This window comes from Marmota flaviventris, chromosome 15, assembly GCF_047511675.1.
Source record: "Marmota flaviventris isolate mMarFla1 chromosome 15, mMarFla1.hap1, whole genome shotgun sequence".
Lineage (NCBI taxonomy): Eukaryota > Metazoa > Chordata > Mammalia > Rodentia > Sciuridae > Marmota > Marmota flaviventris.
Window position 1 is genome coordinate 68,761,188 of NC_092512.1, and position 72,089 is coordinate 68,833,276.

The window sequence follows — 72,089 nt, forward strand, 5'->3', positions numbered from 1 at the left end:
TATGCCTACTAACTACTGCAAAAGTAAAGTCACCCAACTTAGGCTATGTGCCCAATTTTGTAGAGGGTAGCCAAGAAAAGGGTGAAGGAAGCATAGAAGAAAAAGAAATTCCTTTCTAAGGCATGATCCACCGGCCTACTTCCTCCAGCTAAGTATCCCCCACTATAATTTCTACCACTTCCTATTAGTGCCACTGAATAATTTATCCATCAATGGATTAGCCCACTGATGAAGCCAGTGCTCTCAGGACCAAATCACTTCCCAAAAGCCCCTCTCTGAACACTGTTGCAATGGGGATTAGGCCTTCCACACATGAGCCTTTGGAGGCCATTCCAGATCCAAACTGCAACAGCCAGTAATGCCAGTGTGAATTTGAAAATAGCAGTTGTCACTGGACATGGATGACACCATGTCAGAGTTTGGTTGGAAAAGCAATGATTTTGTTTTATTAACTTAAAGCTTGAAGGTTATTGCTTTGAAGCTGGTGCTCAGAGTACTTGGTAGAATATTCAATGACTAGCCTTTGGTGCTAGACTGAAAGCAGCAATAAATATATGTGTATATAGGTTATGGTATGGTATGTCTATTTTCAAAAATTTATTATCTGTTTATTAAACTAATTATTGCCCTTTAAAGTATATTTATTGTAAAACATACAACTTTTGTATCTTAGCCATCACTATCTTAAGGCTGAATTAAGTTACAAGAAAATTGGCATCTTAAAAAAAAATCATAACTCAGCAAACAGACATATTTTGGAAAAGAATTAATAGAAATCCTGGGAATAAAAAGCTCAGTAATGGCCATACTACAAAAAAAGTACTATATAGATTCAATAAAAGTCCCATCAAAATTCTAATTATTCCTAGAAATAGAAAAAGCAGTAATTAAATTCATTTGGAAAAATATGAGTCCCAGAAGAGCCAAAGTAATCCTTAGCAAGAAAAGCAAAGCAGGAGGCATCACAACACCAGACCTTAAATTATACTATAGAGCCATTGTAACAAAAACAGCATGGTATTGGCACCAAAATAGGCATGAAAACCAATGGAAGACACAAGACAAACCCACATAAATACAGTGATCTCATTTGACAAGGATGCCAAAAACATTAATGGTGTTAGGAAAACTTTAAAATCCATATGTAATAGAATGCAACTTAACCCCTATGTCTAACCCTGCATAAAACAACTCAAAGTGGATCAAAGACCTCAGATTTAGACCAGAAACCCTGCCCTTCCTAAAAGAAAAGGTAAACACAACACACCAACATATAGGCTCAGGAACTGAGTTCCTTAACAAGATGCCTAAAGAGTAAGTAGTAAAATAAAAATTCAATAAGTGGGGAAAAAAATCTTCACAGCAAAGGAAACAAAAACATGCAAAGGAAACAAGAACATACAAAAGAAGCCTACAGAAAATCTTTGCCATCTGCACCTTGGATAGGGCATTAATATCCAGGGCATTAATATCCAGGATATACAAAGAATTCAAACTTGACACCAAAAAACCCCCCAAACCAAAACAATACACCAAACCAAAAAAATAAATCAATAAATGGGTAAAGGAACTGAAACATTTCTTACACAAACCTAAGTGGTATAAACTTAATGCACACTTAGCCAATAAGGCCAGTCACACACATATAAGCATATAAGCAGAATACCTTGCTCCTAGAGCCATGATGTACACTGCTTTACAGTAATTTTTTTAAAAAATATGTAAGTAGAAGGACAATACTACACCAAAATGAGAGGACTATAAATACATAATCCAGTAATAGTCATTTGTTATTATCAAGTATTATTTGCTATACATATTTGTGTATGCTATACTTTTTCATTTTACTGATATTTAGCTCCATTTTGTCAATCTGAGAAAAGGCAGACACTTAAAAATTATGTTAGATCTATAAATTAACTTATAAAGTATTTAAGTCTTTCTAGTAACATCTTTTCATTGACTCAATATTTTTCTTGATGGTATGTCTCAATTTATGTCAAATGGCTCTATCAGTGTTTTACTAGTATTAGGCTGGTTTACACCAGAATCACCACAAACTTATGAAGAACATGTTATACTTTGTCACCTCTAGGCCATGGATATTTTTCAGTCCCATTACAATAAATCTTATGGTACCACCATCATATTTAAAGTTCATTATTGACCTAAATATTTTTTACATGGTACACAACTGTATATACATGCTTACCTTAATAGAAACAAGGTGCTTTCCATGATTAAGTAAAATTGATGTTCCAAGGACTATTTATTCCATGGCTTCATGTAGCTCAAGAAATTTGCCTCATATTCCTAAGAATAAATGAAATTGAGAATTATAAATGTAGTAAACTCAAGACAGTGTCAGAAAAAAAAAAGTAGAACATTAGATGGGTTATATAATTTTAATTTGTATTGGAATACCCCAATTGCTTACTTAGATATCATTAGTAATCAAAATAAAACAATTGAGTCCCTCACAATAGCATTAAAACATTAAACAAAGCAATTTAACATAAATTAAGAGGCCTACCATTGAGAAAAGTCAAAGTTTTGAGTCAATGAAATGATTTTAATACTTAATACAATACTATATTATAAAGACTTCAATATGTTTCAGTAAATTTATAGGTTTAATTTTGAAGTATCTTATTCTTGTTTATGTAAGTATGAAAATATACTATCATGTATAACTAAAAAGAAGAAAATTTTTTTTAATATCTTTTTTTTATATGGGGCCAAGGATCGAACCTAGTGTGTCATGCATACTAGGTGAGCAGGCTCTGCCTCTGGGCCACAACCCCAGCCCAGAAAAAAATTTTAAAAACACAAAAAGGGTAAATAAATTTTGTAATTCTGGGAAAATGAGAGCTATGAATGACAATGCTATTAAAAAATTTTTGAGGCATCTCCCATTTCAGAATTTGGCCAAATAGAATTTGGTCAAACAAAGTAGGAAGGTTATTTATAATAAATTTTCCTTACTCAAAAATCTGTTACATACACACACACACAGTACTTATGAAAGAATTGACAGTGAGGTGAGAGTACTAAACATTGTCATATACCTAAGAAGTAGACAAGCTTTTGTCATAATGGAACCACCAATACTAGAAATACAGAAGGTAAAGCTGAACTTATTGCTTCAAGGAAACTTTACAGACCAGATGTAGATTCTAAGCAGAATGATGGTCTTAGAGTTTTGGGAAACAATAAGTCCAGAGGTTGGTGTACCTCCAGAAGCATCCTCCATAGAAGCTAAGGTCATACCATGTTGATTGTAAAAAAATATATATACATTTATATGCCAACCAAATATAAGAGCCTGTCCCTGGAAACCTTCAAAATTAAGTCAACTGGTCAACTGATTTACAAAAGCCTGTTCACCAAAACTGGTGTTGATTGATAGAACAGCTTTACAACTTTTCAGTGACTTGTTGCAAAGGTTACAGAAAAAAAGTTCCTAATTTTGCAGTAACTACAAAATTTTGTTGAGCCAAAACTGAAGGAGACATCAGATGTTCATAAGTGTTTATTTACAGACATCTGATTTTGTCGAGTTTTTTTGTTTTTTGTTTTTTTTTTTTTTTAAAAAGCAGCACCTTCCTTTCCTTCTCTTATTTGTAGAGTCAGTCAGGGTACTGACTACCAAGAAGCATTAAGACCCTGGATACTTTGAACAATTATTAAGCAAATAAGTGGATTTATATTTTTAAAAGAGGGAGGAAAATTTTGCTTTGTTTTTTGTAAAATGGTAACATTGTTTTTCTCACATAGTGAAAATCTAGTAGCAATGATGTGGACATCCTACCTAGTTGGCCAAGAGAAAAATATGAAGATGTTATGGTGAAAAGGAAAATCTACAAAGATTTTATCTATGACTACTTTAAATAATTTGAACTAGTCTGTTATATTTACAAAAGTGTAGTAACTTTAAACCAGTAAAGGCTATGACCAAAACAATAAACAAGTATATAAAGGTAAGTGTAACATTGAGAAATTTTTCCATGGTCTTAGGCAGAAGCTTTCTATGATCATTAACTTGTTCCAGGTTCTTGTGTCTGTCAACCTCAGTTGTTCTCCTTTGAGAACTTTTGCTTAGAATCTTTAATGGCTATAACTTGGCAGATCTATTAAATTTTTCCAGAGGATTGAAAGTCAAGGGCTGGGGATGTGGCTCAAGCGGTAGCGCGCTCGCCTGGCATGCGTGCAGCCGGAGTTCGATCCTCAGCACCACATACAAACAAAGATGTTGTGTCCGCCAAAAACTGAAAAAAAAAAAAAATTTTATATATATATATATATATATATATATATATATATATATATATATATAAATTCTCTCTCCCTCTCTCTTTAAAAAAAAAAAAGTCAAGACAGATAACAATCAGGGGTAAAGCCTTGCATAATGTAAATATAGGGATAAATGCTTTAGTTAAATGTGACCCATCTAACTGGAGCAGTTATTTGGAGAGTCTTCAGTAGAAAACACAATAGCAGTTTAGCCACTGTATTATGGTGTTCAAGAAAATGCTTGAGTGTAACTATAAGAACTAATTTACTGCTTATACTTATAACCCATAAAGGAAGGGAACTGTATATAATCTGGAGGCCTTTGAAGGGTTCTACAGAGACACAAACACACAAAATAAGCGCTCACCCGCTAGAGCCTTTTCAGATTAAATTAGTTACAGATGTAGCACGAACTGGCTATGTCCCATTCTATGTGACAAAAGATGGGGTTTAACATTTTTGGCAAATTTGCCCCTGTGTGATGTTTTGATTCATGGAAGATTTTTTTTCCAAGTGAACACTTGAGATTTTATTTGGTGCCAGTAGGTAGCTATTGAGATTTTGCCAGATTTTACTTTTAAAGTCATACAACCTTATCATTCCTGGAGTTTTTTCAGAATTTGGCAGACTATATTCTGTGTACTTATGATGAATTCTTGAATTTCAGTAATTTATTTTTGTTGATTCATATGAAGCCTTTTCAAATATGTCAATTTACTTAGCATGATGGTTGTTGAAGGATTTCTATAGTAGTTTTAAAGAATTGCTATATTTATATTTCAAATATTTTATAAGTTCTAGAGTATTGAACACTATTTGCAGTTTTTGACTCAGATTTATATAAAATATACTCACTTAAAACTATTCAATGAATACATTTGCTGGGTTGTGTAACTAGCATTATTTAGTTTTAGAACATTTCTGATGTCCTATGATCAATTTTTGATAGCAATTCTTCAGGATAACATCACAGCATTCATTAATACATTCAATGCTAATTAAAAGGTACTAAAATTTTTTTCTTAAGTATTTTTCTTCAGCATTTTTATTATTTTAAAATATACTACCAGTTTTACATTTATTCTTTAATTTTAGTAATTTTGTATGCTATAGAGAGGGTCACACAGATCAACCATTTGAACAATATGGCTTCTGGTAAGAAATTAAGTTTTATTAAGGGAAAAAAAAAAGCCTAATATTGCCTCTGTTTTATGAGATCTATCCAACAAACTATTAAATCAGCATTTGATATTGGAGTATCCAAGAATTCTGATCCAGCCATGGATATTTTTTGAATTAAAGAAACAATGATAGAGTTATGGGATTAACTGCTGTACTAGTAGATGCACAGGAGAGGATAACAGTCATTCATAATTAGTTACTCAACTGGTCTACAATTATTGGATGGTTTCCAATGGCAACAAGGATCCCTAAATGTAGTTAGATTTACAGGCCTAGTGTAAGTTCTAAAGATAATTTCACTAATCTAGGTGATGCCTGTAATTGCTGAGGCAAGGAAGCCGACACTGTCTACTGAACTCGGGGGTTTTCATAGGTGAGGATTTTTCGCTATACACCATGGTACTGAGTTCACTACCTTATAGCATGGCTTACACTTTTCATGTTTGTACAATAAGATAGGTTTATACAACCAGGAAGAATCAATTTGGGTTCTCACACCTAATCCAATTAGTTTGCCTTTTTCTGTGGTATATTTCACTCACAGGAATCCTTACTTTGTCTTTGATAACTTCTTAAAAATCATGAAAATGTATTAATGTTCATATTGTATAAGAATATTGCATGCAGAAGCCTTAGAAACATTCTATTTTTAAATAGATTCTATTTGTAAGTTTTAATCAAAGATTATGTATTCCTTCAATAATGATTTCACATTTCAGATGAAATCAGACAATTTTTATATTTCCACTATTTGAAATTCTAATAGATCGATCTATATTAAAGTTTATCATAAACCTTCTGCAATTTACTCCAGAATTTTTCCTTTTATATTTTGTTTTCAACATCTGTCTCAACTTCCGTGTCAGACCATGAGAAAAGCTGGTAAAAAAGTATTGAGAGCATGTAAAAAACCTTTGAAGTGCTAAAGAACCCCTGGTATAATTCCCAGGATAAGACTGAAATGTAGGGAGGTGATCTTAGCACTAGGGCCATTTTTCCAAAGGGTCATTGGCTGACAAGATGAGAGTACTGAAACACTGTGGAGATGGAAGAATAAAACTGGAATGCTGGCTCAACTGAAGATGGGGCTCTGGAATTCACTGTGCACCAAGTTGGGAACCCACAAGGTCTCACAGACCTTGTCTGAGCTGTCATCTGAGATCCTTACAATTGGATTGATATGATCTAGGATCCCTACTGTCCCCTGCGCCTGGAATCAACAAAACTTCTCTCTGAGGAAAGGTAGCATCACTTAGTTATTACATTTTCAAGTATGCTTGAATGTAAAAATAACCAAGTTCATGAGAAAAAAATAAACCTGAAATTCTTTACCATCCATTAGGGTCTCTGTAATATTCAATAATAAAAGCTTTAAACAATAATAAAGCTGTAAATTATGAAAAAGACTTTGCACATAGGAAAGTGAAAAAATAAAAATTCTGAAAGGAAAAGTCTGAAAGTAAGAAATCAATGAATGATAGTATAGTTTAAGAAATAAATGCAAGAAATTATTGAGGACAAAAGGATGAAAATATAAAATAAAGAGACATCAAGTATACATTGAGGAGGTATAACACCCATGTGATTGGAATTCAAGAGGAAAGCAATTGTCCCAGAAATAATGTTTGAAGAGATCCAGGCTAAGAATTTTCTGAAATTAAGAAAGGTCCCAACCCACAAATTCAAGGATCCAATCAAATATGAAACTGGATAAATTAAAAAAGAAAAACCAGTATACTTGGATATATAATAGATCCAAAAGTACCTTGGAAGTGTACCAAGAGAATAAAACAGACATTACTTTCAAAACACCAATGGAAGTCAGTAGACTATTGGCTTCTGAAACAATGAGGCCATGAAGATAGCTTGAAGGGATGAAATAACACCTCAAATTAGACATCAACTAAAACATCCTCCATCGTTGAAGGCTTGCAATGTGTGTAACTGACAAAGGGCTTGTATCCAGAAAATAAAGAGAACTCTTCAAGTTCAGCAAAAGTAGATTTTAAAATGTGAAAGCCAGACGTAGTGGTGCACGCCTATAAGCCCAGCAACTTGGGAGGCTGAGGCAGAATTCCAAATGCAAGCCCAACCTTGGCAAGGTAGCAAGACTCCATCTCAATCTGAAAAATAAAAAGGACTAGGGATGTACCTCAGTGGTAGCGCACCCATGGATTCAATCCCCAGTACCTCAAATGATGATCAGCAGCCTCATCATAAACGGAGAAAGATTTAAGTGGTACTTAACCAAAACAAAAATCCCTAGAGAGCCATAAAATTTTATTACCAATAACTATATTCAAGTTAAAGTCGTGATATATACATGTGACAGATTGTGCTTCACTAAAAAGAGAAAAAATTCTCCAAAATCTGAAACTTCAAGAACAAGCATGATGCTACCAGTGAATTTTTTTTTTAACACTCCTGTTGTTGTCAAGGACAAGGCACACCAAAAATATTAACTAAAAAGTCACCTTAAGCCCATGTATATAAAGTGTATATCAGACAAACAAGTATTTTGTTTAGTCTTAGGTCCTATCCCTGGGATATCTCATTATGTATGTGCAAATAGGCCCAACTAAAAAAATACAAAACCAAAACCAAAACAAGCCTGGCACAGTGACATACACCTATAATCCCAGTGACTCAGAAGGCTGAGGCAGGAGGATAACAAGTTCAAAGCCAGCCTCAGCAACTTAGCAAGGCCCTAAGCAACTTGGTAGACCCCGTCTGTAAATAAAATATTTTTAAAAAGGGATGAGGATGTGTCTCGGTAGTTAAGCATCCTTGGGTTCAATACTATATATATTTATTATATATTATAGATCTGAAACACTCCTACTCCCTAGCATTTTGAATGCTAGTCTTACACAGATATCACATACATATTGGCTACGAAGCCACAGACTAAATTGAGAATTGCTAACAGTACCAAATATTAGGTAGGGTATAGAACAACTTGAACATCTACTGAGGGAGAGCAATATGATATCACCACACATGATGAAGGATTTGAAATTCAGCAAATTTGAAGATACACCTACCCAATGATTTGGTTCTTTCCACTCTTCAAAGAAAAAATTTCTTGGGCCAATCGTGTCCAAGACAGTGGACTTGAGCAAAGAAAAATAAAACAAAACAAATCAAACGGGACTGCTCTACCAACCAGAGCAAGTACTGAAAACTCCCACTAACAACCAACTCTGATAGTATTTATAGAAAAACAGACTCAAGGAATCGAAAATAACTTAATTGGCTACAGCTTAGTCAATTGATGACCCTTTAACTAGTTAATTGGCTAAAGGGCCTCCTGCAACCAATCAAGGCTCAGTTAAACTCAAAGCTGCAATTTAACTCAAGATTGGCTTGGTCTGTTGGGCCTCGTGCAGGTGACTAGTCCAAACACATGTCCCACCCCAACAAATTTTATTACACTCCAGTTTTGTAACCAAGAGAAATGTTTGCAGTGTGTACAGAGACACAGACAAGGACACACACAGCTGAACTATTTGTAATTGCCGCAAACTGGAATCAACTTTTTAAAAAAACCCAAAGCACATAAATACAATGTGGCATATTCATTCAGTGTAACAGTATATCAAAGAGAAAGAACATACAATAATTACATATAACAAAACAGATGATTGGGAAATCTAACTGGAAGAAGCCAAGCACAATGTAATATAAAAAGTATAATTCTATTTATGTTAAGTTCAAAATCAGGCAAAAATAAAAACATAATATTTGGAATGCACACAGAAGTGTTAAAGGTATCTTGAAAAGCAAATACGTGATTATGGTAAAATTTGGAACAGTGCATTATTTTAGGGTAAAAATAGAAATAGATATAAAGGCTAATAATAGAGAAATGTTCTAAGAAATTAAGAAGCATCCATAAAAAGGAATATGTTGTATTAAATTTTCAGAATGTTCAATGGCATGAGAAAATACTCATAACATGGTAAATAAATGCAGGAATAAGGTTATATAGAACATGATTTAGGTTATGCAAAATATACATTAAATGAATGCATGAGTATAAAATACACGTAACACATATTTGTGATTTAAAGAAAAGATTGGAGTATAATATGTCATGTTTATTTCTGGATATTGGGGTTACCAGAGATCTGATTTCTTTCATGAATATCCCATTTTCCCACTATTTGTCAATTTTTAACTTCTGAAATATGTTATTGATTTAAGAGAAAAGTTATATACCTAATTTCACCATCTATATTTCCCTTGAGTAGAACAAAACAATTCATGGTTATTCAATTCCATATAAGAATCTGTAACTTAGTAATTCATCACAAAGGTTAATACTTTGAATTTTATATAAAATTTTAAGTTCTTGAAACTTTTCTTGGACTTCACATGCTTCATATAAGCCCTACATAGAATATATATATGCTCAAGCTATCTAATTCTATAGGCATTTAAATTTTTTTCCTCCCATTAATATTGATACACTTCAATAATATAAGTGATGAAATTCCACATGTTGTAAATGACATTTTGTTATTTAAGCAGAAAAATATTGTAATTTGTTTCAGGTGTATTGTTCGTGCAGTCTCAGATTGGAAGCAGGGGGTCCTTACTTAGCCCGTGGGAAGATAAAGCATTTTATTAAGTTCAGTATTCACTCCGATCTCATGAGCAGAGTCTAAAAATGCTTGCAACTTTAGAGCTTAGGATGCAATTTTATAATTTCTTATTTTAAAACAAATTTATTTTAAAAAGTTGAAAGAAATTCTTTAGAATTAACTTGCAACTTTCTCGTCTATCTGAGTGAATGTCATTATAAATCTAAATAAATGAAATAGACCCAATTTTACAGCTTTTTATAGCTTTTTATTTGTACCGTTTAACCCTTTTCCTGTGTAAAATAAACTCAGTTTAATATGAGAAATAATTTTATATATACTTAGAGGCACACCAAAACAACATAATGTGCTCCCACCTCAGAAGTACAAACCAACCCCAGTTATCTTTAAAAGAGATCATATCAGCTAAGATCAGTGACAAGCATGTACCTAATCATGAGTGTTAGATGGGTTATTCTGCTGTCCAGAAAATTACTCCTATGGACAAAAATGTAAATATCAAAAATAAAAGTATGTGATTAATGAAAGAGAAAACTAGGTATATCTTTCCTAATTGTTTTCAATTTCTTTTGTTTCTTAAAGTAGAATAGGATTCAGCTGTGTCATTTCAGGGTTTTTTGTTTTTGTTTTTGTTTTTGTAACCAATTTGGGATAAATACTTATTTAACAATTGCTAAAATTATTGGTGGTTTACAGCATGCTTTATCCATTGTCATGGGACTCCATACAGTATTGCTCATGACCAAGGAACTCACTTCACAGCAAAAAAAGTGGAGCACAGGGCACATGCTCATCGAATTCTTTCCACATTCCCCACCATTCTTAAGCAACTAGTTTAACAGAATGGTGAGATGGCTTTTAAAGACTCAATTACATTGCTGTCTAGGATTGAAATATCTTGCAGGGCTGGGAGCTGAATACCTTGAAGTCAATATTCACTGTATGATGTGCTGTTATTCACATAGCTAAGATTCCTAGATCCAAGAATCGAAGGAAGGAAAAGGGAGTCTCTCTAGTCACTATAACCCATAGCCATCCACCAGCAGAATGTTTGCCTGCTGTCAGCACAATTTTAGATTCTGGTGGTCTAGAGGTTTTGAAGGTTTTTGAAGGGAAGAACGCTTCCACCAGGAGATATAGCAATGAGTCTGTTAATCTGGAAATTGAGACTTCTATGTAGCTACTTTGGTTCCTCACGATTTTCAAAGAGGCATTTTTTAAAAAGGTCTGTGTGTTGTTATTATATCCTCTGTACCACACTAATCCTGATTACAAAGGAGTAGTTAGATTGCTACTGTGTGTTGGAGGTAAGAAAGAGCATGTTTGGAACATAGGTATACCCTAGTGTTGCTGTACGGCTATGTCCTGTCACTGAAGCCTATGGAAATGCAGCCAATAAGGGCCCATAGGCTTCAGGAGTGAAGGTAAAGATCCACAAGCATCCAAGGTGCTTACCGAGGACAAAAGGAACATGAACATGAAGCTGAATTAGATATAAGTTCCAGTATGACATCTAATTGGTTGCAGAAACAAGAACTGTAGTAGTAGTATTTCTTCCTTGTTTTGTTATAAACACATTTGGAAATATGCTAGCCACATATTTTTATTTTTTTCTCTTTTTCACCCCCTTTCCATCTAACAAAAGGTATGTTAATGAAGTTAAATTTCTATTACAAAGCTTATATTATACAATATGAAAGAAGAGGGAACTCCAGCCAGGATTTCACAACTTCCAGTAAGAAGTTAGTGCAACTTCCGTTGTACACAGACTAGTTGTATCATGTTAGGCAAATGTATGACTTTTATTCTCTTTACTTGGAGATTAATTACAGTGTAAAGAGATGTACCTGGTTTCCAAGTTGACAAGTGGGAAATGATTTAAATGTCAACTTGGTGAGGCTACAATCCCCAGATATTCAATCAAGCACTAATGGTGGTGTTGCTGTGAAGGTGTTTTGCAGATGTGATTCAAGTCAGGATCAGTTGACTTTAATCAGAGGATAGTCTAGATAATCTGGGAGGGCCTGGTTCAATTAGTCAAGGGCCTGAGGAGTTCTAGCTTGCCTGATAATGTCATGCCCCACAGATTTTTTTGGACTTGCCCCATCAGAGCCCACAATTATGTAAGCCAGTACCTCATGATAAATCTCTTACTATGTATCACCTGCTGAGATGTTTCTTTTGTTTAAACTACATATGCCTATCTTACTCTTGGTATCAAAGCACTAAGTATGGAGTTCAATACATGTCAGGGGCACATAAAAAACTACATAAACAGTTTTATTTTATATTTAAATATAAAATAGCTCAAAAAAATACGTTAATTATTTTGTCTTGGTAACCCACTAAGTTTAATGTTTGTAGAATTAAAAAGTATTTAATAAATGCTTACTGGAAAAAAACACGTGAGTGAATGAATTATTAAATGATGATTACAGCTACAGAGATTTATAAATGGTATAACATGGCTGAGAATTTTTACAAATTGCCACGTATTATAAATTCGAAACCATTAAACAGATGCCAGCATTTAGTTAACTGCAATATCACTTTGTTTCTCCCAGAATGATACTTTTCAGAACTATAAGAAGTGACTTGGGGATGAGGATGATTTGCTCCTTAATAAACATCTGTGTGAAAAGGAAATCTCCCCCTTTTTGAGTGCTACAGAACTTCCTGGGTCACAGGGCCAGGAAGTCCTGAGAGGACCCCAATACCTCCATTTGTTTCCCAAGTCCTTCCCTGATTTCACCCTAACAAATGAGAGTAATTGTGACAAGAAACCACTGCTCAAAATCATCCCCGGCATCAAGTTGCACATCTTTTAAGGGTGGTGGAAGATATATGAGGTGAAATGATGTTTTGGTTTGTTTGCATTAAGGGAAGCAAGAGAAAAATAAAATGTGAAGAGAAAATAATGAAGCAAACCAAATCTTTGGACTTTTAAAACTAGGTTGAGAGAGATTGATGATGTCAGTGAACTGGTATCTAAGATAATAACAAAACAAAACAAAAAAAAAAGGAAAAGAAAAAAAAATTAAGATCCTAGAACTACTTTCTTAATAAAAAAATACTGTCGTTAAAATAGTCCTAATACCTTTACTAATGGCGAGAGGGAAAATAGATTGGTATACATCAGGAAGGGAAGTACTCGGTGTAGAAGCCACAGAATTTCATCGGCTCAAATCAGGCAAAATTTGAAAGCAGATGGAAAAAGGTTAAGAAATTACCACAAATTTAAAGGTTAGTGAAATCGCTAACAGTTATAGATTTTGAAGCTTCCATTTTGGAGGAAAAAAAATATTTCTATTTGGATGGAAGAAGAATGATCCTGCATAGCTATAGTACAGGATCTCGTGTTTTCATCCTAGGGGTCTGGTGTATTGTGTAGGTTAAATTAAAAAAAAAAAAAAGGCTGCAATTTGTTTGGCATGCTTCCCATTAAGAGGTCGGATCTACATTCTCCTCCCTTGAATCTGAGCAGAATTGTGACTACTTTGACTAATAAGAGTATCAGGAAGAGATGTTATATGATGTTTGAGGCTCAGTTATTAAAAAAAAAAAAAAAAAAGACCTTGCAGTTCCCACCTGGTTTCTTTGGAATGCTTGCTCCCCCTCAGGATACTCCCTCTCAGAGCCCAGCTGCCATTCTGAGAGACACCCAAGCCACAGGATGGGCCATATGTAACTCTCTGATCAATCCTCCCAGCTAAACCCAGCCTGGAAGTCATTCACCAGAGACCAGACACAGACATGAGAATAAACAAGCCCCCAGGTGATTTCTGCCTAAAATCATTTTTCAACTTATTTATACAAATCTTTTGCATATTGAGAATGGGAATATTTACCTGTCAAATTTTATGCAGATGATTTCTTCAGTTTGTTGTTTGTTGTTCAATCTTATTCGTGTTACAATATTCCAGTCAGAACTCAGTTTTTAAAAACTAGTTTAATCAAATCCCCCAATATATATCCTTTTATGATTTGTTGATATAAATACTTTTTAAAATAAAGAAATATAGAAGCATAGAAATATACAACATATAGAAATATACAACAACCCTCTAAGATATTTATTGCTTGAAAGTGTTCCTTCCACAACTGTTTATAATATGAAAAAAAAAATGGAAGCACTCTTAAGAACCATCAATAAAAAATGGTTAGGTCATGATTTGTTTTTTGGGGGAGCCAAGTACCAGGGATTGAACTCAGGGGCACTCGACCACTGAGCCACATCCCCAGTTCTATTTTGAATTTTACTTAGAGACAGGGTCTCACTGAGTTGCTTAGTGTCTCACTTTTGCTGAGGCTGGCTTTGAACTTGTGATCCTTCTGCCTCTGCCTTCTGAGCTGCTAGGATTACAGGTGTCTGCCACTGTGCCCAGCTGTAGTTTATTATTTTATCCAATATACTACAACTAAAATATGACTATCACACTACCTGACAAATATAGCATGTGTGGGAAAGTATAATGATTCAGAGTGATTCCTGAGCCAGATGTAAGGCAACTGGCTTAATTTCTCAGACCCTCAGTTTGCTCATCTGTGAAATGGGGGGGATATAAAGCTAGTTGATGGGACTGCTGTGGTGAATATTGGGATAATGCACAGGAAAGATGTCTAGTACAATCCTGGTGCAAATATTCACTAATAGCATAAAGTATTTATACTTAAAATACTTCAAAATATAAAAATAGAAAAGACAAAAAGTAACAATGGTCATTGTGTTAAAACAGGTTAATTTGGTTTTGTTTCACAAATTGTAATGTATTATTTTAGTGAAAATGTAAAATAAGTCAATAGGTTATGTGTTTTACTTCCAAAGGAACATGCATCTAAGACACTGAAGTTACCTTCAAAAGAGCAGATGGATTAATTCAGGGAGGAGAGAATAATGATTGTGGTGATAGAGGAGTGAGTTATGAGAAATGATTAAAGATAAAGATTATGTCTGGGGTTGCTAAGTAATGGCTGAGGGGGGACTAATAATTGACCGCAAAAATCTGACAGGAGAAATACTGAACAGGCAGGAAGAATTATTTAATCAGGTTCAGGACAAGATAACTAGAAGAGTATAGAGAAGGAAAGAAAAATTTACCCTGAATGGGAGAGAAAACTTTCTGACAGTAAAAATTATTATACAAGAAAAATCTTCCAAGAAAAGTGATGAAAGCCCATCCCTAGGGATATTTAAAATAAGGTTGGATAGAAACCAAGAAAATATATATGACAGAGAACCACAGTGCTTTGATTCAGTGCTAGCTTCCATCTCTGATTTTATAGCAGCCTTGGGAAAAAAAAAATAGGTCACTCAGTCATGGTGAATGATTAAAATCTGGCTCCAAGTGTTTGAGCACTTTTGAGGTGTCCTGCTTCCACACTAGGCACAAAACTAAACCAAGACAATGTCTGTGTCTGTAACATGACCTGTTCTGTGTTTCTAGGAGCACTGCTATTCCACAGCTGCCACATGCCTGAGGGTGGCAGGGTAGCACAGGGCCATCAGCAAACTATCCACTGGAAACCAAAATTCAGATGCCAACCAGTTCCTGAATCAGAAATTACAATAGTTCAAAGGGACCTTGGAGATAATAATTAGCCCTACTTACTGCATATGTGCCACGTACCAAACACTGTTAGGATTTGCCAATGTCATCTCCTGGGGTTCTCACACCTGTGGATGGCAACTATTTTTATCCACATTTTTAAAATGAGAGAACTGAGGCCAAAGAAATTAAAGCTGGTCCCAAGGTCACATGGCAAGAGCTGAAATGAGGATCCCAACCCAGTTGCATGTATTTCTCAAGCCTGATCTTCCTCCATCCACACTACTGTGTCAATAGACAAGACGGGGAGCAAGTCACTAAACACCAGACAGTCTGATTTTAGATTCAGGACTACAACTTGGAATACTTGTTCTTGGTCTCTGCCCCATTGTCCTGGTTTCCTTTGCTTTTCTGTTTCCTTTCCTACTCTCTCTTCCAGCAAAAGGAAGAAAACTATCTTTTTGATGTTATCAACTGGGGATAGAAGGAAAGACAATATATATATTTTTTTTTCAGACTATTAATTCTTTAGGTTGCTTTATTCAATGATAAAATGTATTATTCAACATTGATATTCTGCCTTTTAAAAATTATCTGAATCCACAATCCTTTCAAAATAAAGCCAGACTCAATGTACATATAGTTCAGATGGGTATTTTGCAGTCTGATAATCTAAAATAAAGTTGGACAATTAAAATAGGAATAATAATGCTGCATGTGCAAGATGCTTCCCTTTTGCATTTCCTTACTTATGCTTACTCCATTATTGTTTTCAAGACAAAGAGAATCTGCAAAAACATAACATTTGTGGCATATATTATAAGGTATATATTTACTAATGACATGATCTACTTTTAATTTTTCTCTTAATAAGCACATTTTTGCAGATGCATATTCCTTAACCTAATAAAGTTAATAGAGAAAGATTTGATATGAATGCATTAAATAACTTGGAGCAATCAAGAGCTCACCAAAACAGAAAGAAGAATCTGAAGATTTCTATCACCTCACTAGAAATGTCTCAACACATACTCACACCTCTGTGTGCATGGGTGTGGGTGTTTACATTTCTGTGTAGCCTTTTCTTCAGTGTTGTACTTATTTTTTAAAAAAATCTCCATGATTAAAAATTACTTAGTTCATTTGGAGTTACTCCCCTTATTGTGACTGTGGGCCATTCTCCTGTGGCTGCTCCTTTATGAATTCCAGGGGCAGGTGGAACCCAAAGATCTATAGATCCTACCCCTGCCCCCTGTGTCTAGATAGACAATAGATGGATGGATAAATTGAGATAGCAAATGCACATGCAGCATTTTTTTTTTAAGTTCTGCTGACTGAAGTTTTTAACATTATCTCAAGAAGCTTTCTCTAAAGTAATGTGTTATTCGGGAACAACAGGACAAATACAAAGAAGAGGAATAATATATGGTTATATAACTTGCATAGATCAGATGATGGTCCATGCCACAAAGAGACAGAACATAATTATCTGAATTTAGGCCAAGCTCTGATTACTAAATATCATGCTGGAGGTATGTTTCAGAATATTCATGTTGCAATGTAGGCTACCTTAACCATCTGGACCCTGCTGAATCTCCCCATGCAATCTTTCCCTTAAGGAAGGGTTGGGCCTATTGCCTTTTGGAAGCATTACTCCTTGCAGCAAGAGTCTGAGGAAAGGAACTGCTACCAAAACAGAAATGACCCATCCTGCCACCCCGCCTGGTGGCAGCATTGATGAACATGTCCATTACAGAACCTGTCATTACAGAAAGCCACAGGCCAAGATGACATCTCACACAGCTTCTCCTGTGTAACAATAGCATGCTCCCAGCAGCCCACACGGGGCCCTGCTATTGCACAAGAGCTGAACATTGACAGGGGTGCAATGCCTTTTCCCAAGAGCTAGATCCAGGCAAGAAAGGGCAGGCAGAGAACCATGCCCATGAAAATGGCTGTTTTCCTTTACAGAGACTTATTTCTTAATTCTGCAAAGCCAGCCCCTAGTAGGTATTCAGCATTCAGTGAGTATTTCCCCCTGAATAAATTTAGTCTTCCATTCCGAGGAAGCCACGCCTCACGGTGATAAGGAATAAGTGTGCTCCACCTGTATGCCCTGTAAAAAGACAGTTCTGTCTCAAGAGCTAGCCATTCCTGTCACTCAAAATGTGAGCCTTTTGTCATGGTTTCTCTTATTTTGTGTACACAGATTAGGAATGAGGCCCCTTGAGTTACAGTTACAAATGTCTGCACCAGAACATTAGCATTCAGATTGCACCTATAAGAGGAATCATGACTTTAAGAGAATCCAGGACCCAACAATAAAATATTTCTCAATCATCAAAACAAATAATTTACAACATGGAGGATGAAGAACAGGCAGGAGCAGGATTTGGATTTTAAATGAAGCAAGAACACAAAGCCAGAAGGTTACAGTTTCCAACAGGAAAACCAATGGGAAGTTGAAATATTATAAGTTCCCTCGCAGACATATAAAACACTAGTACCAGACAGCAGATATTAGGTACTTGGGGAAAACACCAGGTTGGGAAAGTCGACTTTTGCTTTCAATCCACAGTTCCTGGAGCTCCAGAGAAAGAACAACAGTGGAACTCTGCCAAACGAGGAGGAGGGAGATGGAGGGGGAGAGGTTTCTTTCATTAAGATCCATCATCTTTGACCCCCAAATCAGCATCCTTACCTAGCAAAGCAGAGTAGTATATTTTTCTTCTCCTGCAGGTAGCTTATACTCATTTCCTTCTAGATATAGAAACAGTTGGAGCATTTGGAAATTTTTCAGTTGGGGGGAACAGAATGGAAATTTGTCTGAACTTGCTGCCCCTGAAACTCCATATGAACTGCTTAGGACAAAATAATGTATCTATATTTCATCGACCTTATGCCCAGGGCTTCAAGTCCATGGAAAACCATGGGCAATAAACATGCATAGAAATGGAACCAGATATCAGTTCCATCAAGTCGGTGATCTGCTGTGAAAATGCCTAATCCTAACAACACAAAAGTTTATTTACTTCTCTCCTTCTTTCCTCTTTCTCTTTTCAATCATTTATTTATTCTACAACATTTTATTGGATACCTAACACACCTTACATAACTACTGCCAGGCACACATTTGCATTTTATTTTCATGTCCAAAAATCTGCCTCAAGTTGGGCAAACTTGAGCTGAAGAAGTGGGGTCCACTGTCTGCGCTTGGGTGTCCCAGCACTGGCCAGCTGTGCGTCCCCGGAATTGAGGACATCGTGTTTTCAATTTTCTTCAATAAAGCAATGAATCTGGCAATTTGCTGGCCTGCTTCAGCTAAACAGAAAGGACAATTTGAGAAAGATCATAGTTCAGGCCCAGTCAGACGGAAACGATTGAAAACAGAGAGCTGGCCGCTGCGTTTCCCCAGTGCAGCTCGCTGTGGCAGTTTGACTGACAAACTGACTTTTTTGAGGTGCTCATGCCCATTTCAGTCAGAGTTTATTGAAGGTGATTTTGATCTTCTCCATGAGGCCACAGCAGTGGCCATGCCATCTGTCACCTTGATTGCATCGTGGATTCTCTGGAGAGAGCGCCATGGCTCCTGATCACTTACAGATTGCGCTGCTCTCTCCTCCATAAGGACCACATGCGCAGAGCCAGATGGTGAACATACACGCTTATTATAAGTCTTTATCTCCGTGCAGGAAGGAGAGGAACCATTAGGTCTCCCTCAGGAGTTCTGCTCCTCTCTACCCTCATGCTGCTCCTCAGCAAATACAGTCTTCTTCAGCTGTCATCAGCCTACCTTCGAAAATTAAAAAAATAAACAATAATTCCATCAGCCGAGGCTGGGAAACCAAGACAGTGCAGCAAAGCAATCCCCTGGCCTTGCCTCTCTTTCTCTTCTCTAGCCCCTGCCCCCACCCCGCCTGCCTGTCAGCATTAGGTAAAAACAAGTTTGTTTGCAAATGCATCATTAATGTGTTGATTTTTTTTTTTTTTTTTTTTTTTGAGAGATCAGGAGGGAGCCCTGCTTGAAAAATAAAGCAATGTGATCCCAGTTTTTGTTATTGGGAATATGGTTTCCGTGGTATTGGCCTCGTTCTTTTCCATTTAAGGGTTTTTAGTTTGCTTTACATATTTTAAAATTCTTTGTTTAAAATTCTTTCTGAAATAGTCCCAGGAGAAGGACCACCTGTGTGTCAAAGCATAAGGGTCCAGGGAGGGATTTAGATGCTGGTGACTGTGAGCAAGAATGGAAAACCCCCAGGTACTGTGGAACTCTGAAAAATTCATTAGGAAACTCTTTGCTGAAAAAGAGACATGAGGGTAGGGATGGGCATAGACAAAGCGCTGGGTACAGGTCAGGGTGCCCACTGGCAGACAGGATGGCTGGTAAAATAGGCAAGTTTTCTCCCAGACCACCATTGCCACTCACTATTAGAGATTCATCAAGGGGTCTAAAGGAATCCATAGTAAAACTGAAATGTGCAAAAAATAAACACATTATAGTTGTAAATAAAGTGATTATCAACTTTTAGGCTTTTTAGGTACAAATTATAATATATAACAAAACACATACATTTTAAATCCACTTTTTTAACATGTAAATATTTGACCGAGATTAAGGTTTAGGATAGTTCCCAAACTCCAGCTGACTGAAAAGCAGACTCATTAAGAGGCTCACCTCCTCTGCCTGCACAACTACCCTTGAAATTAACACTATCCGCAAGCCTAGAAGTTGACCCACCCGCCAACCTTGCTCTCTCTACCTCTCCCTCTCTCTCATATACACTCTGTGTGGATAAGCCCCTGCCAGTGAGCAGCTGTCCACAAAAAACAGGGAAATATTTCCAGTGACCCATAACCTTGAAGTCTCGCCTATTTGGATCATTCACTTCAAGTAACTGCCACATAACCCAATGGTTGCAATTACCTAAATCCAATATCTTTGCTCAGACACTAAATCTGAGTGATCCTGGAGACAGTCACAGGATATCTTCTGGTTTAGAGTAAAATAGAATGAAAATTCTCTATCTGTGAGCTGTGTAGTCCCAGCCTCTTACACACCACTCCCCAAGGGCTGACTCTTCCAGAATATCAGGTTGTGTTGGGAAGGTAGGGTAAGCCACAACAGAGTAATTGTGAGAAAACCAGCTGAGAAATACCACTAGGAACACAACACAACACACACACACACACACACACACACACACACACACAGAGGCTCCTCTTCCATACCTACATTTCCTCAAAAAGTAATTGAGTTCAAGTAAATTACAGGTCTAAACACAGGTCCAAAGTTATTTTACATGTTTTGCTTGCATATTAGGGATCTTTCTGGTGGGGATTTGAATAAAAGCCAATAATGTTTTAATCAACTTCATCTTAAAAATAAAACAAAACAAAACTTATTTAGCTCACAAACTTCCAGTTCTCCTTCTATTTTCTATAAAATTGCTCTTTTTCTTTTCCTTCCTTCCTTTTTTTCTTTTTCTTTCTTTTTACTTTTTTCTTTTCTTATTTTTTTTGAGCCAAGGATTGAACCCAACCACTGAGTCACATCCCCAACCCTTTTATATTTTATTAGAGACAGGGTCTCACTGAGTTGCTCAGGGCTTTGCTAAATTGCTGAGGCTGGCTCTGAAGTTGTGATCCTCTTGCCTCAGCCTCCTGAGCTGCTGGGATCACAGGAAGGTGCTACCGCACCAGGAAATAATTGGTCTTAACAGAATAAAAACCACTACTAAATATTTTTAGAGGAAGAAAATCAATGTGGTTTAATTCCATCACAAGTGTGTTTTCAAAGAAGAGGTTTATGGTTTCCTACCCTTAAACTGGCTCTTATTTTCTATTTTCCTTTTTTTTTTTTTTTAATTTGGGGGATTGGTGCATATGTGTTTGTATGTGGGTATGCAGTAGTGTGGGTATGCAGTAGTCTCTTCTTATCTGAGGTTTCCCTTTCTATAGCTTCAATTGCCCACACTCAGCCAAGATCAAAAGAATAAAAGGAAGATTCCAGAAATAAATGACTCCTAAGTTTTAAATTGTATGCCATTCTGAGTAGTGTGGTAGAATCTAACATTGTCAAGCTTCATTCTATTCAGGATGTGAATCATCTCTTTGTATACCATATCCACACTGGGCCAGCTACCTGCCTGGTAGTTACTGAGGCACTAACTGTAACTGTCATAGTATCACAATGTTTATGTTCAAGTAACCCTTATTTTACTTAATAATGACTCCCCAAAGGCAAACATTATGGTATACTGTAAAGTTATTCTATTTTATTATTAGTCATTGTTGTTCATTTTTATCATGCCTAATTTATAAATTAGGCTTCATCATAAGTATGTATACATAGGAAAAAAAAAATAGTATATTTAGGGGTCAGTACCATCCATGATTTCAGGCATCCACTGAGTTTGGAAAGTAGCTCCTATAGATAAAGTGGGGCTTTTGAATTCAATAGATTTGTATGTATACTGTCTGAGATATTTTGTCAATGATATTTAAAGACACAAACAAAACAATTAGTCATGCCTATCCAAAATAACTCCTGGTCCCTGAATATTAGCCTATACTGGATTATACCTAAGCACATGGATTTTTAAAATACCAGCATTCTCCCCACCGTACATAATATTTATCCCCAGCACAGACAGGAATCAGTTTGGGATTAACTCTACCTAGTTAAACAGCTGATCCTGACCTTTGTAACATCACATTGCTCCATTGTGCTATAACAAAATTACAGAGATGCATATTGAAAACCAAACTACCAAATACAGTCCATCCTCTCAAAAAAAGATAGAAGATAATCAGATAGAATGCATTTGATTTAAAATACAAAATGTAACTTTATAAAGCAAAAAAGATTATGAAGACCCAGGATGAGAAAAGGGAAACTGGATTTGATTACTTAGGGTTAATGAAATGTGCTAAGAAACATGAAAGCTTCCTGGCCCCCATGTGGGGAGAGGATAATTCTGCAAATCCCAAATGTTGAGCATCTTTATTTCTGGTTCTGGTTTTGTCATTTACAACCAAGAGGTCAAGGTGCAAAGAAAGGCCAGAGAGTGTTGTAGGGGACAGACGAGGCAGGGCACTGAAGATAGCAGGAAACAGCTTTATTTGGCTGCAGCCAGGTCCAGGGGGTACAGCTTTCACTGTAATCAATTAATCCCCTGAACCCCGAGTTCAGGTACTTTCAGAACTTTATACCCAGCGTGTAAGGGGAGGGGCTCAGAAGTTCACAGTCTGTAGAAGTTCACACAAAAGCAGCTACCCCCCTCCCCCCCACACTGTTTTGGGCAAGTTAACCCTTCAAGGACAACACCTGAGAAAGGGAGAGCTTCTTCTCCCCTTTCTTTCCTCTCCCTGCCAGCTGTTACCATGGAGTCCAATTGGTAACTTTTCTTATCTTAAAAATGTAGACATCTCTGTGAAGCTCCAGCTCAAGGCCAGAGGCCTTGTTAAAGGATTGTTTTTAAAAAATCACATTTTGCATTTGCAAACACACTTCAACAAACTACTATGCTGGATAAATGTTTATGGAAAAACTAGTAAAGGGGCATTCAGCACCTGGAGTGCTGATTTCTTCCAGGCCAATGGCCAATTAAAATAGAGCAACAGGAAAATGGAAAGTTTACCTACATTGAACTCTTTTGTAGAGACTCTTTTGTTAATAGTCCTCAAATCAATTATGGTGAAGATTTCTGAAGAAGTTTAGTTAAGATTTTCTGTGGAGGAGGGGTTGCCTCTACAAGAGCATGGAATCAGGCTTCTTACTTGGCCTTGCACTTGGACAGGACACTTACTTTCTCCAGGCCGCATATTCTCTGTCAATGTGCTAAACAATACCAATCTCTCAAGTGAGGATTATCTTTGATAAATAGAAAACATCTCACATGTATCTGCCTTGTACTAAGCCCTTAAAGTATGATAAAAAATGATGTCAAACCAGAACAAATGTCACCATTTCTGTTGAAAGATAATACTGCAAATACACATATAATCATTAAGATTATTAGGTTTCCATACAGAAATCATATTTAGTAAAAAATAAAAATAAAAAGCACAGTGTTCAACGTAGACTTTTTGATGAACAGAGACACCAGATTTCGCTCTAGGTCTCATCCTCAACCTGACACATGCATATTACTTGTCTGTTTCAGGTTTTTCACTTGAAAAATGAGGGCCATAATAAGGAACCTACCACACAGGTTGGCTGTCAGGGTTAGATGAGATGATACAGGTAGCACACCTGGCAAATTATAAGCATTATAAAAGTGAGATAGCATTCAGAGTGCTTGAAAGACTGAAAGAACAGCACATCATTTTTTACTAACTTTTGGCTCTAGTGTAGCAATGAAGTTGTATGGTAACTCAAATGCCCAGGACACTGACTGGAATTCATTGTTCACTTTTACTTTCTGTTTTTAGTTTTTAGTCTTTGTTAGGTTGGAACTATTGTTTGTTTTATTTTATTATTATAAACAATACCTATATACTTACTAAGCTATAAGCAGGTCACACACACACACACACACACACACACACCATTCCTCATGCAAGATGGGTATAGCTTACTTTCTCTGCAAACCCAACTATGACTGGGAAAATATCTCAGAATACAAGAGGGAAAGGAGTGGCATTATATAGGACTCAAAGTTTATAGATCTGCATGTTCATCTTCACTCTACTGCTAAACTTTGGGAAAAGCACTTGTCTCTTCATTTGTAAAATATATATTAGAATGCCCTTTAATTTCATGGGATTGCTGGAAGAATCTAATATTTGAAAAATATAAAGCATTATAAAATTTAAATATCAAGTATTGGTATTCCATATCTAAGGCAGCATCCTTGCCAAACATTAATGAGTATTACAAACAGATTAGTAAAGTATTTATAATAAATGTGCAACTGCTGGAAATAAATTAGATTCTAGATGGAAAGCAAAGAGCTTCAAAATCTATCAGATGCAGAATCATGAGGCCAATATGGAGATATGTCTAAATTCTGCTCCTGGGAGCCTCTAGTGTTCTTAGATCAAAATGTTTCTTATTAATGGAGAGGACAAATAGGGCTCACACTTTAATTTTGTTTCTTCCCATCTTTGAGAATATTTCCAATATTACAATGTTTATCTCCCAAACAGCATAAGACCCAAATAAAAGTAAATCCAACAAAATCTGCTTAACTCAGGCTGCTTTAAAACAAGAGTTCATACAATAAGACAGTTGGTCCCAATCCTGGTTTAATATGTCTATAGTACAAAGGGTCTTTGCTGCCTCCTGTTTCTGTGGGGGGGGGGGGGGAAGGAGTTTATTAAAATAAATGTAGCATGTACAAATATGGCATAATTAATCCCACCATTATGTATAATTATAATGTACCAATAAAAAATAAATGAATAAAACAAAAATAAAAAATAAATATAGGCTAGAATTTAAGCTCCCAATAGGAATGGAAAAGCAATAATTAAAATAATAATAATAAAAATCCGTTTTTTTCAGGATATTTCTTTTTGTACTATAATTTCTATTAGTAATATTCAAATTTCAAGATTTACATCAGAGAGTAAAAAAATAATTATTTCTTCCTAAAAAGTTCCAGAGATTATTATAAAGAATGGTATGCCAACAAAAGAGCAGTTATGAAAATAAAGCTAAATAACCTATAATGAACAAAATAATTAAAATCTGAATACCATTAAGCAACATACAGCTACTTAGCCTTTTCTTTCTGTCCTTAGATAAGGTAGGTACTAGAAGAAAATCGATCATGACATTATTATAGTTATTATTACAAATAATAATGTTATGTGAAAAAATCAGTGGGTATGTGCTTGTTTGTACATGTATTGGTACTTGAGTGTGTGCATGGGCGCAGGTGTCAGTGCATGTGTGTGCTCAAATCAAATTTAACTAGCAGTGATCACACATCTTGTCTTGTGAATGGCATTAGGTATCTTGTTCAAAATCTCTGATTAATCTGATTAAACCAGTGAGTGAATAATCCTTTAATCCTCTCAAGAATACAGTTTATGTCTGCTGAGTGTCAAATTTAAGACTAGTAAGCTGTAAATACTGAAATTTAAGTGAAAGGAAGGAGGAAAAGGCCATCATCCAAAGTCAAACTGTGTCGTCTTTTTTCCAGATTCTGTCTTTTGTGGATGACCTTCTCTAGCTGTAACAGGAATGAGAAACATTAGAAAAAATCATAAATCATCCTCTGGAGGTGGCTCTGTGGCAGGGAGCGTATCAGTCACCAAGGACCAATCTGCTGGCATGTGCTTCTCTTTTCTCTACCAGTTTAATTATGAATTAACGGATACTGCCTTTTTGCTCCTCATTTCATTTGAGACTAGAAATGTTGGAAGTCAGATATTATATGTTTTATACTTGGAAAACTATGCCAGAAGCTCAAAAATGCTAAATATCTTGCAGAATTATCACAAAAGCAAGAAAATGAGAACACGTCCATTAAAATCTCAGTCAGAGACTACCCTTTAGAAAATGTGATTGCTTTAGAACTGGGAGCTCTAATCAGGTTAAATGAATTGAGGTGCTTCCAGGATGCTTTATTATCTATGCACTAAATTTAAATAACAATGTAGGGGGAAGTGGACAGAGGAGGGTGGTGATGGTTGGTTTGCTGCTGGAGGAAAATTTTTAAATTTTTTAGAAAGAAATTATTTTTAACTAACTAGTTTGTTTACGTGGACTTCACCTACAGGAGCTGAAATATAGTCCCATTATCCCTTTCACTACTTTATAATGTCTGTAGCCCAAAATGTTCTGTGAATTTGTTTACCAGTACTACCTTCTGTGTTGGTTAAGAAAATCATCCCCTTCTAAAAACCTTGACTAATACCTGTTAGAAGGACAGAAAATGGCTAGAGGCAATGAATCTGCCACTCAATTACTTTTCATTTCCTTACCTATCAGAAGTCCAAAGGACCTGGGCTAATTCAAGTACTGGCCAATAATTAAAAGCAGAAAGTCTGTATTATCCCCTAATTTCTCAGGAGGTAAGAAGAATATCCCTCCCAGCCCTGATCATGGATCTAGTGTCAGAGACAGTCTGTGCAACCAGCTAGAGAAGAGACCAAATCAGTCTGTTCTTTGCTGTTGGGACTGTGGTGTAGACTCCACTTTAATTTTTCCAGTAATACCTAACGAAACTTCTTGCTCTGTAACCACATAAAGGAGAGATGCCCAAGCAGAAAGCTCTCCCCCACCTGTTTTTGCCTGAGAGCAGGTGCTGCACTTCTAGGTCTACCCCCAAACACTTGGGAGTAAACTGAGGGGGAGGAGCTTCTGCCCCAGCAACTAGCCACAGCCTCAGGCTCCCCCCCCCTCCACCTCAGCTCTGCAGGTACAGCCTCAGCCCTGCTAACTTTGGCATCTTTCTCCAGTGTTCGCACATTTGGCAGAATCCTGTTGGCAAATGGCTCACATCTCTGCCCCATGTATTCAGCTCTTTCTTCCCTTCTACAGAGTAGTAATGACTTATCTAATTATTACTTCGTACGTGATCTATTATCCCTGTGGATGCTTAGATTTATATTATCTTTAACTCCGTTCACCCTTGACAATGAACTTTTCCCCTGGCGTCCTCCACAGGACTGGTTCCTGATTTTGAAGGGAAGGACCGTGTCCAAATCCTAACTACCACAGACTTAGTTCCACTTTTGAGACAGTATTTCAAAGCTGGGAGGGGAAGCAGAGGATTTCCTGCAGACTTTTCTTTTTCTTCTTCTTAAAATGTGATTTATTTATTTATTTGATTTTTTTTTAAAAAAATGACAGTGGGATGCATTACAATTCATATTACACATATAGAGCACAATTTTTCATATCTCTGGTTGTATATAAAGAATGTTCACATCAATTCATGTCTTCAAACATGCACTTTGGATAATGATGTCTATCACATTCTACCATCCTTGCTAATCCCCTGCCCCCTCCACTGCCCTCCCACCCCTCTGCCCTATCTAGAGTTTATCTATGTTCCTTGTCCCTACCCCACTATGAGGCAGTCACCTTATATCAGAGAAAACATTTGGCATTTGTTTTTTGGGGATTGGCTAACTTCACTTAGCATTATCTTCTTCAACTGCATCCATTTACTTGCAAATGCCATGATTTTATTCTCTTTTATTTCTGAGTAATATTCCATTGTGAATATATACGCCAATTTTTTTAATCCATTCATCTACTGAAGGGCATTTAGGTTGGTTCCACAGTTTAGCTACTGTGAATTGTGCTGCTATAAACATTGCAAATTGGTGCAGCCAATATGGAAAGCAGTATGGAGATTCTTTGGAAAACTGGGAGTGGAACTACCATTTGTCCAAACTATCCTTCTCCTTGGTCTATACCCAACGGACTTAAAAACAGCATACTACAGGGACACAACCACATCCTGCAGACTTTTCTGAGGCTTCACAAACCTAACAAAGAAAACGAAATCACTGGAAGTCACTTCCACAAATAAGCTGTCAGCCAGAGTTGGGAGTGTGTAGAGATGAATTCCAATACTGGTAACAAAAATGAAATGACCTCATTTTGCCTCTGTTCAAGGAGTCTCTTAAAACCCAAAGAGTAGTGTTTGGAAGGGGATGATCTTCTTAACCAACACAGAAGGTAGTACTGGTAAACAAATTCATAGAACATTTTGGGCTACAGACATTATAAAGTAGTGAAAGGGATAATGGGACTATATTTCAGCTCATGTAGGTGAAGTCCATATAAACAAACTAGTTAGTTAAAAAGTGTGCGAGATCATTCTGGAATTATTTTACCATAAACCAAATTACACATTGCCATTTATAATTTTGTTATTTTCTGACTATAGATATTCTCTAATTTATAGTATTTAGACTCATTTCTCTTGCCTTCTCACAATCAGTATTACTGATATTGCAGAATAGCAACCAAACTCTTCTGCTTTACATGACATAAAAATCAATATCCCTGTCTTGTGCATTTACTCATTCATTCATTCATGTAATAAATATTCACTGCAAGTCTCCTAAGGGCACGGGCATACTGAAGCTATTATTTACAATGATACAAGGATGCTCTTGGTACATTCCAAACAGAATCCATAAAACACTATGTGTAATCAGGGATACTATACAGTTGTCCCTCAATATCCCCAGGGATTAGCTCCAGGATGCCCTCAGAAAACGAAATCTGCAGATGCTCAAGTCCACTATGCAAAATTGCATCCTATTTAAATATAACTTCCCAAATACTTTAAATTATCTCTAGATTACTTCTAGTACCAAATACTATATATACTGCTGTGTAAATAGTTTTAATACTAAATTGTTTAGGAAATAATGACAAGGGGAAAAAAGCCTATATTTGTTAGTAAAAGCACAATTTTTCCAAAATATTTTCACTTCATGGTTGGTCAAGTCTGTGGGTTAGGAACCTTATGGTCAGACTGACAATAGGAGACCATCTTTACACTGGTTTCGGAACATATGAGTCTCAATTAATTGCAATTGTCTCCAGCCCCTCGACCCTAAGCAGTGGGAGTTTAGAATAGCAGGTTCAGTCACATCCAGGCTTGGCGCTCCTCAGCCAAGAGAGGCTGTATATTACTAGGCTTTGCTCCACCACACTTGCATTCATAAATCTGGAATCTGGGATGGGCTTCAAGTCCTCAAAAAGTCTTTTTGAGTTTCAAATCTTCACTAAGGCCTGACCTCAATTCCAGCATCCATATACTCTGAGCCAATTGGCTGAGTCCCTAAGACCTACCTGGTTCTTCCTGGTCTTTCCTTAGATGGTCTTGGACTCTATATTTCATACTTTTAGTCAATTATTAGATCTTCTTTTCAAACAGAAAGATTCCCCAAGATGCTGTTATTCACATGACTTCTGAAACAGCCACCATCAGGGGATTCCTACCATGCTTCAGCTACCTACCATATTAGACCCTTTTGAATGTCTACACTAACTTAGATCTTGTTCCAGTGCATAGTGTCATGATATACACTGTTGTTTAGCATTGGCCACTCTTGCAGTACCTGAGAGGCAACCTACCATCTAGGGCAACAACATTGATGTGACATACTGCAGGTTAGTTCCCCTGGTCCATCAAGATTCAGGATCCTCCTCTTCCCCTTTGACTCAAACTACCAATGTCCTCATGAGTAATCGTTCCTGAGTTACATTTCTAGGATCTATAGGGACAGGTTCCTAAAGAATGTAAGATAGCACAAGCTGATTTTAGACATTTTACTGGTTTTCAGGTTCCCCTAGAATTGATTGGCACTTGTAGGACCCTAGGTTCCCGGGTCCCTACTTACTGCCAGCCCAGAAAAGACTTGATGACTGTTAAAGAAGGTAAGTCTCTGCCTTCCAGACTGAGATACAAAAGTGGCCAGTGGCTCTAATATATCCTGAATGTATTTACTTTATCATTATGTTTCACTCTCTGGCCCACTGTCTTTCTAAAATACAGCAGTAGTGACATAATTACTCTAGTACAATTGCAACTCAGCATGTGATCAAATGTTTTAAAAATAAATAGAAAACTGGACTTTTCACCTATTTTTACATCCCAATTATATGCTTTTATCATGGATTTTGACACAATAACATTAAATATTTTAAGAAATTCATTAGATTGATTACTACTTGAAAGCTGGAGAATGCCAATATTTTAGGGTAAATGGAGATACAAAAACATTCATGTGTTTTTGCTGATATAAGCATAGACTGGTGTAGACATTCTGGAAATAACCCTGGTAGTATTTACTTAAATATTTCCTATGATGCATTAATTTTGTTCCTGGATGTAATTCTCAAAAATATTCATACACCGGAAAAGACATACCCCAGGACATTTATTACACTGTTGTTTGTGGTGATGAGATGTAGAAGGCAATCGTGTCACTCATAATTTGTGAACAGGTAAAATATGGAAGATGCCAACTATGACATATTCTGCAGGGTTAAAAATAGAGTTCGTGTCCACACACTTACATGAGTAGGGACACACTTACATGAGTAGATCTTAGGAACAGTAGGTCAGATGATAAAAAGAAAATATAATGAGCTATCTAGCATAATGATGGCTGTACCAATTAAAACACAGGCACACATGCTTTACAAGAATGAATGAAAACAAAAGAATATCACTACGCATATTAAAATGAATGGAAGAATAGATATGGCAGTGAGAAACTGAGACATGGAGATAAAATGAAATTGATAGGTAGACAGAGAGATAGATAAATGTAGATTATGGTGATGATAGGTAGATGGATGGCATAAAAGTGATCTAGACAGTTAGTCAAGAGATAAAGCTCTGCAGATCAGTGATACGGTATTATAAATTAAGAGTATGATTAATAATTTTCTGTATTTTAATTCAGAAATAAATGTATCCAAGAAAACAGATAAGTTTCTAGGATAATAACATTAATGTAACATACTCCAGATTGAGATTAAAAAAAAAAAAGTTATAATGTTCAACTCTTACTCTGCCAGTGAGACTTGGATTTGTTATGTCACATCTGGCTCCTTGACACCTTTCTTCATTTACCAAACAACAGTGAGAGCCAAGGAATGGAACAAGTTTGCTGGTTCAAATCTTTGACAAAGGAGGCATAAGCAGCTGCTAAATAGCAAGCTAAGTCAGACAACCACAAGCAATGGAGGATAATCACCCTGTAAAGACATCTCAAAGTACCAGCTAATAGTCCAAAAGTGCAGCAGAGTCTGGAACATTTGCAAACTTCAATGTCTGACAACTCAACCTGGTAAATGTAGCAACAAGACAAGTATTAACTGCTGCAGTCTGGCTGGGCATAAATCACGAGCCACTCAAGAGGAACAAACTTTATTTCTGAACTCCACCAGCACACTCCACACACGCTCCCCAGGAATTCTCCCGAACCACCAACGGGAAATCCCTCCTCCGGCACTTCCCCAACCAATGGGAACTCTCCGGGAATCCCCAGGAGAACTCCAAAGTAGCAGGCCGAGGTGGACAGCAGGGGTCTAATATACACAGCTTAACATAACCATTATCATCTCAATGGCTTGCTCAACCACTCCGTTCTGGTTCTGGCAAAAAATGCCATGCGTCATTCCGACTGGGCTATGGCTCTCAGCAATTAACTGCTCTAGAAAGGCTCTATATGCAGCCAGGGCAAACTCAAAGGCAGCCTACACACACACACACACACACACACACACACACACATACACACACACCAGAGAAACAGTCTTCCCCACACTCACTCCTTCTTTTTACTAGTTTCCCACATGCATCGGCAGCTCTAAACCCCAAGATCACAACAGAAATGACAACATTTTTTTGCCTTTGAAAAATTCTCCCTTCAGAAGAGAGTCTCTTAGAGAACTCAACTGTGGAAGAAAGATTAACCATCCAGTGCTGTGTTGTTCAGTATGGCGGCCATGGCCACATGTGGTTACTGAGCATGTGGCTAATTCAAATTGAGATACGAAGATCGAGTGTGATAAAAGGAATGTTAAACATCTCATTAATAATTCTTACATTCTTTAAATGTGAAAATGACTTTGTGGAAATATTGGGTTAAATAAAATATATCGTTAATTTCACCTGTTTCTTTTCACTTGCTTTGAAGTTGCTAGTAGCATATTTAAGATTTCTGGGGCTCAACTTCCACCAGAGAGTGCTGGATGGATTGTATGTTGATTTACAGCTTCTCTTTCAATTAATAATGTGAAATTGAAGCTTACTCTTCTACAAAGGTAGAAGATACTCTCTCTTCTAGATGGAGCTGTTCAACAGAGGGTTCAAAATTATGTCCAGTCCTCTAGCACTTCTTGTTGGTGGTGAGTCCCACTGGAAGTTTCTGGCCTTTTTGTTACTTTATTTCATTTTTTAAAAAATTTTGTTTGTTTTGCTATTGGGGTTTGAACTTAGGGACATTTTATCACTGAGTCACATTCCCAGCCCTTTTTATTTCGTATTTTATTTTGAGCCAGGATCTCATTAAGTTGTATATGTCTCACTAAATTGCTGAGGCTGTCCGCAAACTTGCAATCCTTCTGCCTCAGCCTTCCAAGTGCCACCATGCCTGGCTAGTTTCTGGCCTTTTCTGTGTCTCCAATTTCATCCTTTAGGCTAACTATAGCATGACTAGATCACAGTAGACTAAAAGGTCCAAGCTGAGGACAGCCTGTGAATACCCCAACAATGATCTGAAGTGCATTAGGGGTGTGTGGGTCTGTTGTACCAGGATATCTGGTAGCATTCATAGGTCTCTTTTCGGTTCTAACCCTAGCATGAAATCTCACTGACAACCTAGGATGGGAAAAGAAAAAAAAATGAAAGCAAAACATATCCAAATGTGTCATTTTCCACTAAAAAAGAAGCAAAAATGGAAATGGAGTGTTTATTTACCTCTTATTCCTAGGATTCAAAGTGATAGGAACTCAAGATTTCAATATATGTATTGAAATATACAGAATACAGGTATGATGATGTAAGGGGAAAAAAAAGAAGAAGTGGGTCACATTAGCTTGGGTAGAGAGAAGTGATGGGAGGGGAGGGGAGGGAAAGGGGTTAATGGAAGGACAGCAGAATAAAGTAGACATTATTATTGCTGTGGGTATATACGTAACTGCATGAACAATGTAATTCTGCAACCTGTACACTCAGAAAAATGAGAAATTATATCTCATCTGATTCAAATGTACGATATGTCAAGGTCATTGTACTGTCATGTGTAACTAATTAAAACAAATTTTAAAAAGAGGTTGTAATAGGTTTCACACATATAATTCAAATGAAACATATATATATATATATATATATATATATATATATATATACACACACACACACACACACACACACTTACACACACTTCTTTGAAATTAGAAGAAAAACCTTTACTTTGTTAAAAAAAATAGTTTATGTGATTTAAATACTCTAAATGTCTCCAAAGAACTTCATTAACTTGGGGATGGGGCACATTTTCTAGTTTGATTATTATTGGTTATTATCACACACATATATCACTTTTCTTTTCTTTTCTTTTCTTTCTCTTTAACTTCATTTGAGCCTATTCCCAGGAGTCAAACCCTAACTGTCAAGAGACTTGTAGTAAGCAATGGTCATTTATGTTTCATAATTATCTTGAATCAACACAATTAGTTCCACATTCTGCTGTTTTCTTTCTAAGGCATCTGTAAACACTTTTACACAATTCCAGCAACTAGCTTTTGGCAATAATTAAATTTTTTTAATTAAAAAGAAAAGGTAAAACAATCCAGAATGGCTATTTTAAATGTGCTTTTGAGACCCCTGTAAGAATATAAGAAAATATTCTTCAAGATGCCAGCTAAGAGAATTTTCTTTGGATTATAAACAACAGTTCCACATTTAGAATGTCCTTGGTCACAGTTATGACATGGTCAACTAGACATAGAGCCTGAAGGACATTTAATAATGATAAAAAGTAGGTACTTTATTTGATTTAATGATTTTACTTTGTTCCCTTGGATTATTTTTATTCATTCCACAAAAATGTACTGAACACAGAGCTTTGATGTGGCAGTCTCCAATTTTCATGTGTATCAGAGTCACCAAGATTCTTTGTGACTCTGATTTGGGAGTTAAAAATAGATCCCAGAAATGCACACTTTAAATGACAATCTAAGTTGATTCCGAAGTGAGCAGGACTCATACCCCACTCTGGATAATACTGTGTCAGAAGCTTCAGATTCTGTCTCTTAACTTTGAGACAGAGTTGTGAAGCATACTGAGCACACTTAAAAAAAAAGAGAGGTTGTAATAGGTTTCACACACATAATTCAAATGAAACTAAAATGATATAAATGCAGTAGTCCTTATTCACCTGCAGCTAGCAAACCATGCTCAAGAAGTGGGTAGAAAGCTTGGGTATCATTTTTAGAAAGCCCACTTTGCATTTCAATATACCTAAGATGGCTTTTTTCAAGAATGGCTCCCCAAATAGTATCTTCTAATAGATTCTTCAGAGACTGGCAAATTCTCTACTAGGCGGTAAAATTGCAAAACAAGAACTAAGCATGGAAAATGCATTTGTCTTTTTTTTTTGGGGGGGGGGCACTTAACCCAAACCACTTAGGGCCATCTGGAAGGTGTGGCCCCCAAGACAGGGACTCCCAACACACAGTCTTTGCACTGTGCTACCCCATGCCTGGGTCCCTTTGCAAAGGTCATATTCAGATATATTTTATTTGGCTGTGAGATTTTTTTTCCCCCTAGCATGAAGCTTGACAAATTTTAAACAGCACAATGACAAGGAAATAAGAGTGGTCTCTCTGGTGTTCCAAGGCCTGGAGATGGGTGATGCCACCTTCCTGCATGCTCTAGACACAGGGAGGGAGAAAACCTGGCCTCCTCTCACAGAGGTGGGCATGTGATATGGAAGTTTCATCTTTGTGACATTAAATTTTGGGTCAAAAGTCCTTGTATACATATCATCCCTAATTCTAGGACCCCTAGGATCCCAAAGAGAGATAGAAATCAGAGTATGCCAAAAATCAGTAAACTATCAAAGAATATCAACATCAGAAATGGGGTGTCATTAAGAGCAGCTTGTCAATCAGTAAGATTTAAATGACCAAACTCAATGAGCCCCGCCCTTGTCATGATAGAAAACAGTACCCCTCCTCCCTCCATAAGACAGATCAGTGGCCTCGCCTCCTGCCAAAGCACTTTTCCCATAATGACTATGGCATCCTGTCTTAAGTTACAATATTTTCCCCAAATTAACATTCAGTATTAAATTAGGTAATTTCCTTATCCACATTTGGCAATCGTGAGAACATTTAGCCAGTTTTTAAGTCAAGTTGGTGGCACTATAAGGAAAAGGCACGAGGTAGTTAAAAATTTGGAGAATATGTCAATTGGTAAAATTAGATAAAAAGTTACGCTGTGTTCTGCCCTACATTTGGACTATCGCAAGTGAGGCAAACTTTTCTAGGCAAACTGCTGAGGACTGCCAATTTAACAAGCTGTTCCGTGCTGCAAGGGACATATTTATGGACATACTTTCAACAAGACGTACCTAGTGCTACCAAGCTGTGCTGTACTAAAGAGCAGAAAGAATCAGAACGATAGATTGAAAAAAAAAGTAAAGGATTTCACACATGGGTCCTATTAAAATCAGATCAAGTATTCTGCAATTTACAGGCAAAAATATTTAAAATAATGACAGGGTTGTTGCATGATCTAAGAAGAAAACACCCGGGAAATGTAAAAGATGAGATTGACACAGCATGTTTAGCTCAGCCTGTTGTACAACAAGGCTCTTGAAGGGAAAGAGAAAAGCCAAGATATATTATGAATATTCTCGTTTTTTAATCAGCTAGGTCAACATGACTCTAATACTATTTAAAACCTCGCCTTATCTCACAAATTGTTTTCAATATAAAGATTATTGTTCAAAGAATCTTTCTAGAAAGATTGATTTCAGGTCGGTCAATCTTTAGGAGGTCTAAAAGTCACCAGAAGTCACCACTAGTACTATTATTTTGAGACGCCTTACGATTGGGTGTGCCCTATGATAGTGCTTTCTATCCCTGGGAGGGTGTTTCAGGATACTGGTGAGTCAGAATCATTTTCTATTTAAAACTGGCTACCTATTTCTATTTCTGGGAATGGAGACATCCAAGCCAACTTAGAACTCATTTTCTTTGTTCTAAGGGGAAAAAAAATCATTTCAGGGTAAGAGTATAAAAGAATGCACTGTCGATTTGATAAGAACCTGGAAGGAAGGTACTTCAGATAAGTGGCATTACCTCTTGCACATACATTTATTTTCCACCCATCAATTTACTTGATTTTGAAATCTTTCAAGAGGAAGAAAAAGGACCAAGAATATTTTATGTTAATATTGCTGTCATCTTAGCATTTTTAAGGGTCACATGTACTTAGACAAACTTCTTCAGAAAAGGGTTAGATAATAAATATTTTAGGCTTTGTGTGCTCAGCTCTGCTGCAGGAAAGAAGCCACAGACAATATGTAAACCAATGACCATGGTTTTGTTCCAATGAAGTTTATCCATAAAAATGGTGGTGGGCAGTATGTGGACAGGCAGTAGTTGGATCCTGGACGAGGGTGAATCCAGGAGAGACAAAGGAGCTACTAATAGATGAGTCATTACAAGCAAAAAAAAAATACAGAATCAGGATCTGGGACTTTGGAGAGGAGGACAGGCCCTATCAGGCAGATGAGGCTCACTTCTGTTGGCAATCACTCTAGAGTTACTTTGTGCCTAGGTAGGGTGGCAGGCATAGGGACAGAGAAAGCTGCTCACCTAGGGCTCCAATTTTGTAGGCTCAGGCCTATGTGGGCAGAGAGAACCCTCCCTTCTCATCCACAAATAAAGAAGCTATAACAATCTTTGCAGAGAGACTGCAGTAAGTGCTGTGATGGCAGCAATAACAGCATAGAAAGAGGTTCTTCTGCATTCTGACCAGATGGTCCTCTTTGTTCTTTGGATAAAGGTAAAAAGCTGATGAGACCCCCAGGTTCAAGTCTTCTCCTAGAAGACTAGAATTTTGAGGCCATCATTTAAAATGCAGATAACTCAATGCACTCAAAAGCCAAGGTGGCATTAGAAGGTTGGTCATAGAGATCTAGTTCTGTGTTTAGTTACAGAAACAAATTATTCCCACTAGTCACTCTAGCCAATATAGAAAATCAGGTTTTATTTCACATTAAAGTTTGAGTCTTTTGTTGATTCATAATCATATACCTTCTACAGGACAAACTGCAAATTCACTCATTGCTTTCTTTTATTCTCAAAACAATATGTGAATCAGGTGGGAAAAGTGTTCATATTATCCTCATTGTTTTTCAGATGTCCTAGCTAAGATCCAAAATGTTCTAGTGATTTGTTAGAGATTCCAGAGAAGCTGTTCCCCACCCCTGCATGGTCTCCTTCCCAAGTCTGCTTATTCCAAATTTCATATTCTCTTCTACCCTCACTACCCCTGCACCTTGAACCTTATGTCCCCTCAACCACACTGCTCCTCATCAAAGAGAGCCTTGGTATTCACTGCACCTGAGCAACCCAAATATTTGCTGCTATTGTTTGCCAAGGTAAGTTGCCCAGTGTGGTGAACAACTATTGACTACCTGTCCAGCTCAGGCTGGTTCTTATTCAACTTGGAAGAAGATAGAAGGAATCAGAGAAAAGAAACTGTAGCACACCGAGCACACACCAGGAGATGCATCATCCCATAGGAAGAGTGTCATCCGTGGTCTATCACGTAGACTCCAGAGTCAGCCCACCTGAAGTGGAATGCATCTCTGCCCCATACCACTGTGAAAATGGGGGCATGTAATTTCTTACCTTCTCTGTGCCTCATTTCCCTCCATTTTTGGGTAATGACAGTGTTACTTCAAGGAGATGCAGTAAGAAAGAAGTGACTTAACGTATATAAAGTGTTTGGAGCATGCCTAGTGCACCACAAGCCCTAGACAAATGTCAGAGACACAGGTCTAAAGGAAAAAAAGTTGGGGGCAGGGATCAGAAAAGGGAGTCAAGTCTGGCTCCCAAAAAATATGACTGATAATAAGTTATTTTACCTCCTGGGGCTCCAATTTTCTCCCCTGTTAAAGGACATGTGATATTACCTATTCAAAGAATTATCAAGAGATTTCAATGAAAAAGTGATAGAGTTTTGTGAAATACTAGTCAAATCATAAAGTATCTTGGTAACCACTTTCTTTGCAAGAGGATATGTATCATTCAATATGTGATTTTAGACTAGGAAACCTTAGAAATAGGTTCTTAATTTATAGGAAATGTCATTATCTGTCCATCCCTATGTGTCAAAATCCTAGTATGCAAAGTCTTCAAATAATTGCTACCATTTAATGCATTCTCACTCTGTGCTAGGCTTAATGAGTTACATATATACATTAGTTCATTTAATCCCCATGAAAATGCTCTGGGTAAAATAAACCTGTTTTTCAGATGAGGAATCTTAAATTCAGAGAAGTTGAATAATTTTTCTCATGTCTGCAGCCAACAAGTTGTGAAGCTGATTCAGCCCAGGTCCCTATGATTCCAAAGGCCATGTCTTTAACCCACATCTTATCTTTTTCCACCAAAAAAGTATCTCTGCCTTCTCTGAAACAACATAATACTTCGATTGTATTCTTGTCAAAGGAATATAATCCTACTTTGAATTACCATTTTTGGTATATAACATAGCATATCTGCTACCATATAGGCTGAGAATGGACTTTGTGCATTTATGAATATACACTGGTTGCCAATCAAGTGTCTGGGAGTGGCAGGGAAACAAGGTGACCAAGAGAAAGGATAAATTTACCACTTGCCCTGGGTTTTGCAGAGAATAAAGTGGAGGATCCCTATCTCAGAAGATCACTGTGATGTTCAATCAAGAGAACATTTACATCACTCTGAAAACCAGAGAGTACTGCCTAAAGTGGTCACAGTTCAGGTTTATAAAGCTGTATTGAAATCAGAGTGGTTCGTGGAACAATTAATTCTTAACCAAGAAGAAAAGAGTCCATGAGGATATGAGCACAGCAAGAGAGAAGCTCTCCCTGCTCAATTCTCCAGGAAAATGGGATTTTAAGGAAAGCTATCAGCAAATAAATAAAATAAAGAGAGATGCAAAAGAAAGAAAAGTGCAGAAAGAGGACATTATGGGCTATTATTGGTCTTGTACTTGAAATTCAATCTTGGCTGCTGGTAATTCCCCTGTTGGTTGCTCTCCCCCAACCCCCAACCCCAACCAGTGTTTTGAGTGCCCAATGGGGTTACCAAGTTTGATGGTTATGCGGAAGGGCTTATGAAAAACTGCTATGTAGGTGTGAAGCACTGGGGCTTAGAACATGATATCCCAAAGAATGGCCTTTTGGTATGCTGAGTAACTGGAACTGAAACTGGCAGGGCTTCAGAAACCCTGACCTTTTCCTGCCCTTCTTTCTCCTTCCCTCATTTCTTCCCAAGGCAGATCATAAAAACCAGAACTCATTCCCCCTACAGCAAGTCATAAAGCATAAAAGCATCACTCTCTGACCTATCTCCCCTGAAAGTAGGTCATAAGACTCTCCTTCCAGAAGTTTCCTGCCCCATAGGTGGTGGGGGGAGATAATGCAGCACAGAAAAGCTAAGAACCATCTAAACAAACAGGCCTAGCTAGGTTCCTCCATTTATCAGCACTAGATCCTACCATTTTTGTCCAAATACATTGGTACCTGGCTGTCCATTCTTTATCAAGCCTAAGCATAAAAATACATTTCCCTGGGTCTTTAAGTCTCTGAAGACTCCCCTCTTGAAACTTTAATTACATAAATTTGTTATGCTTTTTTTTTTCTTGTCAATTAGTCTTTGGTTATAGGAGTGTGGGCAGTGGACCTGGCAATGAGTGAGGTCAAGGAACTTCCCCTTTTCACTGCCACAGTGATAGCACTGTCCATTCCTTATTCCACATCCTGGGGCGGAAACCTGCTGGGCTCAGCACCTCTCCTCAGGCCTTCCAGAAAACCAGGGGCATTCTGCACAGACAGGATTCATAATCAGAGACTCACCAAGCTTGCCCCATAGCACTTGGTGGTTCTAGAAATGACTCCAGGTGAATTCTGTGAGGCATTGAATGTATTCATCAATTGTTAATAAAGTTTTCACCAGGCTTACCAAGGGATCCTTAAATGGGGAGAACAGCTTGTTTCCTTGACAGCAGAAAATCCACAGTTGTATTTTTTTTTTTATTTCTTTGTTGTCTGTCAAGAATTCCATAGAAATAATAGATGCCTAAAAACACAAGGAAAAGTGCATTTCTCCCCCCTCTATTTCAGGAGTTTGCTTCCAAGGAGGTTAACATGAGGGAAGAGGAGGGTTTCTGAAATGTGAACTGCTGCTGCTGATAACACCCTCCCAGGGAAAGAGGGACAAGCTTTACCTCAAAAATGCGTGTCTGCAAGAGTCAAAGAAGTCTTCGCAGTCTTAGGACCGGCATGCTGCTTGGGAAGCGTAAAGGCTACGTTTCAAGACAAAGACAACAAACACTGCAAAAAGGAACAAATTTGTTTTTGCATAGATGACTCAGGCCCAGGAGGAGCTACCCCAGACTAGGCCTGTTTTTATGGGTCTTAGATCTTGGAGCAGCGCCCCACAGCGCCGCGCTGGCGGAGGGCTGCCTCCGGGGCCAGGGATTTCTAAGTAGCCCGAGGGGTCTTTGGTGCCCAGGGCCGGGAGCTGAGAACTCTTGCGCTCTCCTGGCAAGCCTGCGCCACCGAATATTAATGAGCCATTGTTAGAAAAGCCTTGCCAAAGGTGGCGGAAATCGACTCGCCTACTCTAAGGAGAGAACCGAGAGGATGGGGCAGCGGGCAGGGAGAGGTTTGGGGGAGGAGCCGAAAAGGCAGCTTTCAAGCTCAAAAGGCGTATTTGCATGAGAAAACACAGGGGGCTGGAGGATTGGCCGTAGCCATCCCTCCTCCCCCATCCCTGATATGTTCTCTGCAAAAAAAAAAGTCAGGATTAAAACCATCGACCTCTGGGACATCTTTAAAAAAAAATCCCTTTCTTCTGTGTCCTTATGTACAAGGGTAAAGACCAGCTTTCTACATCCAAGTTGCCAGTGCTGAAGGGAGGGCGAGCAGTGGGGCGCTCAGCCGGAGCCTCTGTCCTCTGCCTGTTCCCGATTCCATGGCCCGAGGCGATGGTTTGCATTTTTAGGACAACAGCCGGCTATCGGCAAGCTGGAGACCTCTCGTCAGGCTTCATTACTGCACACAAAATGACACGAGCGAGCCTGTGGTCCACAACTAGGCTTATGGTGTGCGACAGAGCCAGTGCATCACCGCGACCCGCACCCGCTTCTTCTGGCAAGCCCGGCCACCCACCCGCTGCCCCCAACCAGAGCTTGCTGTGTAGGCGCCCTATCTGGGGATACGTTCCTTCCATTGGAAGCCAAGTTTTACCCGCTTTCTTGTTATTCGATATATGCATTCCCCCAAAGACCTAGAAAAGAACTGCATTTGCCAACGAACAAAGTTTAGGTCCACTCTTTCTCTTCCTTCCCATTCAGAATCCCTTCCCGGGGCTGAGTCTCCTTTGCACCATTTCTTGTGATACACAGGACGATTTCCTTGGTAAAGGGAGAATAATAATAATAAATAGCCGGAAATACAGACCTTACTCCCTACAAGGTCATTTAAGCCTTTTTAATCTCTTCCCTAAATGCAGAGTCCTCCGCCTGCGGCCTAAATCATAACTACCCTCTTAAAAAGAAATTCCAATGCCAACAGCTGCAGACATTATCATCAAGTTGTATTTGTTGAGAACTGATGTCACTCAATGCACCTTTCCACGCAAGGATGAATCTGTTTGCATCAGTCAGAATATGAGGTCATAATGGTTGTTCAGTGATGGCACACTAAGCATTCCAATTCAATATTACAGAAAAGGATATACAAAATACAAGATTACTGAACAAATGCATTTAAGAAAATACTTTTGATGGGAAAGATTTAAGTGTAATTAGATTGAACTTAACCTTAAAGTTCCAATAAATTTTCCAGAAGCTTCTGGTACTCAAAATGCATAGAGGACCATAGGGTGAATCAAACAAACATCTGTATCTTTAAAGAGAGACATGGAGAGAGCTGTGAGTTTGGAGATAAAACCTCAGACTGTTTCAGGGGGTTGGAAATAAGATCAGTGAATCTCATTGAAGCTCCTTTTTACCTGCTACATTGGTTACATTGTGGGCCTAGCTGTTATAACAAAGACTCCAGTGATGGAGGTTTTAAATAGAATAGTTTTTTCCTTGCTTATGCAGTTCTGCATAAGCAGGTCAAAATGACAGAATCAGTCTGCTCCACAAAGTCATTCAGGGGTCTAAAATTCTTCTCTCAATGTTCTGTGTGAGGAGGCATCAAACTTCCATGCAGAGGTTGGTAAACTTTTCCTGTAAAGGACCTTCAGATAAATACTTTAATCTTTGTAGGTCACATGCAATCTTGATTAAGTGTTCTTCTTCAGTTCTGTCATTTTGTTGTTACAACTCTAAAAATGGGGAAATTACTTGGGCCACCAAAATTTGGTTACCAAATGGTTTTGGCCCATAGCTGTAGTTTGCAGGTCTCTGCTTTTGGACATCAGAATCACTTTGAGGACTTTCTGAGTGAGCCCACTCCAGAGTTTCTGCTTCAGTAAATCTGTGGTGGGACCCCAGAATTTAGAGTTCTAACAAGTTTCATGTGATGTTGATGCTTATGGTTTAGAGACCATGCTTTTAGTATCACAGCCCGATAGTGTTGCTTTTGCTTTTATGGTCAAAGCTGTTATCTCCTGCACACAGGAAAGGGGGCAGAGGGGTGGCTTGGGGGGAATCCAAAGAAAGCCTCTTTAAGTCTACCACCAAGAAACTGCATACATCCCATGGGCCATATCAGATGGCCATGATTGATTGCAAGGGAGGTTGGAAAGTACAAACTATAAATAGATGTTCACAAGCCCTACTACAACTTAAGAAGTTTTTATTATTAGGAAGAAAAGAGGAAAATGCAATTTGTTGAATAGATAGCAGATTCTGCTACACAAGCAAAGGGACCCAGTGGAAGGTCAAACATTCTTGGTTTTATTGACCTCACAGTCAATTCACTGGCATTTATTGCAGTACTTCTTTGCAACGTTCACAGACAAAAAATATACTCAAGGCATAATAGAAGGGTGTTAACAAATAGACACAGCCAACAACTACCATGAGGAATAAAAAGCTCCCATTTCCTAAATAAATCTGTTCTATCCACCCTCTATGATGCTAAAAATTCTACAAGTCTCAATCCATTGGTTCTGGTTCTTTAGACTTTTTAGTCTTAATGAGTTCCTAGAAATTTACCAACAACTTATGTTAAAAATAATAAAAAGAAATATCTGTTTTATATTATATACTAAATACATATCATATACATTAAATGTAAATGCAAAAATAAGACATAAAGTTGTTTTAAGTGTTTTTATAAAATGCTTTAGAATATTTACATAATCCCCAGAGGAGGAAACCATTTGTTCTATGTGGTGGCAAAGAGAATAACAATAGGGTAGAGAATGTCTGATTTGACTAAAATAAAATAAAATAAAATATGACATATGCTGAAATATTCTCACCAAAACAATCAGCAGAAAAATGGGGAAGAAATACTTGCAATAAGTGTAACAACAAAAAGCATTAATAGCCTACCCAAAAGATATGAAAGGCAATTTGCAAAATAGAAATATGCAAATGACTAAAAAAAACAAAATAAAATATATTTAGGTTCATTAATATACAAATACATTAAAATACATCACTTTTTTCCAATCAACTTGCCAGATTAATTTTTAAATGGTGATAGACAAATTGATCAAGGTTAATTAAAGACAAGGTCACAATAATTCTGGGCTAACAGAGATATATTTTCAGTTTGGTTATATTTATCAAAGCTTTAAAAAATGTATTGTAGTGGATACATTCTCAGGGTGGCCTCCATAATCACCTACCAGGGTTTACACCTTTCTGTCATGCTCTGCCGTGGACCTGTAACATGTGTCTACTCAATAGAATGAAAACAACAAAAGAGAGGAAACAGATTTTAATATCCATCTTCTGGAGTATGTTTCTCTTTCCTTGCTGGTTTTGTAGAAGCAAGCTGCCACGTTTGGACTGGCTATGTTAGAAGGTCAATGTGGCAATGAACTTCCAGGCTATCTCAGAGCTGAAGGTACTCCTGTACCTACCTATCATAAGGAAGAAAATGAAGCTTGAAGTCCTACAGAACAAAGAAATGGATTCAACCAATGACGTGAGTTAGTTTTAAAGTGGATTCTTCCAGTGCAACCTCAGATGAGACCACAATCCCAACTGACAGTGGACACTTAAATTGCTGCCTTGCAGAGGAATAAAATCTGCTGTGCCTGAACTTCTGGCCCACAGAAACTGAGATGATAAAAGTATGCTATTTTAAGCTGTTAAGTTTGAGATAATTTGTTAAGTAACAATAGGTATTAATACCTGAATATTACACATTCTCCCCAAAATTATTTCTAAGAATTTATCTAAAGAGACTTGGCTACAAAGATATGCATCTTAGTATTTTTAAAATAATTATGAATAACTAGAAACAACTGATATACATGAAAATAGGAAATTTCTTAAATTATGGAAAATCCACACAAAGAAATATTATTCAGCTAACAAAAACTACTAAAAGTAATTCGTAGTTTTAAAGAAAAAATGTTTTAAATATAATAATAAATGTAAAATGCAGTTTCCAAACCAGCTTTCATAATCAATTCCCATTTTGATTTTTAAAATATTTATGCATATCTAATCCTTGAAATTATATAGAAAAATGCTGATAACAGTCAAATTCCTGAGAAGTAGGATTATTCAGTTTTCTAAGAAAGACATATATGTCTACATATACATATAAGCCTACATATGTTTACATATATTTTTAGTTTTCTATACTGAACATTGCACATTTTTACAAGACATCAATAAATCCTAAAAATCCATTTTTAAAAGCCAAATACAGGATAGTAGAGTTCTTAGCTCCTTGTAAAAAAAAAAAAAATTAGTCTAAAGTTAAAAGTAAATGTTAGTGTTTTTGTAGATTTAAATATGATCCACATGTCCTCAGAGTCTAGTAAGTTGCTAATAATAATGGTTACCAATTCCTAAGCATTTGCAATGTACCAAACACATACTGAGAATCTGTACATTCAGTCTATGGGTGAAAGGTTAGATTTTTTTCCTCTATGCATAAGAGCAGCCTGTACTCCTAAGCATTCTACCACCATAGTACCTCCACTTTACCCCTTGCCACAAGGCACATAATAATGAGGCATATCATGAATAAGGGGCAAAGTGATCACAGGTCAACCTCTCAAATTTATCAATTGGTTTTACTATTGCACAACAGTTCTCTAAACCTTGCAGTTTACATTCCAAAAAGCAACCCTCAGGCTTCCCAGAGAGACTTTCTTTATTTGTTGTGGAGTCTACCACAAAAATAGAAGAGGCACTTACCGCACACTTTCCCCTTGAATGACTGAAAACAACAGTTGCTCTTACAGATGCATGGAAAGAGCAAAGATATTTCCGTAGGTCTGAGGACAAGCTAAAAATTACCAGCTCCTCGTAGTGATTACTCATTCCCCTAGGGAACAATTGAAGGTTAGCTTTGCCCAAAATCTAGCTCACTTTGCAAAACAAGGTTAATCTTAGTTTGCAGGAATCATGCAAGGTCTTGTACCCCTGTTGTCCCTTCTGTAAAATGGGTTTCTGTTACCTTCCCTAATTAGAGGCCTGTCTCTTGAGGTTCCCATTAAGTTGATGGTATGTGGTTCTAAATCAGGTTCACTCATCCTGGTTTATTTTTAGTCAAAACATTGTGAAAGGAAGTCCCAAGAACCTATCTATAATATTGACTCAATGAGTAAAGTATTCATAGGAGATTAATAATTTTTTTTTTAACTTTGAGCTTACAAAAACAAAAACAAAAAAATTCCTATAGAGGATTTTCTTCCAATGAAGTCTACGTAATTCTAACACAATGCCCTCAAGTGACCCTCTGGTAGAGTTCTATAGTCCTGTGACATGAAGAACATTCCTTGCTTTTCCACTCAGGGCAAGAAAAACAGAACTACCTGCTCCTTGATAGATTGACCACAGGGAATCATTTCTTGGAAGGTCAGTTTTATTTCTTTAAGTCAGTCCAAGAATTTTCCATTTGAGAAAGTACAGCAAAGGCATCTGTTCATTCTTCAACATAGACCAGCCCTTTACCCATGATTTTTCAATGTTTAAACAAACAGCCAAAAACAAAGCTGTGCTTCAGTGTTAACCTCCTGAACTTAAAAGGCTGCACCTGTACAATTACTAATTAACATGTTCAGTAACAGAGCTGGTAGGTAATGGTGACATTCACACCTCTTAATTGGTGCGATTAGCAGTCCTTTTGTTGTCAACCATTAGCAGATCTTTGCAAGTGTAAAACAGGTAAAAGGACATTGGCTATGGGTGGAATAAAGAGAGGAAAGTTTGAAGAAAGTTTGTAAACAGATGAGACTGACCCAGAGGAAACAAAAGAGATGGTTGACTGCAAGAAACTGGCTAAAACTAGGGGATGAACAGGAGCAGCCCTGATAGTGTCTCCTTTTACTCTTTGCTGATGATGTTAATCTTGAAGCTTTTAAAAAATCTATTCTCCACCACTACACTGCAGTACAGTAAGGCCCCCATTTCAAAAATTTAATTATGAAGATGAAAATCGAAATCTTTGTTTTGAAAGTGTGAAGGCACATTTTCTTACATGAAAAGACCTGGGGTTCTCTTACTTTCTTAATAATATGTCATAAGATTTATAATAAACATTATTGTGGGTAACAAATATCCTTGGACTTTTAAAACTGTTCAATTATATAAGACTTTTTCAGGAATACACGAAGCAAGATGCACTTCTGTGTTTCTTGTGTATGCTCCCTTTTTTTTTTTTTTTTTTTGAAGGAAGTAGTAACAATCTCACTGGAATGATAAGTAACTTCCTTATGTACCCAGTGTTGCAACTTCATCAATTGGCAACAAACTTCCCAGAAAACACTGTCTCCTATTTGCATGGTTTCATTTTTTTCAGATTTTAACTTCCATACTTGTTTTTTTTTTTTCCATATTTTCTGGCTATATTTGTCTGCTTAAACATATGGCTTCATGTTGACAATGCAAACTGGAGCTTCCAATATGTCCTCATAACGGAAAGGGTCATCAAACTGTCATTCTAAGACAAAAATGCTCAATAAATAAGTTTTTCATATACAATGTGAATGAAAGTCGGTGTCAATGAGATTGTTCTTCCCCAAGTTTCAGTTTAATATAGTAAACTATATTAACTCCAGTTTTTACATAGTTCTTCTGAGGTAAGCATTCAGTGCCATTTGAGTTCTCCCTTTTCCTAGGGTTGTGATTCTCCTTTTGGGAATGTCTATATTATGTTAACATACTTTTCTCTTAGATAGTTTATCTATTTTATGAAATTGACTTCCTATTAACTAGCCTTTTTATTCATTGAAATTCAGCTTCATGGTGGCATCTTCATAGTTTACCCAATCAGTTTGAATCCTTCAACCTCATCTTACCTCTTGCTTATCTACTGTCTATTTTTCCTGTTTTGCATTCTCTTTTTAAACTATACCTATCTATGCCAAAACTTAGGGACTTATATCACCTATTTTATTTTGCTTACAAGTTTATGGGGCAGGAATTTGAGAAGGACTTGACTGGTGTTCATCTGGACCTCTGTGGCCATAGCTATAAAAGATGGGCCGGAGGATCCATTTCCATGATGACTTTCTCGTGTGGATGGCCTTTCACTTTCCATGCTTAGTCCTTCCTTTTGGGCTTCTCTACCTGGCTTAGCCTTCTCATAGCATGATGCTTATTGGATAGTCACACTCCTTACGGGGTGGTGGATTTTCCCAAGTAAGTTTTCTAAAAGCAAGCTTTCTGAGAAACCTGGGTAGAAGTAGAAAGACTTCATACTTGTTGTTCAAACAAGTCCCTAAGGTCAGCCCAGTTTCAAGAAGAAAGGGAAGACTACATTCCGCCTTTCAATGTGGAAATGAAGTAACCATAAGGGGAGAATGGTACTAAATGGCCACCATCTTGGACACAAACTTCCATACCTATCATTTTCATTTTAATATTTTTTCTTTTCTCCCCATTTTTACATATCTAATAGTGGCCTACCTAATACATAGGATGGTCACACATACACACAGCTATGTTTAATGAGTAAAAGCCTCCATATCATCACCATGTGAAATTACTGAAAGGACACTGTGAGGCCCCAATATTCCACAGGCATCTCCAATAATCAGTCTTCTCATTCCCTTTTATGAGTCACTAATATCTTATCCATCAGGCATGAGTGCTCATGTGATCTGTAAGAGAATCATGATCAAACTTGAGTACCTCTTAATCCAGAATTGTGGTTCAATGTGTTAAGATTTTGTGGTTTTTTTTTTTTTCTCCCCTGGGGCTTAATTAATAGCACATGGAGTGAAGAGAAACTTGGAATAATCAAACTATTCCATTGACCTCCTAGGCAGTGTACTCAAACTACTAGGAATGGTTTTGAATTGTGGAACTGGTCACTAAATGGTCAGTGAGGCTACTAGAGCAATTAATTTTGATGCCACTAGCATTATCACACTTTGTCTAATTCCTCCTTCTAGGAAAGACTTAGTCTAGGTATCTTAGTGTATATTTGGCTCTTCTTCTTTAGTTATACACTTTCCAATTATTAGTCAGAAAAATGACACCCACCAAAAAAAAGATTCTATTTTTCATCCCCCCATCCCTTGCTATCATGTGAATATATTCTAATTGTATGCACACATAAGAGTCGTGTCTGAATTCTGAGAAATGCTTAAAGAGGTGCAACTGTCTGCATTCCTCCTCCTTCTCTCTGGCATAGAAGGAAATAATGTCTGGTCTTCTCACTACCATCTTGGATCAAGAGGTGGGAACAGCAGAGCAATTATTAAGACTGAAGAAACCTTACTTTCTGGTGACAATGATTTTGTGAAGCTTTTCTGCCGACTCCCAGCTCTGTGCTACATTATCATATTTACTTATCTGGGAGATAAAATTCTAACTTTACTAGACATTGTTTTTGGATTTTTCTATCATTTTTAGTGATATCTAATTCTGATACACCTGTGTATTCATAAGGTTGGAGAGTTTTTTTCAGGTTAAAACAACCAACTTAGTTTAAACCACCCTTCCAACACACACAGTACATAAACTTGCCAAGGCTAATTAAATTTCACTAGGGCAGATCTTTATAAAAAGAATAAGTAACATATGTGTATATCACATCTGAATTTAAATACAGTATTTAACTGTCCTAGATTTTGCAATGTATTCATAGCCATGAGAGGGGATAAGAAACCGTTTTATAATCCGTCGAATCCTTGTAAATTCTGTTTAAATGTGTTTTTAAAATGTGATTTTTTCTTTCCTTTTTTTTTTTTTTTTTTTTTTGGTGTGTGTGTGTGTGTGTGTGCTACTAGTGGTGATGATCGGAAGCTCTATATTGTAAAATATTCCTCATTGCTCTGGAGAAGAAGCCAAGACTCAATCTGTGCCATGGCAGCCCCTCTGTGGGTAGAGAGTGGGGCTTTGAGAAGGTTACTCAGTTAGAAAAGCCAATGGATTCTTTTTCTAAAACGGCTGCCAAACACCACTGCCTTAGTTTAGTGTTCTCTTGAAGTTTCTTCTCTCTTTTCCTTCCACGAAGCCTTACCCACCCATCTGTATCCTCCCAATACCTGTCAGAGTTAACTTTAAAAAAATAGCATCTGATTATGTCATTTCACCCAACAGAAACTTCTGTGATTCCTTGTTGCCTCCAGCTTGACGAACTTTTTCTTTCATGTATAGTCATCCCTCCGTATCCATAGGAATTGGTTGCAGGACCCCCACAGTTACCAAAATTTGTGGATACTCAAGATCTTCATATATATTTTAAATCATCTCCAGATTAATTCTGACATCTAATGCAAGACAAATGTTATGAAAATAGGTGTTAATACTATATTGTTTATGGAATAATAGCAAGGGGAAATGTCTGTAGTGAACATATACAGAATATTTTCAAAATATTAAAAAGTATGATTTTTTTTTTGATTTATAGTTGATTGAATGAACAGTTGGTTGAATCTTTGGATTGCAGACCCCATGGATATGGAGGGTCACCTGTAATTTCTCAGTTCTAAAGAACTCCTTCTGTGTTTAAATATGATGAAATGTTCACCATTTCCTAAACATATATCTCTGAATTTAGAGCAGGCTATTCTCTGTAATTAAAATGCTCTCCTATCTGTGAGCTTCCTCTTATGAACCTTAAGTATGCATCTCACAAGTCACCAGTGCTCAAATGCCTTGGCTACCCCTACAATGAGGTTAATCTCTTCTTCTCTTGTGTCTGCTTTGCATGTTGTTTTAGCCTCTGTCACAGCGTTTAAAGATGGTGTTAGCATTGATCTGCTTCAGGTTTGATTCCTCCTAATACATGAGATGCTAGAACTCTCCCTAGCTTTCTTCCCCACGACTATAACAGCATGGAAACTCACTGTTTCTTGCAGAATGTGTAGATCAATCCATAACTGAGACAGAAGCATTCACAACAAAATGTGATTTGTATCCAAATTTTGTTTTTAGAATTGTATAATAAATTATAGGATGTAGACACTATTAACTCCTGAAGAAGAAACTCATGCAAAGGCTACAGGAACATGCATTGATATCTTACCTAGTCATAATGTCTTTCCTCCCACCCTGAAGAGAAATTTAATATTCCTGAATTCTCCTGGAATTTGAATTATGGAATCAAAGAATTATAGAGCTAAAAAGAACCTTAAAGATTATCAACTCCAATGTTATGATTTATAAATGAGAAATCTAAGACCCACAGAGATTAAATGTTCATCAAAGGATTTCCCAGCTAGTTTGTATAAATCAGATTTAGAGTACTGATCTCCTGACTCCAGGGTTCTTCAAATATTTGAGTCATGAGCCCGTGGTTAGGGGCAGCCCAAGTTATAAAGCAGAACAAGAATAATTTCAAGTTAAATCAGAATTACACCACAGATACACCCAAGGGTTTTAGCCACAAATTAAACAGGTGAGAGAAAATAATCTAGATAATTGTTAAAAACTTTAAAATAGTAGACTTTCTGGAGTTTAAAATCCTTTATATATCCATTGTTTTCATAAATGAAAATTACATAGAAGTAAAATGACTTCTCCATCTGAATCATAAAGCCAAAGACAGAGACAAATTAGAATTTTCAATGTGACTGTGAAATGGATGTCACAAAGCTTCTATGGATGAAATGAAATACTACAATGTAGTGTCCCTCTAGTTTAAAGTAGCTGGAGTCTGTAGTTAATTAATTCAAAAGTCAGATAAACAAAATAATTTTCAAAATGATACATATGTACTACTACCTTTCATTTTAAACACATAAATATATGGTTATCCTGCACTATTAATATGTGGCTAGACAAAGTTGTTTTTGTTTTGGTTTGTTTTTCCTTAAATATGTGTATTAGTTTTCTATTGCTACGGTAACAAATTACTACAAACACAGTGGTGTTTAATAGTATAAAATTATTATCTTACTATTCTGAGGGTGAGAAGTCCAAGATGGGTTTCACTGGGTTATAATCAAGGTATTGGCAGAGCTGCTTTCTTTTTGGAGCTTTTAGGGAAGAATCTGTCTCCTTGTCTTTCCAGCTTCTAGAAGCCACCCACATTCTCTGGGTCATGGAATCTTCAAAGCCAGCAATTAAATCACTTTTCTGGACTCTACCTCCATCATCATATTTCCTCTGACTTTGACTCTCCTGTCTCTCAATTTCAAGAACCCTTGGAATTAAATGGGTTCACAGGATAATCCTGGATATTCTCCTTATCTCAAGATGTTAAATGTAATCACATCTGCAAGGCTCCTTTTGCCATGTGAGGTGACATATTCATCAGTTCTGAGAGTGACAATATGGACATTTTTCAGGAATGTGGGTGGAAGTGGACATTCTTCTGTCTATCATGCATTACTCTGCTAACTGAAGATAAGTTTTCTTTCTTTCAAAAATCATATGCAAATTGTATTGTCTAAAGGCTTGTGCCTTTAAAATAAGACAATAATTTAAAGACATTTGGAAAGCAACCTGTGTAAATTTCTTTCATGTATGTTTCCCAATTTTTTTTAATGATGTCTTCCCTATAACTAATTTGAAATTAATTTTTGATTTGATTTTCCCCTTTTGGTCTTTTGAAATATTGGTACTAATTTTTATAAGTATAGTGGTTTTTTTTCCCCCTTGCCTACATCACTGACTTTTATACTATTTATTTAAATTATACAATGACAAGCACAAGGGTTCTTCACTCAAACACTTTTGAGGGCAAACACAAATCTGTAGAAATTGCTTCTTCTTCTTCTTCTTTTTTTTTAAGAGAGAGAGAGAGAGAGAGAGAGAGAGAATTTTTTAATATTTATTTTTTAGTTTTCTGTGGGCACAACATCTTTATTTTATTTTTATGTGGTGCTGAGGATTGAACCCAGCGCCCCGAGCATGCAAGGCGAGCGCTCTACCGCTTGAGCCACATCCCCAGCCCCAAAATTGCTTCATTTTTTAACACAAAGATGAGCAGGTTGCTGGAAAGTGACCTTATAGCCACTGGTCCTTGGCCTTCTGTGGAAAAAATGAAAAGCTGTCTTCTTCTGGTGGATTGTATACGTGAAGGTGGTTTAGGGGAACTTTGGCTATATAAAGTACAAAGAATTTGTAGTACAAAGCATTAAGCAGATTTAAGTTATTGCTATTATTTCTCCTGTTCAAGAATTTGCAGATAGATCTTTATGATTGGCTATGGGAGATGCATAAAAGGTAGTGGGGAGAAAAGCATCATAGACACCAGCTGAATGGCTAGGGGAAGCCAAAAAATTTTAAAATACATTCTGCTCAAGCCTGGATAAAATCCAGAATTTAGTTAATTAAAAATATAAGTTAAGTTTCAATCAACAAATTCATTCATTATAGTTAAGACTTTGTTTCTTTTATCAAACTGCTTATAAGCCCATCCACTGACTCAATGAAATTTAACATTTAGCTCTTTAACTCAAGAGCTATTTTTGAACATACTTAATTGGCTGGAAAAAGTATACTGAACCCTTCTTTCAAATGACCTACCTTTAGGAAACTGGGCTAGTTGGCTCATTAAACTATAAATGTATCCCAGTCTCCTCATGAAAACACATTTTAATTCAGGTTGAGTAGTGTATGGTAAGAGACACTGGCTAATATCCTGAGATTGCAAACACAGATAGGTAAAATATGTCAGTACATGAAAGATCAGTGCCAAATCTAGAGATAAAGGGTCTTTCCAAAGATGTGTTCTTTTGCCCTTGAATTCTATTGTTTTTGATTACTCTGTCGGTAACTGTCTGTCTGCTGATTGTTGAAGAAAGCAAGAGAGAATAAATGGCCACAAGCAGATCCACTTCCAAGGACAGGGTATACTTGCAGACAAAAGATGCAGGATTCTCTTTCCCTGCCCAGAAGAAATGAAATGCAAACCCTCTCTATTAGTTCCCTGGGGCTGCCTTAGCCAAGTCCCACTAACTTGGAGACTTAAACAACAGAAAGTTATCGATTCACAATTCTGGAAGCTAGAAACCCACGATGAAGGTGTTAGCAAGGACACATTCTCTGTGAAGGCAAGGGAAGGATCTGTTACAGGCCTCTCTCCTAGCTTCTGCTACTTTCTGAATTATGGCCAGCAAAACTCGATGTATGTTCAACACATGACATTTTTCTTATGTGGGTGTCTTCCCAGTTTTCTCCTTTTTGTAAGGACACCAGTTATATTGAATTAGAGCCCAACCTACTCCAGCATGTCCTCATCTTAACTAATTACATCTGCAATGACCCTGTTTCTAAATAAGTTTACATTCTGAGGTACTGGGCATTAGAATTTCAGCATATGAATTCTGGTGGACAAAGTTCAACCCATAACACTCTCTCTAGAGGAAGGCCTCTTCATCCTGTGCCTCATACTAACTCTCTAAGTAACTTTTTAAATAAACTTTAAGCCTAATAACCAGTACATAGTCAAAAGTTAAACAGAATAATAACTGTTACAGAAATCATGGTGAGTGCCAGAAGAAATGACAAGCCTTGGGGCTGGGTGGCTCAGTGGTAGAGTGCTTGCCTAGCATGTGTGAGGCACAGGGTTTGATTCTCAGCACCACATACAAATAAATGAATAAATAGAATAAAGGTCCATCAACAACTAAAAATAAAAAGAAATTACAAGCCTTCACTCTAAACAGATTAAGAAAAGTCAGTGAAATTTGTTATTAGCTATGACTAGAAGCAACAGCACAAGAAAGCACAAAGAAATTATCTGTAACTGTGAGCAGGAAGATATGACAAGCAGAAAAAAACTTAAAAAAAAAGGAAAGAAAAAGGGAATACATTAGATACAAGGAGCACATGCAGTCCCTGTAGATAAACATGTTACTCAAGTGAGAATAAATTTGTCCAGAGTGGAACCTGAGGTTTATAAGAGGTTCTGTGTCAAACTCCTAAGCACTTATCATTTGGTGCTGGGGATGAACCAAATGGTTTCCCTGTGGTGGTGATGGTTTCAAGGTGCAATTGGTTATGGAAAACAAAGGGATTTAAAACAGTGAGTATGTTTCTTCTAGAGTGAGTATCTAAATAAAGTACAGTATGCACTTTGATTCAATGACAGGTGTAAGGAACCAAACATTGAACTAAAATCTTGCATGCATTTGCTGCATATATACAATAAATACTAAACAAGAAATAAACATGTCTTAGAAGTTCTAGGGGTTCCATAATACTTCTTATATTTCAAGACACATTTTGTTTGTTTGTTTGTTTTGTTTTTTTAACTTGAGAATCATTAAAACATTCCCTTTCCACAAGGTCTCAGTTATCCGGGATTATTCATTAATTGTATGCATAGTTTAATTGACCAAAGTTTTTAATTTCCTGTTTTTATAGCAACATTCCCCAGATGTATAACATACAGTCCCATGTGTTAGTAAATGGAACTTAATGAACTTAGGGCCAACTGTGTGATGTAGGCAGATGGTTTTGGGTTTTACATTGACTCTCTATTAGTAAGGGTTCATAGTCAATAGTGAATTCAATTCATTCCCTTTTCATAATGTGCTGTTTCAGAGCCTCCTATACCATGTAATAACAAAAGTAATTGTTAAATAAAGGAATAGAAATGTTATCTTGGTTTATTCTTTTGCCTTTAATAAAAATGTCAGGCTGGGGTTGTAGGTGGACACACAATATCTTTATTTCATTTTTACGTGGCGCTGAGGATGGAACCCACTGCCTCACACATGTGCTAGGCGAGCGCTCTACCGCTGGACCACCACTCCAGCCCCAGCTCTAACCTAATTTCAAATTCACTTACATTAAATTTATAAGAAGATATCATCAATTAGTATTTTATAATATTGCTACTTAAGATCATGAATGTATGATAAAATTATGTTACATTTTTATTTTTTTATAACCACAGAAAGAATTTTTGTACCATTGCTACTTTTTTTTTCTGCCTCTGATATTTATTAACTAGGATATTTGGTTACAAATGACAGAAACCAAACACAAAGTAACTTCAATTATTACAAAGGACTTTATTGGCTCATGAATTTAAAAAGTCTAAAATTTTATATAGTGAGGCTGGACCTAGGAATTCACATGATGTTATCAGGACTCTGTCTCACCATCTCATAATCATGTTTCCTTTTTATTCCCGGACCTTATACTCTCCCATCTTAGACAAATAGCATATTACCTACTACTCTCCCCCCACAAACACATACACCAAATACCCATTACTCATAAGAAGAATATGTTCATTTGCTTAGGAAAGAGTTTTTTTTCCATGGCTATGTCATTAAAATGAAAAGAAACAAAAGCCCCAATTCCCCCCAACAACAAAACAACCTGAAATTCTCAGTATTTCCAAACTCCTAACCTATAAAACCCAAAAAATCCATTTGTTGATTGAGTTTTTAATCTTCCTGAGAATTTTTCAGTTTCATGTGGGCAAAACTCAACATGTACTTGTGAAAAACAAACAACAAATTATGTGGAAAAAAAAAGTGTGTTCAAATTATGTGAAAAAAAATGACAGTTGGGATCCTACTCCAAAAAAAAAAAAAACAATATCAGCCACATAACACGTACTTAATAATAGCCAGAGATATTGAGTTGAATTTTTACCATGCTGGAAAACCATGGCAATATTGAACAGTATAATTCTGTCTCAAAGCAGCATTATACATACATACACACACACACACACACACACACACACACACATATATATACATGATAGTTTTTAAAATCTTAAATTAGATGCCATGTTACATGAATTATTTTAGAAGAAAACAAAAGGTTGATTTACAATTTAAAATGCTGGTAGTTAGTGAGATGAGAAATTTTCAATACTGGCCTGTTAACAGGAAATGAAAATAAAATGTATGTTCACTTACGCGTTATAAAGAAGCACCTGAAGTTGGGCACTGTAGCACAGACCTGTAAGCCCAGGGGCTCAGGAGGCTGAGGAGAGAGGATGGTGAGTTCAAAGCGAGTCTCAGCAATCTAACAAGGCTCTGGACAACTTAGTGAGACCCTGTCTCAACTAAAATATATTTTTTAGAAAAGGGGCTGGGAATATGGCTCAGTGGTTAAAATGAGCCCTGGGTTCAATCCCTGGTACAAAAAAAAAAAAAAAAGAATCACCTGATATTTTTAGTTCATAACCTTACATATAGCATTTTATGCTCAACCATATAATCTCAACTGAGTAAAAGTGACAGAATTTCAGTTTCTGAAAGCACATTTAGAAAATAAAAATCTCATTATACTTCATTATTTAAACCAACAGACCCTCAAGACTTTGGTGTTTAAAATAAAAATCAGTGACATTTTCCAACTATAACTCTCGTTTACAAAAGAAGTATTACAATAGAAAATTTTCTCCTGAGATTGCATCATCACATTGAAACAGTAAAAATAGAAATCAAATAGAGTAAAAAGTTATTTCTGTGAATGCAAGTAATAGAACATCTTTGGCCTTGATCTTTTCCAGTTTCATGCGGGAGAAACAAAAACAGGAAAGTTTGATCTTCTTGACTAAATTGCAGTGGTCTGAAAGGCCTGGCTCAAACACAGACCATCAACATTCATATCTACATACAAAAACCTGACATTTGCCATGGGAAATGCTGAAGAAAGTGAAATGGGCAATCTCTTTGTTCCAGGAATCTGGTCTTTGAAATCAAGTAGCTTCAACCTTTAGTTCAAATAAACATTAGGGAGTTTATAAAAGTTTACACCAGTGGCTGGGTACAGGGTGCACACATGTAATCCCAATAATTCATGAGGCTGAGGCAGGAGGATCTTTGAGTACAAAGCCAGCCTCAGCAAAAGTGAGGTGCTAAGGTACTCAGTGAGACCCTGTCTCTAAATAAAATGCAAACTAGGGCTGGGGATGTGGTTCAGTGGTTGAGTGCCCCTGAGTTCAATCCCTGATACCTGCAGCCCAACCCACCCCCCTCAAAAAAAAAAAATTTAACCAAACACCAGTGATAAGGATGTTCTCTCAAAATTTCTTCATCTATTAAATTTACACTGTCTGGAATAGTTTGCTTCTCTGGTCATGTTGCAATACAGTATAGTCTTTCCTGGATTTACCTAAAGTTGTCACTCAGTATGGGAGGTTGGTACTTGTTCCTGTACAGACAGATGGGAAAGTGGTCTTACCATCTTGCATTTTTTGATGAGGCTAGGTTTCCCAATTCCTTCCTTATCATCCTACATTTCTCTTCTGTAGTATCACAGTTGTAATCAAATAGCCATGTTACCTTTATCACCATCAATTCCATTAATTCAGAGGCTATATCTGGCTATTCTTCTCTGTATGTTCATTGCCTAGAAGTAGTGTCTGGAGCAGAATTAATATAAAATAAACATTAGGTGAAAAAAATGACACAATTCTTAGTGGCCCTTCCCCATACTGCATAAAGTCCTATGACTACTATAGTAGACAAATGAGAGAGACAGTGTCAGTCAATATTTCCCCAATTTGCCTGGTTTTGAAAATACAGGTTATTAGGTCCTTCCCACAAACATGCTGATTCAGAAAGTTTGGGGTCGAACACCAGCAAGTGTGTTTTTAAAAAGCAAACCCCCTGCCCTGCCCTCAGTGATACTTATAATTGAACAAATTTGAGAGGTAATATATTAAGACATATGTTTTCATTTTTCCTTTTTTTTCATTTTCATTTTCTTCTTTTTATCCCATTGCATTTTTACTATAATTATTAGTGCCTGTTAATTGTATAAAGTAATAGTTTTCTTTGTAACATTTTCATACATGCATACCATGTCAAGGGGTTCAATCACTTTAGGTCCACAATTCTAGAATGTTTTTCTCTGTGTAGTAACTTGAGAACTTCTGGTGTCCTCATAATTCACATGTTTTTACAAAGAAACATTGATCTTACATTTCTTTGTTCTACCCACTTGGAATTTCCTGATTTCAGGTCTGTACCTTGACTACTCATGAGTGACCCTGAAGGTCTCTGAGTAGTACTTTGCCAAGGCATGTGGTTCCCATGAGTAGTGTGCCTACTCTTTGAGAAGGAAATGCTTCACTAACATGAATCTAGCTGATCACTGGGCATCTACAGATCAACATAATATGACTGTCTTTGCATTGCAGGCCCTTTTATTTTAGGAAATTTGGGTCTAATGGTATGTACAAACACAGAGGCTTAACAAGTAGACATTTGTCATTTTATTTTATTCCTTCAGGCACCATTATCATTCCTGGTAACACAAAACAGCCATTTTTAATCACCTGGCATGCTGTAGACAAGACTGACCACACCTATAAATATAGGAGTGGGACTTGACTCTGACCAAGGAACAGGTTCAAGACAGGGCACTGTTACTAAACAAAGCCATTGAAGCAAGAGGAAACGTTTGTCAGGGAGTTTGGGAATGAAAGTTTCTTCTCTGGAGAATATGAGAAGGAACTTTCTTCCGTTTCCTTGCCAGGGAGTTGTGAAGATGCAAGATCCAGAACTGCTGGTGTCATTTTGAGACACTGAAGTGCCCTGAGGACTGTCAGGACTCCTGGTGTGGAATGGAAAGGTGAAGTCAATACATCAGGCAGAGAAACTGAGATAGAACCAATCTTTGATGACATGAGTTTCCAAGTTAAATGTTAATCATATCCAGCCGTGACTGGTCTTTCCAAGTATATGATTTAAAAAATCTCCTCTGTGCTTATGTCAGTTTAAACTGGGGTCTCCCTTAATTGAAATTTAGAGATTCCTAGCACAAGTAAGATCCTTGAGTATATCACGATATAAACACTTGGAGGTCCTTGAGGGAAAAGATAGAGGAGCTGGCACCACAGGAGCTATGGAAGCCAAAAGTATCCACAGAGGCTAGCACACCTTCCTGAAATATCATGACTTTTGTGCAAAATTTAAAAAAAAAAATTCCTTGATCTGGGACACAACCTATAACTCCATAAACATAATCTAGCAAAATATTTTTTTTCTGATTCACCAATCCATTATATAAAACCTCAAAATAACATAAAACATTGAAATCACATTCCATTATGTCTTTCACTAATTGCCTTTATTGGAATGAAAATAAAATTACATGAAATCAGGATTATCCCAGAAAATTCAGGGCATATGGTGGCCATATCTAGGGAACATCCACCTAGTTTTATTGGAATAAATTATTGTTAAAATGAACACACTGCTAGAAAGGCTGTTACCAGTCTGCAGGTCATAAAGATAAAAAGAGCTAAACCGACCTCTCAGTGCTGAATTGGCAAGTGAAAAGATGCATTCAGCACACAATAGGTATGCAGTGAATATATTTGACTGACAAGAACCCTGCTAGGATTAGCAGTGAGCTATTTAAACCCTGCTGTTTCTTGTTGACTTTGCCAGCCTTGGCTGCAGTGTGAGGATTCTGTAACTATTAACAAGAGCCCCAAGCTACATCTCCTCTTCCTCCATTTCAAACTTTTATAAGCTGTACAGTCAGGTGCTGGGCTCTCACCAGTTGATGATAGGTGCACTGGGTCTGAAGAAAACATTTTTTGCAATGGATTATATGCTCAGGATAAAAATTTCACTGCGCCTGTGTCAACAAGCTTGTTACTATGGAATTTGTAAATATATTCATTAAACTGTAAAATGATAGTCTTGTATTGAAATTGACCTGCTTTTAACCTATGCGTTTTAGGCATCTGGCATCTAAAAATCCTGCGGTACAACACAAATCGATGTAGATGAATCCAGTTAGCTGAAAATAGCATTGAGAGGCCAACGAGTCTTTCAATTTCTGGAAGAGATTAAGAGAAATAGACAGTACCTTTGAAAATCAAAATTACATTGTTTTTAAATACTAGGAAATACATGAATGTGTTTTGCATGTATGTACTATGTACATGGTACACATATGCTTAGTCACATGCATTCCAAACAGATATTAAAATATGAATCAACAAAAGGTAGCAAGAACTTATCTTGAATAAGATAAGGCAGTTCAATTTAGGAGGGAAGCAATTTTATTTCCAGAAAGGGAGCAATGTGATTATGCCTCCATAGTATAGCTGTAGAAGAATCAGTAACATGTATAATACTTGTATTTAAGCTTCAACATCATATTATGACAAAAGATGATCTCTCTTTTCCCAGTGACCCAGTTTTACATATCACAAACCCATATGCCCATGAAAGAATTCAGTGCCCTGTGTACCATAACTATGGTTGTTCATTTCTCAGCATCTCCCCTCCTACTCGCCAAGGAACTTTTTCTCATAGGACTAACTATCATTTATTAAGCATCTATTATATACTAAGCACTGTGCTGGGTGAGTTACATATACTTTCTCATTTTATCCTAGCAAGGTAGGTGCTATTTTCAGTCATTTGACAATTAGAGCAACTGAGGCTTAAGTTCATTAGCTAATAAATGGCAGAGGTAAAACAATAGCTAAATTTTAACCCAGGCTGTCTGATTTCAAACCTCATGCTTTTAGTGATTACATAATTAATCATTAACTATTATTTTTAGATTCCCTAAGAGAATTTTAAAATTCCCTTCCTAGTTGCAAGTTGATATATCCCAGCTATACTCTGTGGTTCTGACATATACTGAAATTCTTCTAATAAACTACCTAAGTTCAAAGGAAAAGGCAAAATAAAATAATGTTTGCAAGAGCAGTTTTTCGAACTATCAATTACAGTTAGACAGAATCTGGCAATTCAGACTCTGAGAACACCCTGAACTTGTACGTGGCCCATTTTAGTAATGGTTCACCCGGCTTTATATCAGATTCCATCTGAAACTCATGAGAGCTATATCCAGGATATTTCTCTTCTCTTTATCTGCCAATTTCATTTGATGTTCTCACTTTGTGCTTTTTCCGAGGAAATACACAGGATTTTGGAATACAGAGGATATGATACGGGTCCTTTGAATATTAGTGTAACAGATTTATTTCATTTTTTCCCTATACATATCCAGATTATTTTTTCTTTACTCCTTTCTCATCTCTTATTTCTTCTCCCCTCTTCTCCCACAAATCCTCCATGCCATTCATTTTCTCATGATTCCAAGGATATTTTTTTGATTTGTTCTTATAATTAGACATGTGGCCATGCTGTGAAAGATCTAGTTCTCAAACTTTGATCAACTTGGAAATAAGAAAATATATGTGACTTTTGGCTACTTTTATCTATCTATCTATCTATCTATCTATCATCTATCTATCTACCTACCTACCTACCTATTTACATTTCAACACTGTTAAGACCAGGTCCAGGTCTCATAGGTCAGTGGTGCCCTTGGATTTGGTGAAGTGCAATAAAGACAATGGCTTCCATGGAGTGACATGTTGTCTCGTCACTTCTCCTCCCCATCCCCCTCCCAAACACAAATACATGAACAGTGTAGTTTCAGACAGAGCAGTCACGAGATCGAAGCTCCAGAGCTACAGAGGCTTTCTCTCTTATTTTCTAATTCAATGATCTTTAGGAAATATGTAACAACCCTCCTTTTCAAGTCAGACTCCAAAACGTGCTGTTGATTTTTTCCAGGCATTTTCCAATATGCTCGCCTCTCCCTCCCTTCTTCCTCCCAACATCTCCCTCGGGTATGTGACAAGGTGCTACATACTTAAGTCTAGGTTGCCGGAGCAGTTGCTGGTGGGCTCTAGCGTCTGCGTGTGCGCTCGATGTACATATTTTATGATTACCTTTCCTCCACAGCCAAGACTGTCAGTGGAAACATGGCATTTTTTGCAGCTTTCTACTAAGTGTCAGGTTTTGCGCTTCAGAAATATTTGATAAGTGGCGCCTAAGTGGCAGGAGCACATCCCCGAGAAAGGCGGATTCACAGTGTAACTTTAACTCTCCTGTTAACTTTTTCATTTCCCTGCAGAAGTTGTTTCTGTCCATATTTTTACTTCAGCTGGGCTGAGTGGGAGAAAGAACTCAAAGGGAGGTCGAAGCAGATGGTTGTCACAAACTGCATACGGCAATTGAGAATGAGTGTGCAAGCATGTGCAACCTGGTACAGTATGAAGCGTTCCAGCATCTGAGTGCCGAAAGGAATCAAGCCTGGAGAAGAGCGGTATGATAAAGAGATGAGCTCTTCTTTCCCTGTTACATATATATATTTAGGCTTTCTGAATTCATTAGGATATGTTCTCTGTTTTCAGTAGGCAGCTTAACACCTAAATGGAGCAGATTCCTGTAGATTCTGGTATCTCGCTTTTTTTTTTTTTTTCTCATCCAGTGTGCATTCTGAAAAGAAATATTTCTGAAGAGCGATGTATCTTTTTCATAGAAGGAGGACGGGAGATGATGACATCCACTTGTCTAGACAAATTTAACCATCACAATAATTACTAAGATAGAACAATGTATATTTACTACTTAATTTATTAACCCCAACTGTGTACCAGGCACATCCAATTCCATCCATTTTCCACATGCAATTTCCATGCACTTTTTTTTTTGACTGCTCCTGACCCTGTTGGTGACCTATCTACCAAAAGTACTTCATTCAAATTTAGAAACATTCAAGTGTTTTTCCAGGAAGGTTGGTTCTAAAGGGAGGCACACATCAACAGAAGAGAACAGCAAGCAGTGCCAAGTTCATATTCTGGAGGTCTTTGCAGTCATCAGAAGGAGATGAGCAGGATGCCTTTGTCATTATAAATACCCCATCATCATCATCATCATCATCATCATCATCATCATCATCATATCATCAGTACTCTTAGAATGCTTGGAAGGGAGGTAAAATGAATGCCTTCCCCCCATTTTAATAATTCAGAACAGAGGACAGGTTGATTGTCTTCACCCCTCTTCTCAGAAGAGCAAAGGCCAATTCTGCAAATCGGGCTTGGTCCCCAGGGACCACCTGTGGCTCTGTCCTGGTGGGGCATGGATTTCTGTGACTACACCCAAGACTGGGCTGCTCCTTTTTGCTCCTGCTTATCAAGGGTACCTCTGCCTCTTCCTAAACTCACTCACCAATGAGTTTGAAAGTAGCCACAGTTGCTTCCAACAAGGTCTTTTCCACCTTTGCTTTTTGTTTTGTTTCCTCTTCCCACTTATCCTTCTTTGCAAGATGCCAAAGAAAGAGGAAAGGGGGGAAGTGATAGGTATTGGCTCAAGAATAAATATCGAATTACATATTGGTAGACCAAAACACAAATCAACTCCGAACTACAGGAGTCCACCAACATGCACATAAATCATTTATAACGATAATCCAAGACTAGGTCCAAATCTCATTAAAGTATATGAATCCTTAATCTATTTTGGCAAAAAAGCGCCAATACACATTTTTTCTTTTTATCATAAATTACAGTTCTGTGGCACTGTGCAAATATTACCAAGCTGTAAGACAGCTGTGCTCCATTAAAATGTGTAATGGTCGCTGATTTCTTACAGCACATGGTCATCAGGCTGAATCTACAGTCAGTAATTAGGAAGATGAAATGTTTAATTGTGCCTTAATTTTGATAAAATTTATCTGTCACACATCCCGCAGCCGAGCATTATGCTCACAAATCAATGTCATCGAGCCGAGCAGGAACTCAAGCACCAGACTCTTGTCCCTGACAGATTCATTTGAATATGTAGCTAGCTGCTCATGATAAGCAACCAGGCTAAGGAAGAAAGTAAAAACTTTCCCTGTTGACAGTTCTGGTAAGGTAGGTTCTGGTACCTCCAGAGATAATTCTGGTAACTCCAGAGATAAGGAAGAGATAATTTCACTCTTAACAGTGTGACTACTTCTTCCTGTATTCTGATTGTATAAAGAAAGACAATTGCTCAGGGTCTATTTCATTTTAAATTCTATTAATGTGGAGGGAAAAGGTAGGTGGGAGGAGAAGGGGAGAGAAGATGTAGAAAAACGGAGAAGAGAACTTACAAATGCCCTCTTCAGTCCTATAGCCAATATCTTTATTTAGAAATGGTTCAGTGCAGTGGGCAAGAGTCAAACCACTTTTTATTGGGTAACTAATACTCATAGAGCCACAGAACATTAGACTTTTACACATGAAATTCATCTTGTTTTATACATTTGGAAGCTGAAGAGACCAGAGAGCCTTTCCAAGGACTTGAGCATCTTCAGGAAGGTTCTCTCACTCTGCAGTCACATTTGGGATAACCTACGTCTTACAGAAAAATTGCATAATCCTTATAAGCAATATTTACCGATCATAATATGGAATTCATTTTTCAACTGGCAAGAAATATTTTTTAAGCACGGGGAAGTGTAAGTACAAATACCTGCCAATGCTGAAAATTAATTTATGTCATGTTTTCCCTACAAAATGAAGCAGTGATCATTCTTTCTCACCCACAATAACTATAGCTCGTTATCCAAGAGAACTTAACGAGCATATGTCGGAATGTACTTTACATTTTTATTTTGCACAGATCTGGAAATGAAAATAATTGAGGGAGGTCATGGCAAAAATGGTAGGGATGAGAGAGAAGGTAAGTGAGAAGAATGGAAAGTAACTTGAAGTCAAGATGGACTACCACAGAGGACATGATAAGCCCTAAATCCCTGGAAAATGTGAGTGTTCAAATGGAAGGTTAGTTTTCCTAGGTCAGCAAGTTAGACTCTGAATGTGATTTTGAAAATGCTCTTAATCGGCCAGAATCTTGCCAACAGACATCAGTAACTTTTCTAAGGTAACTCATTCCTCACCGGTGATTAATGAACCATCTAAAACCTCAGAGCATGCCAGCTTATTTTAAAGAAAAATAAAGTCTCGAGATCAGGAATAGAAGAGGCTTCAAGGAGAGCCAAATGGCATTAAGCTATAGCCTGCTAACAAGACTCATTAAAACACTTCTCTAAACTTAGCCATGGAAATAAGTCCAAGCTAAAGATATCATACTCCCCATTCCCTTTTGTACTATTTTCATGGGCAGATATATTCAGGGATTGGATAAAGGGATGGTATTCTGGTAAAATAGTTGTTTTTATCCTATTGGCATACCACGTAGACTAAACAGAAGCAGGAATAAGAAGTGGGGCATGAATGGCATGGGGAGTAATACTAAATAACTGGCATTGGCGCATCTGTTTACAACAAAGTGCTTTCACATCCATTGTCCTATCTGAAGTTTAGAAATGTTAGATTTCTCCTAAGAACGATTAAAACCAGTACATTCCATACTGGGGATCAGATTGATTATGAGCCATTCTATCTCCCGATTGCTGGGTCTCTTCATACTACAAACACCCCTTTCCAGCCCCTCTGAAGGAAGGGTTCTGCATATGGTGTAGTTACAGTACTCCCTCCTCCTTAGCCAGGGTTTGGATAGTACCAAACCCTATGTATGACATTTTTTTTCTATTCATTCTTACCAGATATTGGCATATGTTTTCCTTCCTTATTAAGTAAAACTTTCATCTTTTCACTCAAGGAAAGCACTTTGTAGCTTCTCTTTGGCGTATCTGGATGGTCAGCACCACTACTCTTGCAAATTTGGGCCATTAACAGATATGATAAAGATTATTAAACACAAGCCCTGTGATACAGCAACAGTTGATCTGGTAATGGGACAGCTACTGAGAGGTTTACTACAGGAGGGTAATAGGTAATAACATGGAGGTTCTGAACAAAGTGATGATTTACCTCCCAGGCAGGATCAAGTAGGACCATGCAAGATTTCATCACACTACTTAGAATCACATGCAAATGGAAATTTATGAGCCAGACATGGTGGAGCACACCTTAACCCCAGTGACTCAGGAGGCTAATCCCAAGTTTAAGGCCAGGCTGAGCAATTTACTAAGACTCTATTTCAAAAATAAAAAATAAAAAGGGCTGGTGATGTAGCTCAGTGGTAGACTGTCCCTCAGTTCAAGCTCCATCTCCCATACAACTTGTGAGCAGTTTTGTTGTGGTTTAGATGTGAAGTGTCCCCCAGAAGTTCACGTGTAAGACAAAACAAGAATATTAAAGGAGAAATGATTGGATTATGAGAGATATAGCTAACCGGGCTGTAACTATAGGCAGGTTGGGTGTGGCTGGAGGAAGTAGGTCACTGAGGGAGTGCCTAGGGTTTATATTTTGTCCCCTGTTAGCAGAGGTCTCTTTCTGTTTTCTGGTTGTCATGTCCTACGTTGCTTTTCTCCACCTCACCTTTCTCCCATGATGATCTGCTTCACATATGACCCAGAGCTATGGAGTCAGCCAACCATGGACTAAACCTCTGAAACTGTGAGCCAAAATAAGCTTTTCCTCTTCTAAGTTGTTCTTATCAGGTCTTTTAGCCACAGTGATGGAAAGCTGACTAATATGGGTTTATTTCTTAAATTTTCCATGTATTCATTTTGGACCGTGATTGATCACATTGAAACTGTGGGTAAGGGAAGACTACTGTACTGCCATTTAGACACCTTTACTTGAGACTTTTATTTAGACCAGAATTGCAGAAAGAGAGATACATGGCATCCATTTGGGGGTCCCAAGAGTGTGACAAAAATATAGTGGAGACAGCAGATATGATATCAGCTTCATAATTTGTCTGCTTTGTAATTCAGCACCTTCCTATTCAGGACACAGGTAGGTTCTTGATTCTTCAGTCTTCTCTCCCAGGAAGGAGGAGCAGCAGTCTTAGTGGTGCCACCAGGCTATGTTTAGGGGACTTTTTCTTGCCTGCTTCCATTAACTAGAATGAATTCCATCAGCTGCAACAAAGAACCTCCATCAATACATGCAAACCACAGGCTCTGAATTTAGTGGTTTTTTTCACCACCTCTCACCATAAGATGGAGAATAATGGAAATTATATATTTAGTTAAGAATTTTGGCGGGTCTAATAACTTTTGAAAGCTATATTTAAATTACTTTATGATGGTTTCATGGAGACAACAGACTATTGAGGCAAAAGGACTATATTCTATCTCAAGTATGACTCTCAAAATTTGGGCAAATCACTACCTCTGTAGTTGTAAATGTCCGCATCATAAAAACAACACACACATACACACAGAATAAAATCAATGACTTCTATAGTCTCCCACGGTCCCAGGACTCTAAGTTTCTATGAGGAAAAAATACATCTATACATCTTAGGCTGTTAGAAAACCTCAGTTCAACCTTGAAAATTTTAATTGGCCTGTTTGTTTTGTTATATTGAATTTCCATGAACAAAACCTCTCATTAATCTCTGTATACGATAAAAGAAATCTCAGAGCCAGGCACTGTGGTACATGCCTCTACCCCAGCTTCTTAGGAAGTTGAAGTGGGAGGGTCTCTTGAATCCAGGAAATTTAGACCAGTCTCACCAACACAGAGAACCTGCAGAATAGAACATCTTTGCCACATGCACCTCAGATAGAGCATTAATCTCCAGGATATATAAAGAACTCAAAAAACTTAACACAAAAAAAACCCCAAATAACCTAATCAATAAATGGACTAAGGATATGAACAGACACTTCACAGAAGAAGATATACAACCTATCAACAAATATATGAAAAAATATTCAACACCTCTAGCAATTAGAGAAATACAAATCCAAACAACACTGAGATTTCATCTCACTCCAGTCAGAATGGCAATTATTAAGAAAATAAGTAACAATAAATGTTGGTGAGAATGTGGGGAAGAATGTACACTCATACATTGCTGGTGGGACTAAAAATTGGGGCAACCACTATGGAAAGTAGTATGGAGATTCCTCAGAAAACTTGAAATGGAACCACCATTTGACCCAGCTATCCCACTTCTCCATTAATTCCCAGAGGACTTAAAATCAGCATACAACAGGGATGCATCCACATCAATGTTTATAGCAGCTCAATTCACAATAACTAAACTATGGAACCAACCTGGGTGCACTTCAATAGGTGAATGGATAAAGAAAATGTGACATATATACACAATAGAATATTAATCAGCTTTAAAGAAGAATGAAATTATGGCATTTGCCAGTAAATGGATGGAGCTGGAGAATATCAGGCTAAATGAAATAAGCCAATCCCCCCAAAACAATGTTTTCTCTGATATGCAGATGCTAATTCACGATAAGGGGCAGGGGAGCTAGGGAAGAATACAGGTACTTTGGATTAGACAGAAGGGAGTGAAGGGAAGGTAAGGGGTATGGGGGTAGAAAAGATAATAAATTGAATCGGACATTTTGACCCTATGTGCATATATGATTACATGATTGGTATAATTCTACATCATGTACAATCAAAAGAATGCAAGTTATATTCATTTATGTATGATGTGTCAAAATGCATTCTACTATCATGTATAACATTTAGAACAAATAAAATAAATAAGAAAAGAAACCCCAGAATCAAGGTCCTGACTGATTAGAGCTAGGCCTCAGAGAGTATCGGAAGCTCAAGTCCTCATTTTACAAAGAAATTGGAAGTCAATGGAGCACATTGGGAGTTAGTGGCCCTGCCTGTATAAGCCATGCATCCACTTTTTGGGGAATTCAATTTAGTGTAATGAAGTGACTAAGATGCTGTGGACCATTAGCAAGAAATGTGGAGCACTGATACATCCAATTGCCAGTCTCTATTTTGAATGATTGGCAGATCCCACTAAAATCTGAAGCTCAATCAAGAAATAAAAGATACTTGATATGGCTATGTACGCCTCATTATTAAATATTCAATTGACCCGATAAATGTGATTGGCAGGAAAATAATTAAATAAATAACAAAAATTAAATGACCAGTTTTCACCATTACAAAATAAAGTGAGAAATTACTGATTTTTGACTGGTGATAATCATTGTTTTTATGTAGAGGAAATGATTGAAAAATTGATAGTTGAAAGGCAGATATTGTTTCAAGATTTCTGTTTTGGCTACAAAATTCTACCTACTCGAAAATTGCCCAAGGAAAATGATTATCATTTCAATTCAAAGCTGTATTTCTTTAGATTTCTAAAATGAAGAGTACTACATGTAAAATGAGTGACTTTCCCAAGTAACTTTACATACAGTAGACATATGCAGATTTTAGGTGAAATCAATTAGTTTTATTTTGCATTGCTAAAATAAATAATAAAAATAAACAAAAGTACATTTATTGTTTTAGCTACTAAAACAATAGCAATAATCACTGCTTCTGGAAGTATAATTATGTTTAAGTATGTTTGTTAATAGATGTAATTGCAGTGCACTTATATAAAAATGACTGTTTTTTCCGAGTTCTTTGGTGGAAGTTAAATGACATATTGACATTGTTTTCAGAGGAATATTGACATATATTTGTCCCATCCTGACTAACCTATTTATCTACTACATTCATGTGTAATTTAATGGCATGATCCATGTGATTATACACCCAAACAGGTAAAATATTTATGTTTCTGTAACATCAACGTTGGATAATGAGATGCTCTTTTCCATTTTATTCCTTTACCTTACGATCTACATAATGTTCATGTGTCAAAAATTGCAAAGGTGGAGAAGTTAGTGAACTGAATAAAGCCATTGATAAGTGAAACTTAATTCATTTATACACCTGTTTAGTGAACACCTACTCCTACGCTGGGCCCGATGTTAGGTTTTACAACCTGAAGGGCACAGTCCCTTCTTGCATGGAGCCTGCAACCTAGAGGAGGGTGAACTGGACGATGGTGAGGTGATAATGATCAGGCCACGTGTGTTAAGGTCTCATGGGGCACACAGAGGCTTCCTGGTGGAATCCCAGAGGCAGCAAGTGCTGAGTAGGCTCTGAAGTCTAGATATTCTCAGTGATGGGGAGAACTAAAAGAGCTTTTTGGAGAAGGGGAGCCAGCCTATGACAAAAGGCACAGAAGGACGTTTTGGAGGGCATGGCATACTCAAACGATGGGTTAATTTAAGTGGGAATGTGAAATTGAGTAAACGCCTGCTTTCTGGTCTTCAGATTTTTACCTTTTATGAATAAAAAAGCTAACAATAGGAAAAGCATCAGAACAAAAGGAAATAAACTTGGTTTCAGTTGCTGCTTTCTGGAGAGTGAAGAACACACTGCCCAACCTAACTCCCTCTTCATCCCTTTGGGTTCCCTCAGTACCACCAACAACAACAGACTCTGGACATTTTGGAGATGAAAATTTGATAAAAGTTTGTATTTTCTATGAAAATAAAATCAGTGTGTTTCATTAAAATTGTTTAATTCTTTAAAATGCAAAGTAATGAATAGCATCAATGGAAAATTACATCTTCTAAGACTTGTATCAGAAGAACATCATATATTCATTATAGAATTAAATTAATAGAGGAGGGTGTGGTGGGTAATGGCCCCACAAAGATACGTCGGTCCAAATTGCTGGCACTTGTGAGTGTTACCTAACATGGCAAAAGGGACCTTACAAATGTGATGAAATTAAGGATCTTGAGATGGGAAGATTGTCCTGGATTATTGGAAGGGGATATAAATGTAATCATAAATTTTCTTGCAAGAGAGGGAAATTGGATGACAGAAGATAATAATGCAATGGTACAAGCAAGATGTGGTTTTGAAGATGAAGGAAGGAGGCCCTGAGCTCAGGGATGTAGGTGGTCTCGAGAAGCTGGAAGAAAGCAGCAACACATGTCCTAGAGAATCAGAGAACTGACCCTGCAAATACCTTAACTTCACCACAGTGGAAATGATTTCAGATTTCTAACCTCCAGAACTGTGAGATAATAAGTTTGTGTTGTTTTAAGCTATGAAGGTTGTGGCAGTTAGGAAACTAATCCAAAGAGTAAATGAATAATTTACTTTCAGACAAGAGAACTAATATTCATTTGTTATGGGAAAGTTACAATACCTAGACTGGCATTCTTGAAGTCTGTGCCATGGTTCATATTTCAAGCATGCTCTGCAATGTTTTTCTACAAAAATTAATTAACACAATGTTCAAGTTTGTGCACAACGTTCCATAAAGAAGACAGAGAACCAGAGATGGGAAAATTAAAGTTTAATCTTATAATTTATTCAACAAGCTCGTCTCATTCACCAAATCTTTTGAGAAATTACATTAAAAGCTAGCAATAAGGTATTGTTTAAATATTTATAATTACTTGTCTTGTAAGAAGATTCCTTTTAAAGTGATTCATTCAATAAACATTTATTAAGTCTTTGGGGATAAAGCAGTGATCTAAACAGTCTTGAACTTCCTTGGAGTTCACATTCTAGAAAACCAGATTAAAAAAAAAATCAATAGATCTCAACAAAGTCATGAATGCTATGTTGAAGTTACATTTAGTGAGTA